Below are 72,089 nucleotides of genomic sequence, written 5' to 3'. Positions count from 1 at the left end.
CTTTGTCTTCTATTTTTTCATTTTTTGTCTTTGTTTTAATGTTTCTTGATTTCTTATAAATCATCATATAAGTCATCAGTTTCCACTTGCTCCATTCTAATTTTTAAGAAATTATTTTTTTCAGGGAGTTTTGTACCTACTTTTCCATTTGGTTAATTCTACATCTTAAAGCATTTTTTTACTCATTGACTTTTGGAATCTCTTACTATTTGGTCTAGTCTGATTTTTAAGGTGTTATTTTTCCAGTATTTTTTGTTTCTCCTTTACCAAGTTGTTAACTTATTTTTTTCATGATTATCTTGCATTGCTCTCATTTCTCTTCTCATTTTTTCCTCTACCTCTCTTATTTGATTTTCAAAGATCTGTTTTGAGCTGTTACATGGCCTGAGTTCATTGTGTATATATATATATATATATATATATATATATATATATATATATATATATAAACATATAGTTATTTAGGTTTGAGACATCTAAGAGCTTTTTGATTTTTTTATCTTTTTTTTGAGTATGTGTCTTGATCTTCTCTGACACCACAGTAACTTTCAATAGTCAGAGGTTTGGGTTTTTGTTCTTTGTGATTTTTTATGTTGTTTGCACATTTTCCTAGCCTATTATTTGACTTTTAACTCTTTGTTAAAGTAGTGCTATACTTCAAGGGTAGAGGGCATGCTGTTGCAAGCTTCAGGGGCTTTATACAGCTTTTTGTATATCAGATTTTGATGTAATGGCTAAGATGTTATTCCCAAAGAGGTGCTTAGTCACATACAGTATGTATCTATTCAGCCTAGTAGTGTAAACATAAACATCTGTTCAAAATAAAAGCTACTAAAATGCATCATGGAACTTTTCCGAACTTTCCTATGTCAGAAAGTGGACACCAGAGCTTACAATTCCCAGTACAGATTTTCCTCCTTCTTGACTTCACTACTAGATGGATTTCCATCAGATGGAGAATCTGAAAGAGATACTTCTAGGTACCTGCAAGTTTTTTATTCTTTCAAGGTGGTACATAATAAGGAGAAGTATTTACTTCTCTCCAGGCCTGTAGTCTGGTCTGTGAGTGACCATCAGCACTCTTGTCTGTCCTGGAACTGTGAGGAGTGTCGTCCCTCCTCTGCTGTCACAAGCTCTGCTCTGCCAGTGCTCCACTTCACCCAGGACTGCAACATGGATACAAATATAGGCAAAGCAATAGGGTCCTGCCTCAGTGCTAGCAAAAGGACCTCTATCTTCTCCTTCTGATCAGTTGTTTCAGGCCCTTACCCTCTGTGGACTGAGAACTCCAGAAGTAGCTGCTGCCACTGCCACAGCTTACTCGGTCACTTCCAATCCTTCTTCTGGTTTGTGTGGCTGAGGCTGTGCTGTTGTGGCCTGCACTGAAATGCACTTCATTCTCACCCACATGCGAACACCTTTCCTGATGACCTTATAAGTTGTCTCTGGCATCTGTGGGTTGAGAGGTCTGGAAATCACCACTGTTTCCACTAACTTAGTTCTCCAAAAGTCTGTTCCTGGTTTCCTGGGGTTAAGTCTGAGCTGGCAAAGCCTGGCCCTGATTTTTCTCCTTTCTCATCCTGGTGAAACATATCTTTCCTGCTGATCTTCCAATTTGTCTTGGGCTGTGAATTTGTTTCATTTGGTCTTTTTATGGGTTCTGCTGCTTTAGAATTTGTTTAGAGTAATTTTATAAAGGTATTTGGAGGGGTTGGGGGAAAACTCAGGTGAATTCCTGCTGTTACTCCACCATCTTGGCTCAACTTGAAGCGCTTTTTTCTTTTTGGAGGGGGAGGGCAGGGCAATTGGGATTAAGTGACTTACCCAAGGTCACATGGCTAGTAATTGATAAGCATGTGAGGTGGGTTTTGAACTCAGGTCCTCCTGACTCTAGGGCCAGTGCTCTATTCACTGTGCCACCTAGCCTCCCTGAAGCACTTTTTTTTTTGTATTGCTGATATATTTTCTAATGCTCCCTCATATGGTTAATTATTCATTTAAAAGTGTATCCTGGGATGGCCAGCGAGTAAGAGCACCGGCTCTAGTTTCAGGAAGACCTGGGCATCAAATCTGGGCTCAGATACTTAGCACCACACCCAGAAATAACTGGCCATGTAACCTTCAGCAAGTTACTTAACCCCAATTGCTTAAAAAAAAAAGTGTATCCTGCCTCTCCTCTTAGACTATAAGCTCATCCCAAACAGTGTATACTGTATGACTCTTTCTTTCCCTAGTATCCTACCAAGAATAGGTAATTAGCAATGTTTATGGATTATAAAGATGACAGCAGAATTAGTGACTTCCAGAGTTGTACCATAATGTCTAAATCCAAGCAGGTCAAATGCCTAGTCAGTGAAACATGGATGTTATGTGTTCCTGAAAAGATCTGTGTAGATGTGGCTCACATCTGCGTCTCTCAACCCTTTCCCAACGAAGTCAAGTGAAAATAAATTTTAAGTTCAACCTTCATGATGACTACTCATTAGAAGGGAAGGAAGGAGTGACCCAATCTTTATATTTAAGGCTTGAATCCTTTCCCACCCAAGTATCCCAGTGAACACACACATGTAGCAAATAACCAATAAATCTATTTATCAGAGTCAATTGCAAAAAATAAATCAGAGGAACTATATATAGAATATATTCCAGACAACATAGCATGAATGAGCTCTCCCATTAGAATCTAGATAACACAGCTTAGCCAAGAGACAGTCTCAAATCTTACCCAAGGGGAAATTTCTTAAAGCCTCTAGTATAATAGGCTGAAGATAAGGATTATACAGAGATTGCCAACTATTCTATATATTGGTCTCTTCCCAGAGCATCTTTCTTTCCTTTCAATGACCTAAAGAGAAATTGGAACTACATATTTTTTTTCTCCAATTTGGAAGCCAGAAAAATAGAGCTCTGTCCTCTTTAGCTCTCACTAATTCTGCCTGCCCCTCTCAAAGGCACTAATCAATATTCACAAATCTCCATCAATGAGGAGAAAGTCCCATGAAATTGGTCCTTTGGGCCAAGGTTTATACTAGAATGGGGCACAATTAAGTAGCAGCAATATTAGGCACCAGAAGTGAAGAATACCAACATTTTGAATTAAAGTAGAAAAAATGTCATGAATTTAAAATAAAAATAAATATCTGGGAAATAAAAAAAGAAAACTTCAATCACTGATTAAAACCAGATCTTGAATAAAATAATCACCCAGGAGAGGTGGATTAAAAAGAGGAGCTGAATTAAAATTTTCTGAATCAAGTTTTCAAAATAGGAGAAAAAAAGACCAAGAAGAAATTATTGAAACCAGAGTAAACAATAAAGAAAAAAAACAAACAACTTCCTACCAGAACAGCAGAAAACCTCCTTTAAAAAAAGGCAAGGGAAATGAAGAAGCAGGAAACATAGATTCAAGGTGTTGATTCCAGGATGTAATAATAATTCCAGAGGAGAATACACAGTTAAATATAACAGTTATAAAATACAGGCAATAAATACAATTAAAAGATAAAAAATAATCTTCTAGGGGGAAAAAAAAAAACTTGTGAAACACAGAAAAACTTTGGCTACAACTGACCATAGTACAAATGGGCTGAGAATTGACCTATAAATTAATTTAGAGGCTGCTTATAGAAAACTAGTAGTGAAGTCAAGAAGGAGGAAAATCTTTCTGTATTGGGAATTGTAAGCTCTGGTGTCCACTTTCTGACATAGGAAAGTTCGGAAAAGTTCCATGATGCATTTTAGTAGCTTCTATTTTGAACAGATGTTTATGTTTCCGCTACTAGGCTGAATAGATCCATACTGTATGTGACTAAGCACCTCTTTGGGTATGACATCTTAGCCAGCTAAATAATCTGCTAAGTATCTTCTCTGTTTTTGTTTTGTTTTGTTTGCTTCCAAGCTTCTTCTTTGCTCAGCTGGTCTTATTCCTTAATATGAACTAACTGCAGGCTTAGTTGATGCCTTCCACTATTATGGTGTTCCTCTCTTGTAGGAAAAGGGAACAATCTTTATATCCTCAAGTCGGATAAAAACAAACAAACATGGGGTCAATTGAGAGAAATCACTTTTTTTTTCTTATCTCCTGTCTATAATCACGCAAGTGACAGGTTTCATAACTGTAGATCACTTTGGATATCCCTATTATTCCAGGTATTAATCTAAAAGTTTTCTAATCCTTCAGTTCTTCATATTCAAATCACTGAAGAGTTCTGTGTTTTCCATTTACTCTCCTATCCTACAGTTTGTTGCATTCCAAAGAACATCTCCCTCCAAATTCTGAATGAAATTGAACTGCAGTAAATGCTTCTCTTAGAAGTATAAGCAAAGCTGTGCCCCAGACAAGTAAATTTTTAAGACCTGTTTAGATCTCAGCAACTGGTTTTCTCAGAAATAGACATGCTCCAGAAAAAATAAAATAAAATTAATTCTCTTAAAAGTGTCACTTCATTAAATGTTTAATTATCATTATATTAAATATGATGAAAGAGATTAGCCATTATTATTATCATTATTATTATTACACTTTGTAATTTTAATAAGGCAATTAGGTCTCACTTCACTTTTCAACACTATTAAGAAAGCTTTAATAATACATAAGTTACCTGTGGAAAACCTTCCAAATATGAGATATTGTGATTCCAAGACCTTTATTTCACTTTTTTTTTTGCTTTTTTTCTGGAGGGGGGAAGGCAAAGGAACTGGGGTTAAGTGACTTGCCCAAAGTCACATGGCAAGTGTGGAAAGTGCCTAAGGCCACATTTGAACTCAGGTCCTCCTGACCTGACCAGTTCTCTACTCACTGGGCCATCTAGCCACCCTTCATTTCAATTCTTAGTAAATGTTTGCTGTATTTTACTATTACTTGGCATTAACTTACTTTTACTTTATTCCAATTTCCATTTTATTCCATTATCTGATCAGATGATCATAGAATCCATAATGGCTGCTCCTGGGTCGTGATTCAGAGTGCAGGGAAGGGACATTGAAATGATTCTTTTACTGGTGATAAAGTTTATAGCCATGAAGTTGCAGGAGTCCTAAAGGTCCCCAATCCAAAAAGTGTTCCTTCCTTCCCCTGTTCCTTTTTAACTCTTAACCTGCTTTTTGTAATGTCTCCCCCCCCCCACTTCATGGGTAACATACATGAAGGTCCTCATATTCCTGTAACTACTCAAATCACTCAGAAGAGAATGTTCTTGGCACCAGTTTCTTTTGTGAAATTAAGAGAGCCAGGCTGGGGATCTGGGATTTCACCATGCCATTGCCCATGCTTAAGTTGATGAGTTGCTCATAATTCTCTACAGTTTATATCCTTACTCAGCTGGCAGGAACTCAGTCCCTCTTAGGCCCAGGTGTCAACAGAGAGACTCGGTCTTTACTTCAAAATAAGTATAAATTCCAAACAGTCACCCACATAGCATTTTGAAATATCAGATTTTAATTAAGCTGTTGATCATTTCATAGGGATTCAAAAACATGGCATACCCCACAGATTGGCCTATAGGAGAAGAAAGAACTCAATGCAGCTCCTGTACAAGATTTCTCATTGCTGAATAAAACTCACCTGTTTGCTGAGTTATGGCAGTAACCTTATACAACACAGTCTGACCTCTCTCTCTCACATGTTCCATTGGTCACTATGAGAACTCAATAAAAAAGGCTGAAGTCTGTATAGAAGGGATGCAGAGGACTACAAGAGGGTGACTAGGACAGTGAAGGAACTGAAAAGGCTGAGGGAACTAGGTGGTTAGCCTGGAGAAGAGGGGTGGGTTGGAGAAGCATGATAACTGTATTCCAGTATTTGAAGAGCTGTCCAGTGGAAGAGGCATTTGCTTTGTTCTGCTTGGCACCAGAGGGCAGAATGAGAAACAATGAGTAGAAACTACAGAGGCAGGTTTTATCTCAGTATAATAAAAAAATGTATATATATACTTACATATATTAGCATATATGTATATATACTTACATATATGAGTATATATGTATATATATATATTTTATATAAAGATAGATATAGAAATATAATATATGCACACATATTTCCAAGGCTGGAATGATTGCATAAGGGTATTATTGGTTCCTTTCACCAGAGGTATTTAAGCAGAGGTAACCTGATCACTTTCATGTTGTTGATGGAATTCCTTTTCAGGTATGGGTTAGACTAAATGTCCTTAGAGGTGCCATCAAATTTTGATATTATTTGAATATCAGTGCTTTATTTCTGCCTTGATCTTCTGAAGAAGACACAGATAAAAGATATAGTATACAACCTAACTGGGAAATTTAGAATTACGAGCTGGCATTGGAATCTAAGAAGTCCCTGGCCATAGTTCTTCTCTTATGATAGATCCTGAGGTACCACAGAACCCTCCCTCTCTCCATGGTTATTTTATAATTTATTCCTCAAGTGCCTGCTTAATTGCACAGCCTGGGGACTCCATAGAGTCATCCCTATAAAACTCAGTGCATTCAGAGCCATCAGTCTAAGGAGTGTTGGTTTGAAAAATTGCAGATCCTCCATCCTTTGCCATTGTGGTCTCAATGAAGCAGGTAAGTTCTGGGTCTCCCAATTGCCTATCCAACCCCTTCTTAACCACTGGATCTCTGGCCACTGTTTGGGGAACCTTACTCCCATCTACCCAGACTGACACAAGATAGTCTTGGAGGTTACTAGGGATTCATCATCAAAAAGTGGCATAGTAAAAGTTTAAAAGGCCCTTAATAGTCACCTACATTAATGACCATGCTTAACCATTGCAAAGTTCCCCTCTGCAGGACACCTCATGGGTTCTCATCCAATCTCTATTGATAGATAGTGATTGGATAGCTCACTATCGAAGGAGTAAATTCCATGCATAACACTAATAGTTACAGGGTTGCTCTTATGTCTAACCAAAAAAAAAAGATCTCATATCTTGGACCCAGAGGTCCTATTTCTCTCATCCAGAGCATCAGAAAACGTCGACTTTCTCTTTCACATGAAAGTCCTTCACATATTTGAAGGTAAGTATCATGGGTTGCCATGGACTCTACTTCACCAAATAAAGGCACTCTAGCTCTTCAGTGTTGTTCCTCCCATGGCAGAATTTTCATGGTCATCTTTGACCTGATTTCCTTCCCTTGGTCATATTAGTTTGTCAACATCTCTCTCAAAAGGTAGTGGTCAGAAATGAAGACCATACTCCCCGGAACTCTGGACAGGGCCATGTACAGTAGGACCATTTTCCTCACTGGTTCTGGGTCCTACGGATCTAAGTCTAGACTACTACTTCTGCCTGGTCTCTCAGCAGACTCCTCCCAATTGTAAGTTCTCTGATAGTGTGGAGAGTTTTTTATGTCTCTAGAAGGCAATGACAGGATCTAGCACATTAGATGATAGGTCAAAAGATCCCTGCTTCACCTCAGGGGAAGTGACTGTAGCAATTGATCAAACAATAACCATTTATTAATTCCTACTATGTGCTAGGCACTGGTGCTGAATGCCAGGCATACAAATACTATAGAAGCTAGGGAGAATCCAATCCATTGGTACCTGAAAATGAAGGGCAAAGGAAGCTAGACAAGGAATATTTCACCTCCCTCATAGCCTAACAATAAGAAATATTTTTGTGACAACCAGAGAAATTTCTGTCATTCTCCATGAGTACAAGAAAGTGGGGACAATGTGGTTGGTAGTTGAAAGAGCACAGGCTTTGGCCTGCCTCCTGTGCATGCTACCTCTTTGACCCTGGACAAGTCACTTTGACTCCTTGGATTTTGTCTCCTCAGCTGTAAAGTAAGAATAGATTCCATGGCTTCTGATGTTTCTTCTAGCTTTAATTCTGTTATTCTTGGAAAGAACCTGTGTCATACATCCTCTCTTGTTTGCCTCCAGCTCTCATAACATGCTCTAGATAGCTGGACTTGGAGTCAGGAAGACCTGAGTTCAAATTCTGACTCAGACACTTACTGACTATGTAACCCTGAGAGTTACTCAATTTCTCTGGGCCTTAGTTTCCTTATCTGTTAAATGGTATTTAAGAATCTTTCTGCTCTAAATTTATGATCCTATGATTCTCCAAGCAGTGAACCCTGTGATGTTCCCCTTTAGTAAAGCATTGGACCTTTCCCTCTAAACCCCAATCCTTCTTCCAGATGATTAGCAACCTTCAGTCCAAGAATCATCATTCCAGGAACTGAAAAAATCTTCTACCTAAAGCTACTTCTGATGTCCCTATTGTGAGACCTGATATAATGAAGTGGCTCTCATTTCTCTTTCATCTCACCTTTCTGCCTTTGTTTCTGTCTCTGTTCCTCTGTTTCACACACAGATGCATGTATGTAGTGCATGTGTGCATATGTGCATGCACACACATAGACACACCAGATGGGAAGAAAGAATGAAAACCTACTGCCCTAATACAATTCCAAGCACATGGCATTTGCTTAACTTAAATGGAAGTTGATTTTTTGATTATCTAAATCTGTTAATGGCTTTATAGTTTATACTGCTGTCCTCCTAACCATCCAGTTTCCATATCTCAGGATTGTCTTTTATAGTGCTGCCCCCCCACCCAGTTCACATCGCATCAAGCTACACTAATTCCCATATTCCTGTATGTCCGGTATTCTACATCTCCGTTGCCATCAGCCTAGCTTAAAATGCTCCCTGCAGCTAAGTGGAATTACTGGGATGTCCTCCTAACAAGGATCCCTGACTCCATTCAATCTCTCACCAATTCAATCCACTCTGCATACTCTACCTGAACTACATTCCTAAAGGAAAGGTCTACTTATCCTGGTACCTGAAGGATTAGCCTTAACGCTGCTGGAAAATTGCTCATCTTCTCTGGGCCTCATTTATGAGATTGAAATAATAATATTCTTGCAGGTCCTGTTATGCGAATGGACTTTTGAACTCTAATGTGCTATGTAAATGTGAGATAATGGTGATTTCCATATATAATTAAAAAACATAGCTATAATAGTAAGGAAAGTTTTTTTGTAAACCTTAAAGCTTCATAAAAATGTGAATTACTATTTGCACAGCATTATATGACTCATTCACTTGCCCAAAAGTTTTCCATTCTGTTCACTCTGTGCATTGTGGGTACTAGGAGAGATTGAAGATAAATAAGAAATGATCCCTCTCCACATGGAGCTTACAGCATAGTGGATGGGATAAAACAGGAAAAGATTTGAGGAGAAAATAAGGAAATGTGATAAAAATTAATAATTAAAGTGAGGACTTATATGGAAGGATGTACAAGGGTAAGGATACTTCTGCTTGGAGATTTATGAAAAGTTTCAAAGATAAAGGTAAATAAAATCATCTATTCTGACCAGCAGAAAAGTGGGTGTGCAATGATGGTATTTAAAGGATAAGCAATAGCTGGAATAAATGCCTAGGAATGTGCAAGCATAGACTACGTTCACAAAATTTAGAACTTTCCAGTTTGACTTCTGTTAAAAATTAAGTCTTTTCTATAGTTTTTGCAGTCAGGGAACCATACAGATGTTGAGTTCTAAGTGCTTAAAATATGGCAGCTGTTTATATCCATGTGAACTGGCCAGAGGCAATGTTGAAATAATACCTAAAGGAAAAAAAGAGCATGGATCTTACATAGAAAGGAGAATGAACCCTTATCTACATTCTGTGAATGTAAAGAAATATTGTAAGTCCAGAATGAAAGAGAGAGAAAGGAGTTCATAATGATATTCTGGAGGTTGAGTGAAACAGCAGTTAAAGAAGAGAAAAGCGATAGTGATTGTACAGGTATGGAATAAAAGAGGTCAAAGAGAAAGGAACTCGTCAGCACACTAATCACAAAGGTGGAATCATTTAACGTATGTATTAGAGAAAAGATACAGAAGTATTTGAAACCCATTCTGAGTCCTATGATGCTCAACATTTATGCATGTAGCAGGCCCATTCAACTGGGGGCAAGGAATACATACATTATTAACTCAAAATTTGGGATGCAATAGTTCCCCCTTTTGCTTCACCTCTGCTACAATCTTACTGTAGAAAGTACCCAACTTGGAAGCAGTGATTAGTTCAAATTGTGGGTGAGTTCACTCATTACACTAGTGATCGGTAAGTCTAAAGGACTCACAATCTTGATCTCCATATCCTATAATGACTTCACATTAATCCTCTATATAGCATTTGCACTGATTCCTAGGCCAATAGGAAAGGTGGACTTCTCTTTCTTCTGGAAAGCCAAATGAGATGTACATAAATAATTTGGTTGTATTGTTTATTATAAATTAAAAAGTATAAACTATGGGAAAATGGAAGAAGACAGTGGAAAAAGGGAAATAACTACATAAAATATACCTAGCTACCTAATATGATGTAGACAAATGGGATTATACTTCAGAAGCTAATTGAAGAACACGATTTACTGCTATTCCAACAATTACATACTAATCAAGTATATTTCATATGTATAACAAGACAGAAACAATAATTCACTTGGTACATTGAGAAAAACAGATCTGCTATTCATTTCAATCAAAGATTCATTGAAAACTTCTTAATATGTAATGGGAGCTAATAAGTTTGTGCCTATTCTAAGTACATGTTACCTGACAATTTTCTTGACACAGCCTCTGAATTTCAACACTTGTTATCCACATCATCAGAAAGATTGTGGCATTGATGTGATGATGATGATGATAATTATGATATTGGATGGTGATGGTGATGACCGTGATGGTGATGGTTATAGTGGACAGCTTCTCTCCTTCTCCAGAAGGTCTGCTCCTACCATTCCTGTCACTTCTCTGAAGACCTGAGGCACCTTTTTTTGTATCACATATGTAAGCACTAACTTATACATATAGTCTATCTCCCCTATACGACAACAAGCTCATCCAAAGCAGTGTATTTTGTATAGCTCCTTCTTTCCTGTTTTCCTACACAGAATAAGCTCTTTACAATGTTTATGGATTAATGATGACAGCAATAGTAATGATTTCCAGAGAATTACCACAACACCCAGATCCAAGTGGGTCATTTGCCTAGTCGGTGAAACATGCGGATAATACTTCGTCTGATCTCCTTTGTTTTGGCACTATAGATAATGGGGTTGAGAACAGGGGGCACAAAGAGATAGATATTTGACATGAGCACATGCACGTACCGAGGAGCATGTTTCCCAAAGCGATGCACAGTGGAGACACCAATCATGGGTATGTAGAAGATGAGCACAGCACAGATGTGTGATACACATGTGTTGAGGGCCTTGAGCCTCTCCTCACGAGAGGCAATGGCTAGTACAGAACGAAGGATCAGAACATAGGAAAGTATAATAAAGAGAAGGTCCATGCCAAAAGTAGATATAAGCACAAACATCCCATAAATGCTGTTGACTGTAATATCAGCACAGGCTAACTTCATCATGTCAGGGTGCAGGCAATAGGAATGGGAAAGCACATTAGATCTGCAAATGGGCAGCCTCTTGATGAGGAAAGGTAAGGGAAAGAGGGTTATAAAGCTTCGTGCTGTCACAGCCAGACCCATTCCAGCAATCACCTGGTTGGTGAGGACAGAGGCGTACCTCAGTGGGTTGCAGATGGCTACATAGCGGTCAAAACTCATGGCCAGCAGAATGCCAGACTCCATCATGGAGAATGAGTGAATGAGGAACATTTGAGCCAGGCAGGCATCAAAAACAATAGCCCGGGAATTAAGGCAGAAGGTTCTGAATACAGTGGGAAGTGTAGCCAGGTTCATGGCCACATCACTAAAGGAAAGCATGGACAGAAAATAATACATGGGTGCATGGAGGCTGGACTCCTCCCACACTGCCAACAGGATCATCAAATTGCCTCCAAGAGCCACAGTGTACATCATGCAGAGGGGCCCAGCGAGCCACTCTTGAATGCTCTCTAGGCCAGGGATCCCTGTCAGGAGGAATACAGTGGGATGTGAGACATTGAAAAATACCATGGTGAAAGACCAGGGAAATCTTCACTGTCAGATCTTCTATTACAAAGACATCAGAAAAACCTTTTAGAGGAGAATCAAGAGATATGGAAATTAAAGGCTTACATTCAGAATTATAGAATTCTGAATAAATTATATAGTTCCCTAGCTACTTGCCCACCTGCAAAACCTCATCAGTTTTTATTTTACTTCATTGAGATGAGATGTCATGAGTCCCCTGTTCCCCTTCAGTTCCTCTCTCCCATCCAAGAGTTATAAAATCACTTGGCTTTACATCCTGTGGAAAAAGAAACATTCAATCAAAGATAAAGAATCATGATATGGAGAAATTACTGTAACAGATAGCATAAAATATATTCTCAACAGAATCTCTTCAAAATGTTACTGATTACCAGACAACTAGAACTATGAATTCATACCTCCCCAGAACTATGTTATTATGTAGGCTGTTGGATAGGGAATTGAAAGAATGTTGGACATACCAAATGAACACAAAGTTTTTTTTTTCCTCACTGCTTGGAGTAGTAGTGTCTCTTCTCACTAAATGGGTACATTCCACAAAAGGCTACAATCATAGATTATATCAGCAAGGGTGGGGGGCCCCATGATTATATTTATATCAACCCCTCAGGCTTGGATGGGGCACCACTCACCATTGGCCATTGTTCTTTCTGCCAAGTTTCATTTTTTTCTGCCTTTTTCCCCCCTCTTTCAAAAACTTCCATGCCTAGAGACATTCCTCATGTACCTCCCTTGGAAAAGTTATCTTCTGGGTTCTTACTCAGTGATAATGACTTTTGGTCTAAAGCATTCTGGGAAATATAGTCCAGAGAGAGTCATTGTCTACCTAGACACAAATCTACCTGGAAGTCACATGGAACTCCTTACAGAAATAGAGATGAAAAGGAGTATGACCTTAGGGTCAAAGAGGCATAGATTTTGGATTGGAAGAAATCTCAGAGGTCATCTAGTTCAGCCTTTTCATTTTACAGATAAGGCAACTAATGCCTCAGAAGGGTATAAGTAGTAAGCTTCAGAGGCAAGTTTGGAATCTAGGTCTTTCAATGCCAACATGGTGCTCATTCCATTAGACCTTCTAGTACAAACTGTAGCGAAATGAATTGAGTCTGAAAGGAATAAAGGAACTTGCCCAATGTATGTGGCAGCACCAAGACTACAACCCAGGACTCTTGATTCCATTTTAATTAATTTATTTCACTGAGTATCTAATTCGAAAAGGACATTAAATCAATTTGTTAAATTCATGGAATGCTTATAGAATACTGAATTTGTCATCACTGAATTATCGTCATTGAATTTATCTTCAGCTACAACACATTACTTACTGGTCCCCACTTAACTGATAAATCATGGTTAATTGTTCTCTCTGAGCTTTATCATAGACAACCAATAATCTCACTTGAATACACACACACACACACACACATTTCTCTGTGTCCCTCAGCACTGGATACTCTGTCACTGGAAAGAAGAAAAGGCTTCTGCTCAGTATACCTCCTACTTTTTACTATTGTCAGAGCCAATTCTCAGGAGTTATCATTTTTTCTTCCGCAGGAGAACTCAGGGGTCAGAATGCAGGTGCCCTGGGAGCATTAGCCCAGGGATAGTCAGGAAATCTTAGGGGCTGTTTAATAACAGAGCCTTCTCTGAAAGCAGAGTTAGATTGTGGAAAGACCCTGAGAAAGGACTGCCCTGGGAGAAGTGTGAAGGTCAAACAATAATGAACTCATCTTCTTTAGTATTTTCCCTTAGGTAAACTCTACTATCTCCATTGTCCTACTTGCTATTCTTTGTCCTCAGTACCCCATTTCTTCCACTCTATGCCTTTTTCCTAATTGTTGCCCATGCCTAGAATACTCTCCCACCTCACCTCAGTCTCCAGGCTTCCCTAGTCTCCTTTGAGACTCAGTTTAAATTCCAGTTTTTGTAAGAGTCCTTTCCCTGTCTCTCCCTGCCCCCTCATCACTAGCATAGTAGACCCCATTCATTGCCAGTCACCTTCCCTGTGAGATTATCTTCTCTTGGCATTGTAGATATCTTGTGGGTATATGTTTATTTAAATTCTGTATTCCTCATTAGAATGTGGGCTTCTTGAGGACATGGACTATATTTTTGTCTTTATCAACTGGATGGCACCCTGGATAGAGCACCAAACCTGAAATCAGAAAGATCTGAGTTCAAATTTGGCCTCAGACACTTACTCGTCTGGGCAAGTCATATAAACCCTATTTACCTCAGTTTCCTCATCTGTAAAAGGAGCTTGAAAAGGGATCACTCCAGTATCTTTGCCAAAAAAACAAACGCAAATGGGGTCACAAAGAGTCAGATGACAAATGACTGAATGACTGAAATGACTAAACAACAATATATTCCCAATGCTTGCTACAGGAAGGAGGCAGATGGTAAACAACTCATTAATGCCTTCAGACTGGCAGCCTGAACAGAAATTTAAATCTTGAAGAAGACATTTTTACTAGAGTCAAAATAGCAGCCCACATGCCTGTCCCTCAGATGTGGGGTGAGTGTATTACAGTTTATGGGAAGGAAAGAACTGGTGGCTTGACAACCAAGCATCCAATAAGTCTTAGAAAATGCTTTCTCTAATAAATCTATTCATGTAGCAGAGTTGTTGAGACCTAGAAGTGAAGGGGTGATTTGCCAGAGTAGTGACCACAAAAGGAGAAAATTAAAAGATATGCAGTGTATCAGAAGTGGAAGGTTCCTTAAAAGCATCTATAACAGGGGCTCTCAAAATGTCTTCTCGGAAGCCCTGGAGGTGCACAAGATCCTTTCAGTATGTCCAAAAGGTGAGAATTATTTTCACAATTATATGAAGATGTTTTCATGTCTAATATAGTCACTATCAATAGGTGTAGCGCACACAAACAAAAGCTTTTGGGGGGGGGGGGGCGGCGCAGCGGGGCTCAATAGTTTTTAAGAGTGTAAAGTGTCCTGAGACCAAAACATTTGAGAACTCCTTATCCAGATCAATCTACCCATTTAACAGAGGAGGAAGGTTATGACTCCAAATCAGGAAGCTCATTTGTAGTAGATTCAATTTTGAAACCTGGCCTTCTGATCCTCCATCTGCCATGCTCTTTGTGCCACATCAAGTTACCCTGTCTGAGATGCAATCCTACCAACCCACCCAGGCCCTATTCCTGACTCCTCACGACCTTCAGTGGAAGTTATCTTAGGAGTCATGGAGGGACCCAGCCCAGAGGGAAACTTAGGAATTCAGAAATTTGTGAAGAAAGAATCAGAATGAATGAAAGATCTGTTAATCAATCAGGAAAGGAGTTGCCAGGCATTATTTGGTGCTAGAAATACAAAGGCAAACATAAAGCAGTCCCTGTCTTCAAAGAATTTTTGTACATGTGTCTTTCGAAAAAATAGAAATACATGCAAAAGATTTACAAAATAAATACAAAGTAATTTCAGACTGGAGTCACTGGAACATAGGGGTGGGACATTGGGGCAAGTGTAAAAGCTGGATAACATTTACTCTACTTGCCTTGTTTAAGATCTTTGTAAGGAAAGTGTTTTGTAAACCTTTAAGCTTTATGGAAATAGGAGTTGCTAAAACCTCATCTAGCTCTGATTATGGAGAACTGGAGAAAAGCAGTAAGAAGATGTCCCATTTTGCACTCATTTGGTCTGCTGTCTTTGATCCCCAGACTGGAAGAGAGCCTGCATTTGTAGCATATTCCTGGAATTTCCATTGAGGGCACAATGTCTGCCTCCAAGGTTATCATGATGAAAATAAGGAACTGGAAATGCCTTTCCCCCTACATATACCTCATTCTATATCTGACATCTTCTCTAAATCCCCAGGGCTAAATAACTTTAAAATAGGGGGCCTTAACTTGAAATCAGTCCTTTGTAGTTCTAACTATCTTGGAGTATTGCTCCCTGCCCCCAGGTGTGTTCCTTCTCAAAGCTACAGAGCCTTGTCCTTGTCCATCCCACTGCTTCTGAGCTGAACAGCCTCAGACCTGACCTGAACTTTAGCTTTTATGAAAGAAATCCCAGGGACCAGCTATGTGATCCTAAGAGCCAGATGTGGCAAATGTTCCTGAATGCTGAGTCAAGAACACATGGATTTAAATCCTGGCTCTGAAATTAACTAGCTGTTCAACTATGGACAAGTCACTCAATCTCTCAACCTCGGTTTAGTTATGAAACGAGAGTAATAACATCTCTACTGCTTACCTTACAGGAGTGTAATCATAGAAAAAAATTTGTTTTAGGGTAAGGCAAATGTCTTTCATTAAGGATTCTGGGAGGATGGATTCCATTCCCAGTCCCCTTTCCACTTCTAGTTCCTTCCATCTGGGAAGCTGATGCTTTCAGAACCTGAATTATCCTCTGGACATTCAGCTCTCTGCCTATTTGCCTCCACACGCTCTTTCAATTATATTCCAGCTAGAAGGAATAGAAGAGATCATGTAATCAAATTCCTTCTCTCTCTCTCTCTCTCTCTCTCTCTCTCTCTCTCTCTCTCTCTCTCTCTCTCTTTCTATGTTTCTGTCTCTGTCTCTCTGTCTCTATCACACACACACACACACACACACACACACACGGATACAAAAGCCCAGAGAGGGAAAGTGATTTACCAAAGGTCACACTATTAATTGGTGATAAAATTGGAGTTTTGCCAGGTTTCTCAGCTTCCACTTCAATGTTCACTATCTTCTTTGAGATCCTTCTATATCCATCTTCATAACATTACTCTGTCTCTGGGACTTACCCTATGTAGTCATGGAACCCAAAGAAAATAGAAGAGACCAAGAATCTCACTAGCCCAGGAGAATCCCAGAACTCACCAGACCCATCCAGAAAAGTAGATTGACAGAAACATAGCCTTATACACAGAACTGTGTGTATCCTTCTCCCTGTCTGTCACAATGTGGGCAAGTGTGTTGTCAGTATTTTTATAACCTGATCTGAGACTCCAGGGAAGGGACAGAGTGGGAACAGGTGAAGGTTAATAATGAGATGAGGCTCAGGACCCTCTTGGGCATTTAAATGCCCTCCCTCAGTGAATAAGTATCCTCTAGTATAAAAGTTCCAAGTGAAAGAGTGGAATATGATTGAGATATGTATGGAGCCATTTTTTTCCTGGATGAATCTGATTGGGTCATGATCTTCATGTCAGTTTGGAAGACAGTGTAGAATTAATTCTTTCCAGCTTCAGTTTTAGGCACATGGTTTGAGCTTCCTTTCCCATGAAACACTGAGGCAGAGAAAAGAATGATAAAGTACAACACTCATTCTATTAAAAAAAAACCCTTGGATGCATAGGTATATATTTTTTCCCTTAAGATGATAAGAAGCACATATCCCAAACCATCAGCAATTATTATTTGTAATGAGGATAAACTAAAATCTTTCCCGATAAGATTTGGTGTGAAATAGGGATGCCTACCATCACCAATATTATTCAATATTGTATTGGAAATAGTAGCAATAGCAATAAGAGAAGAAAAATAAATAGAAGCAATCTGAATAGACAATGAGGTAATAAAAGAAACTCTTTTTGCAGATAATATGATGATATACTTGGAAAATCTCAAAGACTCAACCAAAAAGTTAGCTGAAACAATTAACAATTTTAGCAAAGTATCAGGACATAAAGTAAATGCACATAAATCAACAGCATTTCTACAAATCAGAAGCAAAACCCTGAAGAAGGAGATGGTAAGTGATACCTCATTTAAAATTACTCTAGATAGTATATAATACCTGGGAGTATACCTGCCAAAACAAACTCAGAAACAATAGAAACAAATACACACACACACACATAAATTTTTATACAAATGAAATCAGACTTAAGTAATTGGAGAAATATTAATTGTTCAAGGGTGGGGGAAGGCCAATTTAATAAAAAAGGCAATTTTACCTAAATTTATATATTTGTGCTATACCAATTAAATCATCATTTTTACTCAATTAGAAAAAATAATAGCAAAACTTATTCAGAAAAAGAAAAAAATTCAAGAATATCAAAGGAACTAATAAAAATATAAAGGGTAGAGGATATTATAAGGCAGTAATTACCCAAATATCTGGCATTGACTAATAAATAGAAAGGTAGATCAATGGAACAGAGTAGATATACAATTTACAGCAGCCAAATAAATGTAATAACCTTTTAATTGAGAAGTGTAAAGATTTGAGATTTTGGGAGACAAACTCATTATCTGTTATAAGGTGTTGGGAAATATGGAAAGTACTATGACAGGATCTGGGGCATAGATCGATATCTTATGCCATTTATAAAGATTAGGTAAAAATGGATACACTACCCAGATATAAAGAGAAATTTGACAAGAAAATTTGAAGAGCATGGAACATATTATTTATCAGACTTATGAATAGGTAAACTATTTATTAATAAAAGAGAGAGAGCTGAGTGAAGTATGAAATGAATTATTTTTATTACATTAAATTAAAAAGGTTTTGTACAAATAAAACAAATGTAGCCAAGATCAGAAGGAAAGTAGAGAACTGGGGGAAAATTTTTGTAGACAGTTTCTTAGATAAAGTTCTTATATCTCAAATATATTAAAAAACTTATTAAAATCTCTAAGAATATGAGTTATTACCCAGTTGATAAATGGTCAAAGCATAGAACAGGCAGTTTTCCAATGAAGAAATGAAAACACTATATAGTCATACGAAAATGCTCCAAATAATTATTCATTAGAGAAATGCAGTTAAAACAACCCTGAGATATCATTTTATACCTATCAGATTGACTAAAGGGGAAAATGACAAATGTTGGAGGCTATATGGAAAAATTGGGACATTAATTCATTTTTTGGTGGAACTGTGAACTGATCCAGCCATTTTGGAAAACAATGTGGAATTATACCCAAAGAGTTATTAAACTACCTCAACCCTTAGACTCAATAATACCACTGCTAGATCTATTTCCAAAGATTATTAAGGAAAAAAGGAAAAGCACCTATATGTTCTAAAGTATCTATAGTGGCTTATAGCAGCAAGCACCCTAGCATACCCTGGATGACTGCTAGCACAGGTTCTTTTGGTCTGCTTTTCTAAAGAATAGCAAGTCAAAAAGTGTTAGCAATCTTAGTTTAATCAAACATTTGGCATTTACTTAGTTCAGGGGAAAAAGTCAGCACCCTGAACTTCAGAGAACACAAACAGAAGTTACAAGCAGACAAAAATACAAACAGAGAAAATAACACAATTCAGCAGACTAACAGACAGGGCTTCCAGCTGTCTGATTATCACATACATACAGTTAGTCATAAGAGAGAGAAGCACCAACATCTGGGTTTTCAAAACCAGGAGGCTCAACAGTTGCCCAGAGTCTCATCTGACCAAATCACACAACTCTTGGAGAAGTGAGTCCCAAAGCAAAACCTCACCTCAGAGGTATGTATAGACTTCTCCAGGGTCAGGGAATATCAAAACTCTCATGATCCACTTGGCTACAAAGTAACAAAAGTGTACCTCCTGAAAAACAAGCCTCCCGCAAAGCCAGCTTCTCCTGTGGGCTCTGCTCCACTCTTCAGCAAACTCTTCCCACCACATGTTCCATGTGACCACATTCAGCTTATTAGGGGAAAGAGTATATTTTCAAATCAGGTTAAGGTCCTCAAATTTAAGCTTATTAAGGGGCAGGGAAGAGCTTCAAATTCCCATTCCCATTACATTGCTCTCTTTGTGGTGGCAAAGAACTCGAAGTTGTGGGGACGCCTGTCTATTGGGAAATGACTGAACAAGTTGTGGTATATGAATGTGATGAAATATTACTGTGCTACAAGAAATGATGAGTTTGATGATCTTAGGAAAACATGGACAGACTTGCCTGAAAAAAATTAAGAGCAAAATGAGCAGAAACAAGAAAATATTGTATACAGTAACAGCAATATTGTTTTAAGAACAACTTTGAGTGAATGTCATTTTGGCTCCCAAATTAACTATAAAGGTCACATGAAGGAAGATGCTATCTGCATCCAGACAAAGAGCCAATAAATAAAATATATCTGTACATATTTGTGTCTAATGCTAGTCATCTCTAGGGTGGGAAAAAAGGCAAGAAAAGAAATTTACAAGATAACTTTATTATATATTTAAAATGAATATCAAATTGCACATAACAGATTTTTAGTTTCATGTACAATAATATTTTTATTATACTGTTATGGGAATGCTTGTTTTATTCCATAAATTTAAAATCAAACAAATAAAATTTTTGAAATAGTCTCCATTTTTTTCTCCTCTTTCTCCTAGCTATCTCATCCTTTTATGAAGGCGCTGCAACTGAAAGCTCCAAGATTAATTACAGAATGACAGACAGGATGTGGCCTGGGTTTAAACTACATACTATAGTACCAGAGCAGTGATTCTAAGTCTCAGAAGCTTTGTAGCTTTTGTATGACCCTTATATTACACACTTGAGGTTTCAAGATTGTCTTACAATTAGACTGATTTCTTATCCTTTGAATCCCAGAGCAGGAAAGGTCCTCTAATATGACATAGACCAACCTCCTGCCTGATATTCTCTTGGTTCACAAAGGGCTTAAGTCTGCATCCTGGTAAATTGTGTACCATACTCCCCAGTATTTAGGGCCAAACAGAACAAATCTAATTTCTTTTCTACTTAACAACCCCTCAGATGTTTGAAGAAAAGGATCATATCATCTCATATCTTCTCTTCTGAGAGTTAAAAATCCCCAGTTCTTTCTATGAAATTAACAAGTGTTAACATTCCTCTAACATGTTATGGTTTGCAAGGTACTTTGTTCTTCCCAATAACTTTGTGAGGTAATTACTCCAGCTATTTTAATCCCCTTTTATAGATGAGGAAACTGAGGCTGAGAAAGGTTAAAGGGCTTGCTGAAGGTCAGAGAGCTAGTAAATATCTTGAGTCAAGATTTGAACCCAGGCCTTCCTAGTACCAAGATTAGTCTTCTACTATAATATATTGTCTCTTAGATCTTTCCTTATATGACATCTCTCACCATCCTAGTTACCTTCCTCAGGAAATGCCCCAGATTGTCAGTGTCCTTAAAATGTAGCTCTAAGATCTCAATATAACACTTCAGATTTGCTTTGACCAGAGCAGATTACAGAGGGATTGTCACCCTTCTTTGTTCTGGACATGGCCAATCTATGAATTCAGCCTAAGAACGTGTTGTTATTGTTTTTTTTTTTTGGGGGGGGGGTGAGGAGGGGCTGCCATAGCACAGTGTTGCGACTCATGCTAAACCTATGATTCATGAATCCCCTTCCATAGACACACCTGAATTTTTCTCATGAATTATTGTTGTCATACTTTCCTGATTCTGTATTTTTTTGATTAATGTATACCCTTTCATAGGCATAATCTAGTTTTAAGCCATATCCCTCCAAGACTCAGTGATACCAGTGAAATAAAATATGGCTCGTTAAGATCTCTAGATATTTGCTTTCTTTATTGACTACACTCTGTATGAGTTTTATTATTACCTCTCTTCTTAGCTATTGTTACCTGTAAATTATTCCAGTAATTTTGTGTTTTTTTGTTTTGAACCTACCACATAGAGTTTATTAAGTAGCTACTATGTGCCAAGCTAATATTTGGAGTGTTTGAGTTGATTTAGTCATACATCATGGTTCCAGAAGTGGAGTAGGGCTGCGAATGAAGTAGGAAAGGGCATATTTACATGAAAAAATGTTCTAAATTACTATCAATTAGAGAAATGCAAATTAAAACAACTCTGAAGTACACCTATCAGATTGACTAACATGACAGAAAAAGAAAATAAATGTTGGATGGGATGTAGAAAAATTGGGACACCAATACACTGTTGGTGCAGTTGTAAACTGATTGAATCATTCTGGAAAACAATTTGGAACTATACTCAAAGGGTTATAAAACCATACATATCCTTTGACCAAGCAATACCACTACTAGGTCTCTATCTCAAAAAAAAAAAAAGAAAAAAGGAAATGAACTATATGTACCAAAAATATTTGTAACTGCTCTTTTTGTGGTGGCAAAGAATTAGAAATCAAGCTGATACCCAACAAATTAGGGAATAGTTGAACAAGTTGTGGTTTATTATTGTAATGGAATACTATTGTACTATAAGAAATAACAGCCAGGATGCCCTCAGAAAAACCCTGAGAAAACTTATTTGAACTTATGCAAAATGAATTGAGCAGAACCAGGAGAACAGTATGTACATAATAACAGCTATATTGGACAATGACCAACTATGGATGACTTAATTATTCTGATCAATACAATGATCTACAAGAATTCTGAAGGACTTATGATGAAAAATTCATCCACTTCCAGAGAAAGAATGAATGGAGTCTGAATGAGACTGAACCATAATTTTTTTCACTTCTTTTATTTCTCTTGTTTTTCTTTCTTTCTTTTGCAACATTGTTAATGTTAACATGCTTTGCATGATCTCACGTTTACCATTGATGTCATATTTCATATTTTTTGCCTTCACAATGGATGAGGAGGGATTAGGAGGAGACAACTCAGAGCTCAATATTAAAGAAATTAATATGAAAAATAAATTTTTAAATAAGTTAAAGAGCAATTAAACTATAAGCTTTTTATTTAAAAATATTCATACTTTCAGCTGGCCTCAAAGTTACGCACTTTATTTACTATACAGACTCCAATAACATGGGCACCAATAACACAAACTCAACACCTGAATTTTAAATCTGTGATGTATAAAAAGTTCAAGAGACATAGTTTCTAGGTAATAAATCATTTTATTAATTATGCTGGTGAGTAATTAATAAAAAGATGGTCTTTCGGTGAGCCCTTCTAAACTAAGGACAGATCAAGGCAGCTTCTTGATGCTTATATACTCTTAAAAGGGTGGGTGCTCCTGAGAGATAGCAATTAACTCTGGTTAAAAATTAAGAAGAATGTTGCTTATCTCCTAAGGGTGGGTGATGAGGAAGGAAGGGAAAGAATCTGGAATTCAAAATTGTAAAATCAAATGTTTAAAAAAATTATTATTATTATTATTTTTACATGCAACTGGGAAATAAGATATACAGGCACTGGGGTATGGAGATCCATCTTGCTCTAACAGAAAGTCCAAGGGGTGTGGGGAAGGATATAGGAGAGAGCAGATTGGAGGAGGAGACATACAGTGGGATCGCTGTTTTGGGGTGGTGGGTGGGGGAAAGACAGGGAGAAAATTTGTAACTCAAAATCTTGTGGAAATGAATGATGTAAACTAAAAATAAACATAAAATTTAATTTAAAAAGAGAAAGAAATGAGGAGCAAACGGACTTCATAATAACCTGGAGAGACTTATATAAACTGATGTTGAGTGAGGAGAGCAGAGTCAGGAGGACATTGTGCACAATTACTGACACATCATATCTGTGATGATTGACTTTGATAGACTGGGCTCCTCTCAGCACTGCAAGGCTATAAGACAACTACAAAAGGCTCATGATGGAAAGGGCTATCACATCCAAATAAAGAATTACAGAGTCTGAATGCAGACTGAAGCAAACTACTTGCTTTGTCACTTTTTTGTTTTGCTTTGTTTCTTCTTTCTCATTCATTCCATTGGTTATAATTCTTTACAACTTAACTAAGGTTTAATGTGAAAGTATTTGTAGAACCTATATCGCATTGCATGCCACCTTGGGGGGTGGGGAAGAAGGAGGGGGAGAAAATTTGAAACGCAAGGGATTGTGGAACGGAATGATACAAACTAAAAGTAAATAAATTTAAATTAAAAAAAATTAAGAAGAATGAGTATTATAATGGGAGGTAGACCTATTCTAATGAGGGGCTGGGGGCCATAAATAATTATGTCACTCCTGCTCCCAGATCACCCCCAGTCTTGGGCAATCTATAAAAAGGTTCTTAACTACCCCCACCTCCCCTCTCAGGCCTGCGTAGAAGACAATGGAATACAATTCTTTCAGAGTAGATTTTCTTTGTAAGTTTTTTTTTGGGGGGGGGTTAAATGACTTGCCTAAGGTCACACAACTAGTACATGTCAAGTGTCTGAGGCTGAATTTGAACTCAGGTCCTCCTGACTTCAGGGCCGGTGCTCTAGTCACTGTGCCACCTAGCTGCCCCTCTTTGAAAAGTTTTTCTAGTTGTATGGGACAACAACTCCACCTAGATAAGATGGTTTAGGTAGGGTAAAATTTTGGGCAAGGTCAGAGATGTCCTTGAAAGACTGGACCTTGAATGAGGAAATAGGAAAAATCCCTGGATCTTCCCAATAATTGCTTATTTAGTAACCATTTCTTTCAAGTAATGTGGCCTATGTTTCAGCCCTATTCCTGCCTCTTATAGTTTGACTCCATGTAAGCCATTTTACTCACCTTAATGTACTATTTGTCAACTTATATATGTATAAAACACATGTATATATGCATCTGCTTTTATGTATATGCATAATTCACTTGAGTATATGAAAATTTGTTTACTTTTATATACCAGTGTGCCCATGTTTACATGTATGCTTGAGTGTTTAACAAATGGTGTGCCTAAGCATGTGCCTTAGATGTCATGTACCTTAGGAGCCATGTAAATATCTGTAAATATTTTAGGGTTAGGACTGGTTGTGTGAATGTTAAGAGTATCTCAGAGTGTGTGTTTAAAACTGCGTTTGCATGTCTGTGGCCATGAAAGGGTCAACACTGGTGCTGGCACCAAATGTCAGACTGCTCAAGAGAGTTGATCCCTAAGGAGGTCTTCTTCCATCCCTACATCCTACCCCCAGGGTGCTACAGAAATTGTGTAAATATTGTAGCCCCAAGTAAGGAGGGACCACTCTGCCTGCTCTCCCCATACAGGAGAGGGAAACTCCTCTCACAGTCCACTATACGCATCTCCCACTCCTGAGGATCCTATCCCAGGCTTGAACCTAAACCAGACTCAGAACCTGACCCTGGGTCCTAGACTCTATCTCCATTCTGACTCAGACCTTAATTCTAATCCCAATTCTAACCCAGACCTTGCTCTTAAGCCTTGAAAATTTGTCCTAATATCGACCTTAACCCTGTCTTACACAGCCTACTAAACCCCCCCCAAACAAACAAAATCCCACCCCAAATGAAGCTAGCTGTCAGAATGTGATATACCAGAGTCTTGATTTGATTCTTCTAAACCACTTCAGAACAGTACCACATCTGTAGAGCCAGGGTAGGAGAGGTGAGTGAATGCATGTCTATGTTTCTATTTCTTCTTTTATTATTATTATTATTATTTTAAGCAATTGGGGTTAAGTAACTTGCCCAAGGTTACATGGCCAGTTATTTCTGGGTGTGGTGCTGAGTATCTGAGCCCGGATTTGAACCAGGTCACCCTGACACTGGAGCCGCTGCTCTTATTCCTGTGCTACCTGGACGCCCCTCCTATTTCTTCTTGGTAGATAGAGAAGGGACTTTTTAGGAGTTGAGTGGACTGGGAATATTATATATGCTCTTTAACTCAGTCTCCATTTTATTTGGTCTTGCTTAATTGTTTTTCTTCAGTATAAGGGAATACATCAGGGGTTAGATGTAGGGTTGCATATTAAGGAAATTTCTATGGTATGAGAAAAACAGGTAAGAATAAAACTATAAAAATGTGTATATGAATGTTCCTATATGAGGGGCTTGGAGGTATTCCTTTGTATATGTTTGCATGCCAGTGAATATGACTTTGTGTTGTATAGTTATATGTGGCAGTATGTTCATGAATGTGTTCATGTTTGTGGGTGAAGTTTGTATGAGAATATTTGTGTGTGTATATAGCCATGTACACATGTATAGATATTTATGTATAAATAAGTATGACTCAGATTCTTTTGTGTTTGAGTCTATGTGGGGTTTCTGTGTGAGCCTATGTTAAAAATCAGAGAAACATAGACCTTTAGAATAGAATGAGACCATAAGCTTCCATTTCATCCCTTCTTATTTTACTGAGTCAATTAAATTAGATTCAAGAAATAGGTCCAAATAGCCTTCTATGTGTGAGTTCTAGGACTAGGTCTTGGCGGATGTGAAGATAAATAAGTTATATGGCTGCTGACTTCATGGAGCTGGCCGTGTAGTAAGACAGAAAGACCATGGATACAATTAACCATGTGTGATAGAGGACACGAGGTGAATGCACAAGAATGGCACTGGGAGATAGTGGAAAGAGCACTGAACTTGGCATTGGATTATCTGGGTGTGAGTCTTAGCTTCATTAACCATTTGTTACTCTTATCACCTTGGTTAAGGTCCAGTCTTCCTAAGACTCGGTTTCCTCATCTGTAAAATGAGCCTCTTAATATTAGCACAATTGTTATATGCAGATAGACCCTTATTATCAAATTCTTAGACTATAGTAATACCTTCTTTAAATCTCTTCATGACTATTATTTACTTCTACCCTATGAATCATTCCAAGAAAAAAATAAATCCTTAAGCACAGATTTAGTCCTGGCACTCCTCTCATATCAAATTTTCAGTGTTTTTTTTTTACTGGATACAAAGTAAATATCAAACTGCCTGACACTCAAGTCCTTCCCCAACTTAGTGCCACCCTAGGTATCCATCCTCATTTCCTCTTACTTTTCATTCAGGGTTTATATGCTAGCCAAGCTAGATGATTCGTCATACCCAAACATGTTCTTTGTCTTCAGTCATGCTGTTTTTTTGCTCAAAGAATCAATGTGGGTCTTGAATATCTGCCTACCTCCTGTTGGACTTTCAGTCATTCCTAAAGCCCAATTGAAATGTTCCTTCCTCCAGGATGTTTTTCCTCATCTCAGTCTATCTTCCCTTTTCCCTTTTGTTTACAATTCTCTAAGATTTTTATCTTAAATGTCTGTTGTAAAATTTCTACCTAAATATGAACTATTATTGAACTAATTGAAATGATTATAGTATGGCAGCTGAATCTGCCAACCAGGAAGCTAGGGGTTCAGGTCTAAGGCTCAGGAGACAGGATAAGAGACGATATTTTCAGTCATGCTGAAAATATTTGTAGGCATTGGGACCAAGTCAGTGGAAAGGTAGAGGTTGAAGATACGTGACAGAGAAGTGATGATTAATGGAATAAGGCACTGGAAAAGGGAGTACAGGATGATGGTATTGAAGGCAAATATCAAAGGCCTTGATATGAAGAGTCTCTAAGACTAGAGGGAAGAAAAAGAGATTGGGAAAAGACATAAAGACTCAGACAGGAAGAAAAGGAGCCAAAGGAACTTTGGCTAGATGATTAAAAGTTTTCTCAATAAATAAGAGATACTTTCTGTAGATAGGGGTGGGATTTGGAGAAAAGATTTGGCAAAACTACTATGCAAGAAACAATAAGGGAGTATATATGAGCAAAGCAAAAAAGATTGTTGTACTAAATTGAGGGTAAACAACATGAATGTTTAGCTGAGGAGAGGGATTAGTTAATTTTCAACTTTGAATAACATGAAAGAATCTAAGGACTGGCTTAACTAAGTTCTGAAGTATAGTAGAAACTGTTAAAAACTAGTCCTACACTACTCTGAAGATTCTTGCATTAAAGTGTACCTTTGAACCGTTCCCTCCTCCCTTGTCTCTAGAATCTCAAAGGAAGCATCAAGAGAATACTTCAGAGTCTCTCAACAAGAAGAACCCATCATTCCCCTGATCATGACAGGTGTCTTCCCGTAGAAGTTCTGAATACATGTTCAAGGGTGGTTATGTGTGTGTGTGTGTGGGGGGGTGGTGGGGGATCCAACATCCAGATTAAAGGAAGGCCTGAGATTTCTGTCATTTCTATTCCCCCTCTGTTCTCCAGTGCCCCAGATCATGGAGCTAACTATGTGACTATGATAACAACAGCAATAATAATGAAAATATTAATGAATAGCCAGTATTTATATACAGGCATGTTGTCATTATGTTCAATCATTTAAGTTATGTCCAACTCTCTGTGACCCCATGTTGGAGTTTTCTCATTAAAGATACTGGAGTGGTTCTCCATTTCCTTCTCCAGATGATTTTTACAGATGGGGAACCTCATGAGTCAGAGTTAAGTGACTCATCCAGGGTCACACAGCTAGTAAGTGTTTGAGGCAAGATTTGAACTCATGAAGATGAGTCTGCCTGGTTCCAAGCCCAGTGCTCTCTCCACTGTGCCATCTAGCTGCCCTTCATATACATGGATATTTTGTTTTATTGTGCTTAGCTCTATTGCCCTTCATAGCTATTAGATTTTTTTTACAAGTTGAAACTTCGTAGCAACCTTGCTTCAAGCAAGTCTCTTGGTGACACTTTTCCAAGAGCATGTGTTCACATCATGTCTCTGTGTCACATTTTGGTGATTCTTGGAATATTTTCAACTTTTTAATTATAATTATGTTCATTTCAGTGATCTGTGATCTTTGATGTTACTATTGTAATTGTTTTGATGCATCATGAACTGCACCCATATAAGATGATACACTTAATTGATAAATGTTGTTTGTGTCCTGACTGCTCCACCAAGAGACCTTCCCCCATCTCTCTCCCTCTCCTTCGATCTCCTTGTTCTCTGTGACACAACAAAATTGAAATTAGGCCAATTAGCAATCCTACAACAACCTGTAAGTGTTCTAGTGAAGGGAAGAGTCAATCTGTGTAGCAAACTTCATTGTTGCCTTATTTTAAGAAATTACCACAGCTACTGCAACTTTTACCAGCCATCACCCTGATCAGTCAGTAACCATCAACATCAAGGAAAAACCCTTCACCAGAAAAAAAAAAAAGATTATGACTCACTAAAGGCTTAGATGATGGTTACCATGTTTAATAAAGTATTTTAATTACATTGTGTACATTTTTTAGACATAATACTATTGCACACTTAACAGACCACAGTATTGTATAAAAAGCTTTTGTATGAACTGGGAAATTAAAAAAGTTCGTGTGACTCATTTTATTGTGATATTTGCTTTATTGCAGTCATCTAGAACCAAACCCACGATATCTCTAAGGTATACAAGTGGTGCTTTAAGGTTTACAAACTACATATTCTCTCATTTTGTCCCCACAAGAACCCTGGGTTATAGGTGCTATTATTGTCCTCATTTCTTAGATGAAACTGAGATAGACTTTAAATTTTTAAGTTATCTGTCCAGAGTCACACAACTAGTAAGTATCTGAGGCTGAATTTGAACTTGAGTCTTTCTGATTCCAGTCCCAGTTTTTATCTATTGTGTCACCTTGCAGCTTAATAACCCTATGTTCCTTTTGCATCTGGAGACAGGGACTGGAAAAGAGTGAGGCTGAAGACAGGAACCCCAAAAATCTCTTTACCAGCACCATTCTGAGTGGTCTCTACCTTCTCCTTACTATGTGGGATTTCAATGACTCGCATTTCCAACCAGACAAGTTGCAGCTAACAGGAATCCCGGGTCTAGAGACTGGAGAAGGGTGGGTAGCTCTCATCTTCTGCTTACTCTACTTGATCTCCATTGGGGGCAACCTTGCCATCCTGGCCCTTGTGGTGCGAGAGACTGCTCTGCATCAGCCAATGTACTACTTCCTGTCCATGCTCTCCCTCAATGACCTAGGTGTCTCCCTGTCTACACTGCCCACTATGCTGGGTACTTTTTGCTTTAACTACCGTGAGGTTGGCTTTGATGCCTGTCTGGTGCAGATGTTCTTCATTCATACTTTCTCCTTCATGGAATCTGGGATCCTGCTGGCTATGAGCTTTGACCGCTTTGTGGCTATCTGCAACCCTCTACGTTATGCCACCATCCTTACTAACACCCGTATTGTAGTCATGGGCTTGAGCATCCTTACAAAGAGCTTTGTTACACTCTTCCCTTTCCCCTTCTTAGTGAAGAGGTTACCTTTCTGCAAGGGCAATGTCCTGCATCATTCCTACTGCCTCCATCCTGACCTCATGAAGGTTGCCTGTGGAGACATTCATATCAACAACATCTATGGGCTCTTTGTGGTTATCTTTACCTATGGTGTTGACTCAACCTTCATCCTCCTATCCTATGCCCTCATCCTGAAGGCTGTACTAGCCATTGCCTCCCAGGAACAGAGATTCAAGGCACTCAACACCTGCATTTCTCACATCTGTGCAGTTCTTGCCTTTTATGTGCCCATCATTGCTGTCTCTATGATCCACCGCTTCTGGAAGAAGGCCCCAGCTGTAGTTCATGTTATGATGTCTAACGTCTATCTCTTTGTGCCTCCTATGCTCAATCCCATCATCTATAGTGTCAAGACCAAGGAGATACGCCGAGGATTTCTTAAGATCTTCCAAAAATCCTAAATCCAGCAGTTATGAAATTGAGACATGTGTGGAAAGGGAAGACACCGACTCATTCTCCACAACCCTAGATATTATATCAAGGGAAGGGTGGGCATATTGTATCTACAAGGATGTCAATTTAAGATAGACAAAAGGCAATCCTATACCACAACCACAAAGGGAGAGTCAGCAAACTTAAAGAATCATTGAATTTATAGCTAAAAGGAACTTTAAGGACCCACATCTAACGATTTTATTTCACAAATGGGGATATTTTGAACTTGTTCTTCCAAGATGTGGCAATGTTAGACTAGGTACTCCATTTTAGTTAAAAGATATCTACTAAATTATGAAAGGGATAAGTTGTTGGTCGTATACTGTTCAGACTCACCCTTGGCATGTGAAAGTGAAATCAGGAAAATATGTATAGGTGTGGTCTCTGCACTATTCAGTTAGTTACAAGAGGGAAATCTCAGGGTCTAAAGGAATTCTAGAGACCAACATGAGTGGAGAGATGTGAGGATGGGCTTTACAGATTGAGCTTCTACAATGTGAGGAAGGGAGGAGAAACAAAGATACAAGCTGTAAAGAAATAAAACCCTGAAGAACATGGGGGAGATGGAAAGTGGACTTGTTTTTAATCTTTTGATCAATTAATAAATGTTTATTAAGTTTCCCCATCATGTTCCAGGTACAATGTTAGGCACTGGGGTTACAAAGAGAAAAGTGAAGCTTCATTTGTCACCAAGGAGCTTACTACAATCTAACAAGGGTAGACAACATGTACATTAGAAAAGGTCACATTGGCAGCTGTGTGAAAGATAGATTAGAATCAGGAGAACCTTGAAGCGAGTAAGAGGCTATTAGAATTTCCAGACAAGAGATGATCAGGATTTGAATGAGAATGACATCCATGTGAGTGTTGAGGGGAAGATGATTGCAAAAAGATGCTATGAAGGTTATAATGATGAGATTTGTCATCTGAATGGATATGTAGGGTGTCTGAGAAGAAGGAATTGAAGATGATATCTTGGTTACAACCCTAGGTGACTTGAAAGATAGAGGTGTCTTAGAAATAGAGAAGTACTTTGGGGAAGGGAAAGATAATGAGTTCTCTTCAGGGAATTTTGAATTTTTGATGCCTACTGGACATCCAGTTCAAAACATCGATCAGGACTTTGGCAATTTAGGGCTGCAACTCAAGAGAGACTAGAATTGCAAATTTTAGACCTAGGAGTTATCATTACAGAAATGAAAGAGACAGGGAGAAATACAGATACAAACAGAAAGAGACAGACAGAAAGAAAGAGACAGAAATAAAGGCTAAGAAAGAGAGTCCAGGATGAAGCTCTGGGATATACCCACAATTGGAAGGAGTTGATATAGATTATGCTCTCACAGGGAAGTAATCTGACACATAAGAAGAGAATCAAGAAAGACTAGTGTCACAAAAAGTCAGAGAGGAGAGAGTATCCAGGAGAAGATGTTGGTCATCATTGTAAAACAACCTAGAGAAGTTAAATTAAAAAAAACAGAGAAAAGGCCATCAGATTTAGCAATCAAGAATTGATTACATATTTCCAATAACAATTTAAGTTGAGTGAAGAAGTTGGAAGCCAGATTGAGAAGAGCTGAAAAGTGAATGAGTGGAGAGGAGAGGAAGTGGAAACAATACTGTTTTTCAGAACCTAAAGACCAGTAGCAGGCCCCTTTGGAACTGGAAAGAGATGGTTTGAGGTCTAACTCACCCCATGGGAAATCCCCATGGTGATCTTATTTTCCTGGTAGAGTTCATAAACTGATAATAAGAAACAGCTCTAGAGAATTCAGTGAAAGTCTAGGACATGTCACAGACAGAGACTTCAGAAGTCAACAGTGGAAGGACGACAATTAACTCAAGACAAACAACTAATTGTAACAAGGAATTTTAAAATTTTTATTACAATTCGCTATAATTTCTCCTGCCCATGCAAATGTACATTAAATACAAATTATTACAAACAGATAATATAATTTTACTTCGAAATAAAAACTGTTCATCTTACTATCTCTTATATATGCATATTCATTATGTCATTTGATCCTACTTGGTCCTTGAAGGTATTTTTAAATTTCAGACATTCTTTAAGAATCTATCCCTGGCCTGTGAAGAGACCATCAAGAAAGGAGACCTTTACTTTCTCCATTCACTGAGGCCTCTGTCCCATGAGCCTAATGGATCCTGAGAAAAGCTGCAGTTCTTTGAGAGAGGTCAAATCTTGACAAAAACCCCTGTATAACAAAAATATTCCTGGTCTTGTATGCCACCTCACTTATTGAAACAATACATAGCGTCACTGACATTTTAAGGCAGCAAGATATATTAGAGAGAGAATAGGGACATAAAGTCAGGAGGCTTTGGTTCAAATTATAGGTTTTCTGCTTACTACCTGTAAGACTACTGGCAAGACCCCAAACCTCTTTGAGCTTCAGGTCTCCTCATTCGTAAACTAGGGGTAGTAATAATTACACTGCTTTGTAGATACAAATTATGATTTTTTTAACCATAGATTAGAGATTTTAAAAGGTATCATGATACAATGGAAAAGATTAATGAATTTGAAGTCATGAGAAATCTGTGGTCAAATCCCACCTTTGCTCTTTGACATTTACTAATTTCATAACTGAAGGTTATTCACTTAACCTGTCTGCACCTCAGTTTCCTTATCTGTAAAATGAGGTCATACAGGGCAATTGTGAGAATCAAATAAGAAAATATTTGGGAAGCACTTTGAAAACCTTAAAAGGTCAAAAAATCATGAGTGAACAGAGAGTCAACCTTGAAGCCAGGGGATGTGGGCTGAAGTACCACCTCTGACTCATGCTTGCTGTGTGAGACCCAGGGCAAGTCACTTAACCTCTTTGCACTCTGAGAAACTCCCTAAGTATGAATTGCAGGAAAAAAAAAATGGCAGATTGCATTGGTCAATGGAGTTCCCTGTACGAATGAAATCATAGGTCCAGTACTTAACCCCAAAGTGCTGCATAGCAACTGTCAATTATTGCTATAGATTGGACTTTAAAGATCCTGTAATCCAATCCCTCATTTTAGAGATAATAATAAGAGCTAGTATTTTACATAGCACCCTAAATTTGCAAAGTGCTTTACAAATATTGCCTCACAGGAGCCTCACAACAACCCTGGGAGGTAGGTGCTATTATTAATCCACTTTTTGTGGATGAAGAAACTGAGGCAGACAGAAGATAAGTGACTTGTCCAGCATCACACATCTAGTGTCTGAGATTCAGACTCGGGTCTTCTTGTCTCCAAGTCCAGCAACACTGTATGCCTAACTGCCTTTGAAAACTGAAATGGGGAAACTGAGGCCAGTTAAGGAGGAAAATAAATGTTAAAAATAATAAAAAGAAGAGGAAAAACATTTAAATATTGTGTTTTCTCCAATCTCGGCTGGGCTATTATTATTGCATGGCAATTTTATTCATTTCTGATCGACTTTATGATTCCTCACATTCTCTACATCAAATCTTACCTCTCTTCAAGCCCCAAATTCCACCGTGACACTTCTCTTTCTCAACAGATGATCTTTGCCTTCAGCTTTACTGAGGAGACTGATATAATCAGTTATCTCCTTTTCTCCATACCCTCAAACCTATGTCTTTACCTTTCTTTTCTTTTCTTGTTCTTATCTCAGAGGATGAGGTGTTCCATCTCCTCTTTAAAACTAACCTTTCGGGCGGCCAGGTAGCACAGCGAGTAAGAGCACCAGCTCCAGTGTCGGGATAACCTAAGGATCAAATCTGGGCTCAGATACTTAGCACCACACCCAGAAATAACTGGCCGTGTAAGCTTGAGCAAGTCACTTAACCCCGATTGCTTTAAGAAAAAAAAAAAAAACAACTAACCTTTCCATTTGCACCTGTGATCCCATTCCCTCCTAATTCTGCAGGAAACTTGTTCACTGACAAGCCTCCAGTGACTCATAGGATTTTAAACTAGAAGGTACCTTAGAGCTTATTTTGTCCAGTCCCCAAGTCAGTAGATCAACAAACATTGATTAGGACCTACTGTATGCCAGGAACTGTGCTAAGTGTTGGGAATACAAAGAAGGACGAAACAGTCCCTGCCCTCAAGAAACTCACAATTTAATGGACAAGACATTTCAAAAATGTTTTTAACTTTGGCTTAGCTGAAAAGTGGGGAGGGGAGCGGTAAGGAAGGGTAATTTACCCAACCTGATTACGTCCTGCAACCAGGAGGTAAATGATGAAGTGAATGCCTCTGAGTGCCTTCCTTAAGTGGTAAAGGATGTCTGTGATGTCAACCCCCACCCTCTCCAATCAGAGGTGCCTCAGGGACAGGGGGTATAAGTTTCAGAGTTGATAAGTTTCTGGAGACAATGGCAAAGTCCAGGGGAACGGCCAATCTACATTCTCATGATATAGATGAGAAAACTAAAAACCGGGAGATGAAATATTTGTCTAATTTCACTCAGATAAGAAGGACTAGAGCTGGTATTTGAACTAAAATCCTAGGTTCTTTACCCTAATCCATGGTTACTCCATCAATTTTTTGTTTTTCTTCATCTTCATTCTGGCTCTATTCAGTCCTTTCCCCATCATCTAAAAATATGATCAGAACTTTTGTTCTTAAAAAAACAACCAAAAAAACCCCCATTTCTTCCCCCTCCCCTAACCCCATCTTATCATCCTTCTAAGCTGTAGCAGGTTCAATATGGGGCCTTGAAGGAAGGGAATTGTAATTCAGCCATTTTTCAGTCATGTCAGACTTTTTGTGACCTCACTTGGAGTTTTCTTGTCAAAGATATTAGAGTACTTTGTTGTTTCCTTCTCCAGCTCATTTTACAAATGAGAAAATGATGCAAACAAGGTTAAGCGACTTGCCCAGGGTCACACAGCTAGTGTCTGAGGCCAGATTTGAATTCAGGAAGAAGAGTCTTTCCAACTCCAGGCTTCTCTCCAATCTATCCACTGGCCACCTAGGTGAAGGAAGAGAGGGACTTCAATAAATAAAGATAATCTGTCCCAAACATGAGTAACAATGTGAACAAAAATCCAGTGACAGTAGAGGGAAGAACAATGTAAGGGATGTTGTTGAAATGCTGTCTGGGGGATGATATTACTATACCACTTTCCCCACCCCTGACCACTAGCTGCTGAAAGTGGGTCTAGAAATGAGTTGATCATCAAGACAAAGGAATGATTGTAAGCGATACTGCCTCAGAATCACCTTTACACTAACCAAACCTTCAAGAACTGCATCTTGAGTAGTCCAACTATCTTTGGAGGGCATCTCAAGTTTCAGACATGGCTGATACTCATGCTACTGAGCTCTTCTCTGTCTGGAAACCCTTCTGTGAAATTCTATCCCTGATCATTCCAGCAGTTGCTTTTTTGCTGGCTCCTTCAGGTTGTACAATTTGGATCAAATCATGCATGGTGTAATGTAATACAAGCAAAGGCAACTTCCCAGGTTCAAAATACCAGCATAGGTGCTCTCTATTTTATTCAGTAACAAACCCAGAACAGAGAAGATCAAAACATGACATCATTCAAAATACAGCATTTACTAAGTGTGATTAAATAATCTCCAAGGCCTACCCCACCCCAGGACTTTCCAATCATTCAATCAATTACAAAGTCTCTGTTCCAAATACTTCTCCACCCCTAGGCTATACCTTAATTAAGTCCACCACAAAGCCCCTCTTCTCAAATGGAGATTAGTTTCCAAACATAAGTAAAATACATTCATTTGCTCAACCATAGAACACAAAAAGGTCAAAAGTTCCCCACCCCTGGATCACAATTGAATCTACCCCAGAGTTACATCAAGTTTAAACACAGCACTTAATACCCAAATGGAGGTCTTTTCTTCATCTTGACACGAGGCAAGTTCTCAGCAATCTTAGTTCCTGGAGAGACAAGGCTTAGCAAGGCCATAAGATACATTGCCAGTCCCTTCATGAATTTATCCTCTGTCTGTAGAACAGCCCTAGAACCCCTGAACACATTAGCAAAGCCCTCTCCCAGGATTTCTGTAAACATACAACAAGAAAATTCTTCTTCAGGGCTTCTGAACCAACAGAAAGGCTCCCAGACCCCTGCAACAACAGTACTGTCCCTCACCAGTGGACAGTATTCATTCTGTCTGCAGGACAGTCTCCAGACCCCTGCAGCAACAGTACTGTCCCTCACCAGTGGACAGTATTCACTCTCTGTCTGCAGGACAGTCTCAGGCCTTCTTAGCCAAATGCCAGGTTCCAGGACTTCTTCAACAGGACAGTCTTTCACCAGTGGACAAATCTGGCAAAATAACATCAAAACAGACAGACAAAGTACCAGCAAAACAGCCATGTCTCCTCAGTCCTTGGCAGCTCAGGGGGCAGGTCTCAAAAGTCCAGGGCAATTCAAAGCGGCCACCAGCAATCCTCTTAGTCTCTCTCTCTCTCCACGAGGTGCTGCTTCCAAAAAAGATCTTCCGCCTCTCTCCAGTGTCTCTCCAAATCTATGTCACCAGCTCCTCCCACTTCAGGACTTTCTTTTCACATCAACAAGCCCATCCCACAGGTGGGATTAACAAACTCTGGGTTTTAATACAATCAATTTGAAAACCAAGCCAATACAGGGGAATCTTTAATTGCCATTACTATCACACATGGTACTAGAGCAAAGAAGCTATGATCCTGATTATTCCATATTCCCTGCTACCTGGAGGCCTATGCTTCCCTTTCCTTTCCCCAATCAAATTCTCTCCCATTCACAGCTCTCATCCATTGCACTTCCCTCTGCTATTTTCCAACTTCTTGTCTTGTATTCCTGCCCTTCACTTGACTGCTCAGCCTTCTCTCCCACCTCAATAAAGGATGCAAAGGTAGTGAGGGTTTTCCTGATCTTCCATTCATACCCCACCACACACATACATACACACATACACACACACACACACATCCCTACATACATATGCAGGAATAAATAAGGATTGATGCCCCAGTGAGATAACATCCTTTCACTGCCATCTCTAAGTGAATGGAAAAGGTGAAATGGAAAACATCTATACCTCTACCTCCATCACACAAAGAATCCTCATGGACACTATTTCTGAGGGGGAGGGGAGAACAATAACAATTGATAAAGGAAGGAAAGGAGAAGAGAGCTGGTTTCCCTGGAGAGAAACAGAGAAAGGGACATTTGGGGAGAAGGAAGGGAAAGAATGGAGGAAGGGTGGAAGTTCTCTCAGGAAGTGGTAGCTTGTAATGGAAATGTAAATTTAAAGATCTTCCCTGCCCCTAGGCTAAAGTGCACCGGGAGCCTGGGGTGGGAGGCTTGTTTTTCAGTAGATTTGATTGGGCAGTGAGTCAATAAGGTTGTTACATTCTCTGAGCCAGGAGAAGGCTATATAAGTCCTGATGTGTAGCTTTGTTTTGGGAGCTCACTTTGAGAAGTGTTCTGTGATTTGATCAGATAAGACTCTGGGAAGCTATTGATGAGAGCCCCCCTGCTTTGAAAAACCCAGATGTTGATGAAATCCAGATGTTGATTTGGTATGGATGTCATGGTTGGACAGTTTGGAAACTGTCTACTTGATCTGTTTCTCTGTCTTGATAATCCTGTCTGTATATTCTGAAGTTTGGGGTGCTGGCCTTTTTCCCCTGAACTAGGTAAACAATACATATTTGACTGATTAAAGTAAGCTTGTTAACCCATTTTGAGTTGCTTTCTTTTAACAAAGCAGATCTAAGAACCTGTGTTGGCAGCCACCCAGCTGGGGTGATTGCTGCTACATAGCTGCAGCATCCTTTTCCAATTCATGAGATTCCTAGGCCTGGGACCCCAGGTCTGACACTTGTGGAACAGGGGGGTTTCTTTACCCTTGCTGTTTTCTGTTTTCTTTCTCCATCCACTTCCCTGAGATTAAGTTTTAACTATAATCCTACGTTTGGGAAGATGATGATGAGGGCATGGGCTAGACAAATGCATTCTTGCATATGTATATGTATGTTTAATGATAGATGAGTATATTTTAAGGATATTATTTGTATATGTGATATGGAAGTGTATCTGTATGAGTGTGTGGATGTGACTGTAGCTGTCTTTGGAAATGTCATCTCTGACTTCCCTTCCCCAAGGGGACTGAGCTTCACATCAGTGTTTGCTGAGTTAAACACTTCCCCAGAGACACTCAGGAGCCTATGGCCCTAGAGACCTATCCCAGGAGGAGGTCTTTCAGAATACTATATCAATTTGTTGCCCCCAGTCTCCCAGCCAAGCCTCCCTCTGCAGGCAGCCACTTAAGGTCCTGCATAACTTGTCCATCTATCAATCTGCTCTTGTGAAGGGAGTAAGTGTCTGTGTATCTGTAACTATAGGAGTAGGAATGACAGTGTATTGTAAGACTGAGTGCTCATTTATATGTTTGTGTGTGTCCAAAAGGTTTATATGTATATATGTATTACATGCATGTCTCTTTGTAAGCACATGTGAGTTGGAGAAAGTGACTGTGTGTCTGTGAGCTATAGGTCAAAAATGTCATTTATTAGCAGGATATGGGTCAATGGGCATCTATTAGACTTTCCATGATGGAAGCTTACAGTTTTTGAGATTCAACCAGGGGCATGGTGGCAAAGAGTAGAGACAGCTATAGAGTGATGGAAATATCTCTGTGCTGGGAATTCAAGAAAACAAGGTTCTAGAATTTTGTATTTATGGAACACACACAGTCTACTAGTAGGGGAAAAAGAAAGATCAATGGATAGGAGAGAGTATTTATTGGGCAAGGGTTGATAGAGGTGTTTGTTGTAGTCACTGGCAAGCTAATTACTTCTTGGAAAAGAGCAAACAGATCTCAAACTGAAAGGGAGTTTGGACATGATCTAATCCATCTTCTCATTTTATAACTAAGGAAACTGAGAACTATAAAAGTTAAGCACCTTATCTAAGTTCACTCAGTAAACCACAAAGTCAGAATTTGAATCCAGGACTTTGGGATTCAAATCCAAGACAGATCTCTTTGCAGTATTACATAAAACATTGCTAAAGTTAGATGTTTGTTTTGGAAACTCCTATGCTTAGTGCAATTTGTTCCTGTCCCTTTCCTTGACAAACTCATTCCACTTTCTCTAGAAAAGTAGATCCTCTTGAAACAGTGAGACTTCCCTACCTTGAACTTAATAGATGAGTTATTGAGAAGCTCCTTGATAAGCCAGTGGGGCAAATACTGGACAGTAACAGTGTCCTATGGAGATGGGCGCTAGAGATAAGGATGGTGATAGATAGCAGGGACATTAAATGGAGAGGGAACCAGAGATGGATCTCTTCAAAGCATGGGTCTGTGTGTGTATATGTGTGTATGCGTGCATATGAGTGTGTGTGTGCACACTTGAATGTGTATACGTATCTATGCATATATGTGTTGGAGTATATTTGTGATTACATAAAGCATAGCTTTCCAATCAGAAGGCTCACGTCCTGTTCTAACTGTATCTGCAACTTTCTCCTGCGCAGCCCAGGACTGCCTCCACCCACAACACCCCTACAGCCAAAGCCCTGCCCCTACATGTGTCCTGTAACATCTCTTACTCACCATGCCAATTCCAATGCAGTTCATACATTCATATGATTTCACCAGTGTCTAGGAAATTTCTTGCACTAACTGTACTGAGGGTTTGAAGTCTTACAATTTGTTCCTGTTCCCATTCCTAGTTATACCTCATTTGTGTCTCTAGTTTAAAACCGAGCTATTCTCCTCTGTTCTTTGGGGCACAAAAGATAAAGCCAAGACCCTTTTCTCTGGGGCCTCAGATCCAGCTTTTCAGACTAGAAACATTTCCCTTTTCCTTGGTCACTGAGTATTGAAGTCAGCTTACCTGAGAAGCAGCAACCTTTGAATATGTCTTTACTTCTGCACAGAGCTCTACAGCCTGCACTCATCATTTTATTTCCTTTTTCTTTCTAAATCCATCTACAACCCCCAAGGTTCTTAACAATGATCAATGATCTCCAACAAGCCTCAGCATTACCATGGAGAATCAATCAAGCTCACCTAAGTACCAAAGAGTCTCCTGGTTTTCTCAGACAAATATTAACAGAACTAAAAGGAATTACATTTGGGATACTTAGATCTTAGCTATACTGGGGTTTATCCCCAAAGCCTGTATAGTAAGCAAAATAAAAGAAAAAGTCTGGTATAGCAAAACTCAGAGACAACAAACCTTGATCCTACATCTGGTTCTGGCCTTGACTTACAGTGTAAACTTGGGTAAGTCACTTGCTCTCTATGGGCCTGATTCCCTATTTATAAAATGGAGGAGTTGGGTACAATTATTTCTAAAGTCCCTTCCAACTCTGAACATTTCCTCTTCTATGTTAAGTCCCTAGATGACACCAAGGGCTCCTTTTATTTTCACATTTACAAATCGATATCCCTAGCCAGGGTAGCCATGCCTAGCTCTGGCATTCTATATTTTGGGGGTGAATGATGATTTCCAACCTAAATATTCTGTGGTTGTGTGATTTGGGGACACTGAGAGTGTCTGATGTAAATAGAACTGCTTAAGCTCTCTCAAAAGGAGAGGAAGCATGGCACAATGAACAGAGGGCCTGTCCTGGAGTGTGGAAGACCTAGCCCCATCCTTGATCCTGTTACCTTTGTGACCCTGGGCAAGTGATTTGACCTCTCTGTGCTCCCACACAGCTTGCTGAGACCAAAAAGTCCCAGGACAGCTGTAAGTCTGCATTGTGATAGAAGGATTCTTAAAGCCAGTGCTTAGCACAGTGCCTGGAATACAGCAGGAGCTTAATCCATGCTGGTTGATGAGTTGTCCTGGTGAAATCTAAGGCCAAGGACAAAAACAAACAAATAAAATTCTCCCAAGTCATTGCGAACAACAACAACGATAAAGGACAATATAGTAACTGCTGACAGTTATACAGTGTTTTAAAGTTTGCAAAATGATTTATGCATGTTATTTTCATTTCAATTGTTTCAATCTCACAATAACCCCATTATGTATGTATTTTAGAAGTTATCCTCATTTTGCAAATTAAGAAACTGTAGCTTAGTAAGGCTAAATGATTTAGTCACGGTCATACTTAGGCTAGTGAGTCTGGCAGGATTTGAACCTATGTCTTCCTGACTCCAAAATTCCTTCCACTATGGGATCATGTAGCATGGACGGGTATGTGACTGAATTGGCAATGGTCCTTATTGGAAACTAAGCTTGGGGTGTTCTTTCCAATGACAGGCAGAGTTAACCTATGGGAGTCCTGGCTAATGTCACCCTTTCCACATCCCCCTTTCTCCTGACGGGCATCCCGGGTCTAGAAGCACAGCACTGCTGGTTCTCCATCCTCTTCTTTTCCATGTACGTGGTGGCGATTGTGGGCAACACCCTGATCCTTGCAGCAGTGCGAGCGGACTCCTCCCTACATGAGCCCATGTACCTATTCCTGTCCATGCTGGCTATCACCGAAGTAGGTGTTTCTGTCTCCACATTGCCCACTGTAATGGGCATCCTCTGGTTTGATGCCCGTGAGATAAGCTTGGGAGGCTGCCTAGCTCAGATGTTCTTTATCCACACTTTCTCTTGCATGGAGTCTGGGGTCTTACTAGCTATGAGTTATGATCGCTATGTGGCCATCTACAACCCACTGCGTTATACAACCATTCTGACTCTGCCCCGGATTGTCAGCATGGGCTTGGGCATCACACTGAAGAGCGTGGCATTCATGGCCCCACTGCCATTCCTACTTCAGCGCCTGCCCTTCTGCCATGCCAATGTCCTCTCCCACTCCTACTGCCTCCACTCAGACCTGATCCAGCTACCCTGTGCTGACACCACCATGAACAGCATCCTAGGCTTGTCTGTTGTTCTGGCTTCCTTTGGCCTAGACTCTCTGCTCATAGTGTTCTCTTATGCCTTGATCCTTCGCACTGTACTGGGCATTGCCTCAAAGGAGGGGAGACTGAAGGCTCTCAACACATGTGCCTCGCACATCTGTGCTGTACTCCTATACTACGTGCCTATGATAGGAGTGTCTGTGATGCACAGAGCTGCCAAGCATGCCTCGCCCATTGCACACACTCTCATGTCCAGTGCCTACCTCTTTGTGCCCCCTGTGCTAAATCCCATCATCTACAGCGTCAAGACCAAACCCATCCGCAAGGGAATACTTTCCCTCTTCTTTTGCAAGAGGGTCCCGTCCTAAGGCCTTTTTTTGGCTAGAAACAGAGGCATTCAATCAGTGAGGTGGCATGGGTATAGCTGAGGGGTGGGGAATCTGCAGCCTTGGGGATTTCTTCTGTGAAGTTTAGATTCAATCAAAGGGCCATACTTCAGGGCTGAGAGGGCCACATGTGGCCTTGAAGGTACAAGTTCCCCATCCCTGGTATAGCTCTTTGCTAGGCTCTGAAGGGAGAAAAGAGGGAAAAAATTTACAGCTATTACAGAATGTATCCATTGATTATAAGCTGCCTTGTACAGGTTACTACTTGTTTCATAGACTAGTCTTGGTTCTTCAATCAGATTGGAAGCTCCTTAAATTGAGGGAGCGGTCAATGTGTGAGGGGGCAGGATCAAAGTTTCTGTCTCCATCCTTCCCAGCACAGGATTTTTACACCTGTAAAAACTCCTTAATGCAACAGAGCTCCATTTGTCTGGAATTTAAGTTGAGGGGTGAAGGGGAGGAGGCAAAAAAAGTGCTTTCAAAAATTAGAGTTTCTAACCTGAATGGGTTATAGATACCTGTGCCTTGGAGTGAGGAGAGGAATCAGGTGACCTAAATTATTCCTTCAGAAGTGAAGATGAGCATAGCAAGGAGACCCAAGGTTGGGTCTGACTCTTGGGATTGCCTGGACCTGACAAAATCTGCCTCCTAGTAGGAAGTGGGGGAAGGAAGAAGGAACCCTAGGTAGGATTTAGTTTTATTTGAGTTTAGTTTTTGTTATTCTGCACTTGACAAATTCTGGCAAACAGGACCGTTTCTCTCTGCAGAAATCAGAAAAAGAGGATTGCATTTGAAACCAGGAATCTCTCCTTTGTTGGCTTTAAAAGAGAGGGGAAGGGTACTGGCTGAGGCATAGAGTAAGTAGATCAGTGGAATAGATTAGGTACACAAGACACAGCAGTCAATGACTATAGTAATCTACTGTTTGATAAACACGAAGACCCCGTTTTGGGGATAAGAACTCACTATTTGACAAAAACTGGGAAAACTAAAAAATAGTATGGCAAAAACTGGGCATAGACCAATATTTTACAAAGTATACCCAAATCAAGGTGAAATGAGTGCACAATCTAGGTATAAAAGCTGATATTCTAAGCAATCTGGGAGAGCAAGGAATAATTTACCTGTCAGATTTATGGAGAAGGGAAGATTTTATGATCAAACAAGAGCTAGAGAGCATTATGAAATGCAAAATGAATAATTTTGATTACATTAAATTGAAAAGTTTATGTACAAATAAATCCAATGTAACGAAGATTAAGAGGGGAGTGGAAAATTGGAAAAGAATTTTCACAACCAGTGTTTCTGATAAAGGCTTCATTTCTAAAATGTACATAGACTTGAGTCAAATCTATAAGAATACAAGTCATTCCCCAATTGACAAATGATCAAAGGATATGAAGAGGCAATTTTCAGAGGAAGAAATTAAAGATATCTATAAGCACATGAAAAGGATGCTGTAAATCGCTATTGATTTTAGAAACGCAAATCAAAACAACTCTGAGGCACCACATCTTACCAGTCAGATTGGCTAAGATGACAAAATATGAAAATGACAAATGCTAGAGAGGATGTGGAAAAACTGGAACACTAATTCAGTGGAGTTGTGAACTGATTCAACCATTCTGGAGAGCAATCTGGAACTATGCCCAAAGGGCTATAAATAAGTACATATCCTTTGACCCAGCAATACCACTCTTAGGGTTGTATCTCAAACAGATCATAGAAGTGGGAAAAGGACCCATATGTACAAAAATATTTATAGCAACTCTTTTTGTAGTAAAGAATTGGAAATCAAAGGGATGCCCATCAATTGAAGAATGGCTAAACAAGTTGTGGTATACAAATGTAATGGCATACTATTGTGCTATAAAAAACGAGGAGCAGACAGACTTCATAATAACCTGGAGAGACATATAAACTGATGTTGAATGAGTACAGAAGAACCAGGAGAAATTTGTACACAATTACAGAGACAATGTATGCATGATGACTAACTTTGATAGACTGGGCTCCTCTCAGCCGTGGAAGGTTATAAGACAACTCCAAAACACTCATGAAGGAAAGAGATATCCGCATCCAGAGAAAGAACTAGAGTTTGAATGCGGATGGAAGCAAACTACTTGCTCTCTCTCTCTTTACTTTGTTTCCTCTTTCTCATTGTTCACTCCATTGTTTATAAGTTTTCTTTACAACCTAACATTTAATGTGAATGTATTTGAAGATACTATATTTGATTGCATGCCGCCATGGAGTTGGGGGAGGGAAAAGGAGAGGAAGGGGGAGAAAATTTGAAGCTCAAGGGATTGTGGAACTTAATGGTGTAAATTAAAAGTAAATAAACAAATTTAAAAAAATAAGGAGAGGGGAAGGGAAAGGGAAAGGTAACAATAGAAGAAAGCTCCCAGTTACACCACGAATCTATTTCATAGCTCTGTGCAACTTGTTCCATTTTCGTATTTGATTTATGTTTATCTTTTTATTTAGGGAAGACTTGTTCAAAAACCTTATCTGCTGCAGTTAGATCAGAGGGGGACTGAAGGATCATGAAGAGTCATCATAGAGGCCCTACTAGAGTTCAAGGTGCATTTTGGGGATCATTGACCACTAGAACCTGGACTTTAAGGCCTTAACAAGTAAATATCAAGCCACAGACAGGTTAAGTCTATTTATCTTGTTACTGTTAGGAACAAATAAAAACCTTGAATCTAGGCTATGAATAGGATGCTGGTCCTGGGGTCAGGAAGCTATTGCTGTTCAGTCATTGTGACCCCATTTGTGGTTTCCTTGGAAAAGATACTAGAGTGATTTGCCATTTTCTTCTCCAGATCATTTTACAGATGAGAAATGGAGGAAAACAAAGATAAGTAACTTGTTCAGGTCACACAGCTGCTAAGTGTCAGAGGTTGGATTTGAAAAGAGTTCGGATCTTAGTTGTGTGACCTGGGAGATCTCTTCACCTCAGTCTCCCTCAGTTTCTCCATCTATGAAATGAGCATAATAACAGTACCCATATTCTAGGATTGTGAGGATCAAAGGAGACAATATGTGTGAAGCACTTAGCATAGTGCCTGGCATATAGAAAGTGCTCAATAAATGTTATTTCCTTCCTGCCATGGTCTCAAGGCCCCCTAAATTCCAGGCATCACCAGCCACTGGATGGTCTCTAGTTTTTCCACATACCTGTGAAAGTGCCCAGAACTGAATATAATTCCCTCACTGTGACCAGGATAGGACACAGTTGAGAGAACTGTTATTTCTCTTATTGTGAGTGTTGATCCCGAGACACAGTCCAGAAGAACTTTAGTGAGTTTCATGTTACACCTTAAAAGACCAACATCTTTTTCATACAGAGGTGTATCTGACTCAACAGACATCACATAGTGCCTCATTTACGCTGCTCTGGTACCAGTGAATTTAATCATGAAATATTGGTGATGAAGATACATCCACTAGATTGTATGCTTTTTTGTGGGAAAGGATAATCATTATAATGACTTATTTAAACTTTGTATTTCCTCTAGCACCGAGCATAATATTTTATACACAGTAGGTACTTAATAAACAAATTAAAGGCTTTTGAAAAAAATCAACCTCTCAAGTACAAGATGGAGAAAGTTTAAATAGACAGTTCTTCTGAAACAATATCTGGGGGTTTCAGTGGAGTGCAGCTTAAGATGAACAATATGGAGGCCAAGGAAAGGGATATAGTTTTAGAGTTCATTAAAAGAGGAATAGTGTCCAGGAGTAAGGCAGTACTTTTGTACTTTTTTTTGACAGTAATTAACCCTGGTGGCACCTCTTCTAGATTATTATATTCAGTTCTGGTAGCAACATTTGAGGAATGGCATTAATAAATGGGGGAACCAGAGGTTGACAATTAGGTAAAAGGCTTTGAATCCATGTCATATGAGGGTTGGTTGAAAGAACTAGGAATGTTTAGCTTAGGTAAGAGAAGATTTGAGAAGAAGGAAGGGATAGTCGGTGTCTTCAAATATTTAAAGGCTGTCACATGGACAATAAATTCAATTTCTTCAGGTAGGCCCCAAAGGATGAACTAGGAGCAGGGTAGAAAAATGTAAAGAGGATAATTTGACCTTAATGGAGAGAAAGCTGCTGAATAATTAGGATTATATCAAAGTAGAATAAACGTGTTTGGAAGGCATTGGGGTCCCCCTCACCGCAGAATAAATGACCACCTTTTGGATATGATGTAGAAGATATTCTTGTTCAGGTTGGACTAGATGAACTAGTATCAGAAGTTGGTAACCTGCAGCCTAGAGGCCACATATAGGCCTCTAGGTCCTCAAGTGTAGCCGTTCACAAGTTTGGATTCAGTCAAAGAACTGCGCTTGAGGACCTAGAGGGTCACATATGGCCTTGAGACTGCAGGTTTCCTACCATGGACTAGTTAAACTAGGTGTCCAGATACTCAGAGGCTTTTTCCAACTCTGTGATTCTGTTGTTGATTAATTAGCAGCCGGCTCCAGTTAAGTGTTGCACTTTCTGGTCTCTATACTTTTGTCCCAACATTTGTCTGCTTCTAGAATGACATCCCTACCACACTCCCCTATAGAATGCCATTCATCTTTCAAGGATCAGATGAAATGCCAACCTATCCAGGGACTTTTCCCTGAAAATCAGGGTTGTGTTGATCACTGTCCCCTTCCCCATTAAGAATGGATTTTTTTCCTTTCTTGGAGTTTTAATAACACTCTATAAAGAGGCAGGATATTCTATGGTCCAGGAATTCTTAAATCTTTGGTGTGTCATGGACGTATCTTCAGAATATTTTTAAATTCATAAAATAAATAATTGAATAGCAAACTATATCAATTATATCAGGATAAAGATCCCCCCCCCATAATCCACATTCATGGAAGATCTGGAATATATCTGTAGACCCCCAAGAGTCAAGAATCCGTGGATAGTGCAAGTTGCATTAGAAATGAGTTTGGATAGCACTGGGTGAGAATTCTTTCTCTGGAGGGCACTTTCTGGCTGTGTGACCACATGCAAATCTCTCTGTCTTTTCTGAGCTTCATCTGTGAAGTGGGATGTCTAATAACTGTGGCACTTACTTCAAAGGTTTGTTGCAAGTAGCCTGCAAACTTGAGTGCTATATGAAAACAATGATTATTTAGGCTTTCCAATGGGTTTATTCTCATTTCCCCCTATATTTTAAGTTTACCCTATACCCTTTCTTATTGGGACTCCTTGGGATCAATGACTTTGTCTCAACTAAACTTTATATTCTCTCTTTCCTTATACTATATCCTACATCTGCCACTTTTACCTACCATAGTCCTTTGCATTTAAGAACCACATAAATATTTGCTAAATTACAATGACAATAAATAGATAACCTTTATATAGTACATTAAGACTTGCAAAACCCTTATATATGTTATTTCATCTGATCAGAGCAATCCTGTGAGGTAAGGACTATTATTATTCTCATTTTACAAATGAAGAAACTAAAGCTGAGAGGTGTTAAGTGATTTTTCCAGAGTTGCAAACAGTCTAAGAGGGAATTCAAACTCAAGTTTTCCTGACCCAAGTCCAGCACTCTAACCATTGTGCCACCTAGGAGCCAAATTGCTTGGTGGTGGGGGTGGGAAAAAAGATTTTTCCATAAAAACAGAAACAATCAACTTAAGAAAGTCCTATAAACTTTTCATAATTCACATAATGACTACAAACATGGGAGGGGGGTTGTTGTGATTGTTGCTTTTGTCAAGGGAGATTAGCAGTAAAACTGGTCAAATATACCAATCAATAGTACCACAAAATAAAAATTATGTGATATTGTTCCTTTCTGTTAACAGTTCATGATCTAAATATTTGTGGAGGAATGTACTTTCAAAGGCATCTAAGTTGAGGTTTGTTCAGAAAATCTGTTGTTTTGAAACAAAATACAGAAATATGTTTTTTTTTTACACTAAACATTAGTATTGCAAGAGTTTAAATTTCAAGTAGAGGATGAATTCTGATCTGTAAGAGAGAGAGAAAAAGCACATGTCACAAACAGGAGAGTAACTTGGAGATAAGAAAGTACAAGAAAAGCATTATTTTCCCTACTGACTTACCCCTGTCCTCCTCCTTCCATCACACCCAAAACAAAATAAATCAGAATAAAAAGCCTGAAGCTTACTTTTTGATTATTTACTTCAGAAAAGGACAAGATAATGTTTATAGAGTAGGGAATGTTCAAAATGATGGTTGAATTTAAATAGAATACTAAAACAGGAAACACAGCTATTCTGTTACCTAAACCTGTTAGTTTGGAGCTAGAAGGTCAGTCCCCAGAGCTACAGGTGCTCAGCCTGGAGAAAGCTCCCAATCCAGGGTTCTTTTGACGGGTTGATGCAGTATCTGTTACCTCCCAGAATCACTGGTGTGAATGGATGGGTATGGAGGACAAATGACTATTTTTTTTTCATGTTTCCCTCCCCAGCTACTAATACAGTCCTTTGCATATAGAAGGAACTTATTAAATGTTTGATTAAATGCTTGTTTTTAAGTTTTAAAAACAATCAAACACATTTTGAGGTATTGATAGATAATAGCTCATGTGAAAACAGAAGTACCTTCACAGAAACACAATATTCAGAACGACACCCCTTGTTCTCTAAAACTACAGACCCTTCAATTTGAAAGAAATCTCAGAAGTCATTGGGTTGAACTCACACCTAAGAAGGAATACCCTTTACAGCAGGGGTTCTTCTCCTTTTGGCAGTCCGGTGAAGTCTATGGACCCTTTCTCAGAATATAGATAGATAGATAGATAGATAGATAGATAGATAGATAGATAGATAGATAGATAAATAGATAGATAGATGATAGATATAGACATAGATATATGTGTATTTATGTATATATTTGTTTACACATATGTGTATATGTATGCATATATGTATTTTTACATACACACATTCCATAAAATTAAAAAATACACAGGAATAAAAAGGAAATCAACTTTTATTTGGATGGTTATTTTTTTTAAAGCAAGTTCACAGATCTCAGCTTTAGAATCCCTCTTCTGAAGTATATACGCCCTCCCCAAAATGGTTCTTAAATTTTTCTTTATGTGAGGGTCACCTGGAAAGGGTGCATCATTCAACAGCTCAGTGTCACCACTAAGCGAAGCTCCTGTTATTTTCACCCTTTCCTGGCCTCCACTCCCCTGTATGTATCATCTGCCCCTAATAGGATGTAAGCTCCTAAGGTCAGGTATTGTCTTGTCTTTCCAGCCCATAGTTTGCCATGTGCTTGGAACACAGTAAGTACTTAATAAATACCTTTTTAAAATGTGCTCATTCATTCATTCACGATATGCCCTCCAGTGAAAGGAAACCCTCTTCATTCAACATCTTCACTTCTGTGCCTAACATTGAAAAGTTTCTCACTCAGTTGTAATTTTCCTTTTTGCAACTTCCTTGATATTTCTGGGGTTTTACAAGATAAGTTTGCTATCTCTTCCTTATTATATTCAGCTTCTTGAAGACATAAATGCTGTTCCCTCTAAGTCTAGGGTAAATATACTCTGGGTATGGTATGGTCTCCAGGACCTTTACCATCTCAGGTGCCCTCCTAGAGAATTGTGCAAGTTTATCTTTGTCCTTCCTTAAATGTAGTAGCCAGGCCTGAGCATACTATTCCAAATGTATTCTGACCAAGGCAGAGTACAAAATGGACCTTATAACTTCCTTACTTCTGGATAATGAGTCTTCTTTCCTCTTCAGATTCCACTCCTGACTAATAATAATGGTTTAACAATATAATGATCCAAGACAATCCCAAAGGACTAATGATGCAGCATATTATTGCCTCCTGAGAAAGAACTGATGTTGTTTGAATATAAACTGAAGCATCCTTTTTTTCCCCACTTTCTTTCTTTTATTCGAGTTTTCTTGTATAAAAAGGCTAATGTGGAAATCTTTTACACGATTGTACATCTATAACCTGTACCTGACTGCTTATTGTATCAGGGAAGGGGGAAGAGAACGCGGGAATAGAATTTGGAATTCAAGCTTTTAAAAAATTAAACATTGTTTTAACATGTAATTAGGTAAAAATATATATATATATAATATTAATAGCTCATGTTTATGTAGCAGTTCAAGGCTTGCAGAGCATATCATCTCACCTTGTCCTTACAATAACACTGGGGTGGGGAGGTGCTATTATTATCCCTGTTTTATGGATAAGGAAACTGAGACAGAGGTTAAGTGACTTGTCCAAGGTCACAAAGGTAGTATCTGAGGCAGGATTTAATCTCAGGTATTCCTGACTCAAGGTCCCGTGCCTTATCCATCACACCAACTAGCTGTTGTACTTTCTCCACCATGACACAGCAACCTCTCTCTAGAAACTCATTCTGCCCTGTCTAGAGATGATGAATTTGAAGGGTACTGAATCTACTTTTTTTCTTTTTCTTTTTTAACCAGGTAGAAACAACTGTACTTAGAACCTAATTAGCAAGAATATTTAATTCAGATAAGAAACTGCCATGTTGTACATCTTTCTTCCTCCTGACGTCCCAGAACTAGGTGACACTCCCCACATCTGTCCCCATCCCCAGTATGTCCTTTCAGGGTCTCTACTACACCCCCTCCAATTGAACTATAATAATTCCACCCTTCCTCCTCTCCAGACCTCTTTCTACCTTCCCAGTCTCTTATGTATTAACATATTTTACTTTAAATGATTAATAAATACAACTGGATTGACTGAGTCTAGTTCAGAATGGTCAGAGAAGGAAAATTTCCCTTAGGTGAAAGGAAGATAGGACCCTCATCCATCTCTAAGAGTTGTAAAGCCTGATGCCTTCTGTTTCCTGGGCCAACATCTCCTGCCATTGACCAAAGTTCTTGAACATGGTCTGGGAAATGTGCTGTCATTTTTTCACTAAATCCCTGTTTCAGTCTCTCTGAGTTTAAGGGATCAGAGATCCAGGGAAAGTGATAGATCTCCAGGAGTTGGTCTAAAAGGAACCTTAAGATTCACATCCATTAAATGTCTATTAACATGTCAAAAGAGTGAGATTGGCCGACTCCTACCATCTCTTCCCTCAGGCTGACTAATGGTGATTTCTTCCTTCCCTAAGGCTTTCCTATTCCTGATTTGTAATTCAGAGGTGAATAAAAGGGAAAGAGGATGAGCTAGAGAAGCTTCACTTCAGGCTTTCACTAACACCTACCTGAAGTTGTCAATGGATTCCATATAATTTGTGGTATAAAAATAGAGGTATCTAATTTGAACTTTCTCAGACAGTGTTTTCCAAGAGGGCTGGGCTATTCAAAGTAGCCCAGAATTCAGACCCTCACCTCTCATGAATTCTAATAAGGCAGAAGAAAGATTATTATATAAACATTTAATTAGAATGCTTTAAAATAAATGATCCATTTCACATATTAGTCAATCAATCACCGTTTCACATATTAGTCAATCAATCGCTCAATCAATCAGCTTTTTAAAAATTTCAACTATATGCTAGGTCTCGGGACTACAAAGACAAAAAATTAAGTAGTCTCTTGCCCTTAGGGAGCTTAAATTTTATAAGAGGAAAAAATAACACACACACACAATAGATCTGCAGGGAAATTGCAGGTGAGGACTCTCCCTCTACCAAAGTGGGTCACAGAATCATAGAATTTAGGAATTAGAGGGTATTTCAGTGGCCAGTAAGTAAAATCATTGAAAAAAAAAAGAATCTTCATACCACCCAAATAATTGTGCATCCTTTGTCAACATCCTCTCTGAGATTTCTAGTCTTGCTTGTGTCTAGAGCACTGAGACTTGGCCAGGGGTTACAAAATTGATTTATGCCACAGGGAAGATAGCAAGTTTTCTGGGATTCAAGACCTGTTTTCTATCTCCTGTGTTATAGGGCCTCTCAAAAATAAATACATGCCAAAAAACAACTGATAATGGATTTGGACTGTACTTCTCCCCTCCCCCCCCCATATGAACTTTAATAGCACAAATGCTCATTTCATAAGACTGGTTTATAGTTCTTGTATCATTGCTTTTATGATAATAGTTGGTCACATCCAAAATTTATTTGCATTCAGTCTTTGGTTAAGTCCCCATCCTTACAGTGTTTCTGTGAGACAGTGTGTAACTCACCAAGGATTCACTTTATGGCACCATTTTCAGTATATCATTACTTTCAAAAGCAGATCTTTAGAAGAGTAGAACCTTTAGGGGAAAAAATGTATATATATATATATATATATATGTGGGGGGGTGTACGTATATACATATACACACATATATGCACATGCATACACATATACACACGTACATACATATACATACATATGCACACATACACATACATGCATATACATATACTTACACATATACACATGCTATATAGCCTGTGCCTGACTGGGCTGCACTACAGAAGCTTCTCCAAACAGATCAGATTACAACCCCATCATCTAGGTTCCCTTATTCTTCTAGTGCACCCTATCCAAATGGTAAGTATAGAAAACAGCCTTGAGGGAGGAGCCAAGATGGCAGAGTAGAAGCAGGAAAGTCTGTGGGCTCCCCCCATAACCACCTCCAATACCTGTAAAATATGACTCTAAACAGATTTTAGAGCTACAGAACCCACAAGTGACAGAGAGAAACAACTCTCCCACTGAAGCCAGCCTGGAAGGCTGACAGGAAGGGTCTATTGCACTGAGCTGGCAGCCAGCCAAGCACAGTCCCCATGAGCCGCATGGTCCCAACCCTGGGGCAGCCCCAACCAGTGGCACAATTGGCCAGAGAAGACTTCAGGAGAGTGAATCAGCAGCAGCTGTGGCATTTCCCACACTTCTAAAACCAAAGACAAAGTAAAAGGTCAGTGAGGAACTGTGTTGAAACCCAGTGACTGAAAAGCACAGTCTGTCCCCTGCCTGCCACATGGCTGCCTACAGAGCTCCTGACCTGCAGATAGTAGGGAGACCAAAGGACCATTCTGAGGGTAATTGCTCTTACTTTGACCTGCTTGGATCTGCATTGCGGTCTTGGGTGGTGCACAGTCCTGGGGTGTGTGTCCAGTGTGCCAGAGCTTGTGGTGTCTGTAGAGGTAGTGGTGTCTTACCCTAGATGAAATCCTGATGAGACTCCAGCTGATCTCTTTGGTTTTGGTGGAGTAGATGACAGGATTGAGCATGGGAGGGACAAAGAGGTAGATGAAAGACATGACTACGGCTAGGTGGTGCAGTGAGTAGAGTGCCGGCCCCGGAGTCAGGAGGACCTGAGTTCAGATCTGGCCTCACATATACACACACACACACACACACTAGCCGTGTGACCTTGGGCAAGTTACTTAACCCCAATTGCCCTCCAAAAAGCAAAAAAAAAAAAAAAAAAGGAAATGGAGTGGCATGCTTCCCAAAGCCATGCGTCATGGACACACCCACCATAGGCACATAAAAGATGAGAACAGTAGGGGGGGAGGGGATAAGAGGATGGGTGATAGAAGGGAGGGCAGATTAGGGGAGAGGGTAGTTAGAAGCACACACTTTTGAAAAGGGACAGGGTCAAAGTAGAAAATAGAATAAATGGGGGGTGGGATAGGATGGAGGGAAATATAGCTAGTCTTTCACAGTATAACCACTATGGAAACGTTTTGCGTAACTACATAAGTGCAATGTATATTAAATTGCTTATCTTTCCAGTGGGGATGGGTGAGGAGGGAAGAAGGGAAAGAATCTGGAAATCAAAGTTTTAAAAACAAATGCTAAAATAATGTTTTTTACATGCAACTGGGAAATAAGATATACAGGCACTGGGGTATAGAAATCTATCTTGCCCTACTAGAAAGTTTGGGGAGATGGGGGAGGATATAAGAGAACAGATTGGTGGAAGGAGTACTCAGTAGGCTTGCTATTTGGGGTGGGGGTAGGGGAAAGATGGGGAGAAAATTTATTAATTCAAAATCTTGTGGAAATAAATGTTGAAAATTAAAAATTAACAAATTAAAAAGAAAAAAAATAGCCTTGAGGATATAGGCTGCCTATGCTTCTTTTCCAAACCTAGAAACACAGCATATAGATAGAGTAGGGAGTTAGTGTTTCATCCCAGCTCCCTCTGAACAGAACTTGTTGCTGAGAAAATCCTGATGAGCCTCCATCTGATCTCTTTGGTTTTGATGGAGTAGATGACAGGATTGAGCATGGGAGGGACAAAGAGGTAGATGAAAGACATGACTGTGTTTAGAAATGGAGGGGCATGCTTCCCAAAGCGATGGGCCATGGACACACCCACCATAGGCACATAAAAGATGAGAACAGCACAAATATGGGAAACACATGTGTTGAGTGTCTTAAGTCGCTCTTCCCGAGAGGCAATTGCCAGTACAGAACGGAGGATGAGTATGTAGGAGAGGAGGATGAGGGCAGAGTCCAGGCCAAAAGCAGAAACTACAATACAGAGGCCATAGATGCTGTTTGGGGTGCTGTCCCCACAGGGTAGATGGATCAGATCTGGGTGCAGGCAGTAAGCATGAGACAGGGTATTGTCTTTGCAGAAGGGCAGGCGCTTCAGGAGGAAGGGAAGTGGGAAAACCATGAAGAAGCTTCGGAGTATAATTGCCAAATTCATTTGGGTAACACGGGCATCGGTGAGGATGGTAGAGTACCGTAGTGGGTTACAGATGGCTATGTAGCGGTCAAAGCTCATTGCCAGAAGGATGCCTGACTCTGTCCAAGAGAAGAAATGGATAAAGAACATCTGGGCCATACAGGCCTCAAAGGCAATCTCTTTGGCATGGAAACAGAAGGTGGCCATAACAGTGGGAAGTGTGGACAGTGACACACCCAGGTCATTGACTGACAACACAGCAAGGAAGTAGTACATCGGCTGGTGAAGCCTTTCTTCCTCTTTAACAATGAAGAGGATCAGGCAATTACCCACAATAGAAACAGAATAGAGGGCACCAAATAGGAGGAATATCCACTGCTGAGAGGCCTCAAGTCCTGTAAAGCCAGTTAGGATGAAAGGGGGTAAACCAGAGTCATTGGTGAGGAAACCTTCCATGCTGGGACTTTTGATCAGACTATACAGCTACATTTCAAAGAAAAGAAAATAAGGGACATATCATCAACAAATACTTCAATGTAACTATCAAGGTTTGTCTATCTTCCCAATATACCCATTATACTCCATTTTTGTGGATCAATCATGGTTCCTTATCCTTACTCCCTTTCATTCATAGTATGTGCCTAGAATATCCATCCTTCCCTCCTACTCCCATATGACGTTTTCTTTTAGACCTCACTTAAAGTTCATCTCTTCTAAGAAACCATTCTCTGACAGCTCTAACACAAAAGGAATTCCTCCCTTTCTGTCTATTATCAGGACTAATAGTAATAATAATATCATCATTATTCTTGTTATTAGAATCTATTGTACATATGTGTTCATATGTATAAGCATATACACACACACATATGCTTGTGCGTATAGTAAAAGGCAGTAATTCACAGATGTCTCATGCCCAAGACTAGAGACAAAAATAATAAGCATACCCTCTGATGTTCATACAAGACTTATGAAATGTTAGTAATAAAGCAAGGTGAAATGCTTAATGTAAAATGTGGAATTTTTATTTGATAAATAAAACCGAGGCTATCTAAGATGGTATTCATGACAATAAAATGGCTATACTTTATCTCAGACTTACAAAGCACTTTGCTTAAAGCTATTTTTTGTACCCTGTTTGTCTGATCCCCCCCCCATTTTCTAATTCCTATTCAAGTTAACACCGAGACCTACTTCCACATCATTTAAATAGATAGATACACCTGTATGTATATATTCGTATATATGATATGTGTGTATCCTTATGCTTATCTTTATCCTTACCCTTATCCTTATCCTTACTCTCTAATAGCTAGCAACTCAAAGCTGCTAGAAGAGGAGAATCTCCATCATGCTACCATCATTCCATGTAGCCCCTAGCTAAGATGGAATCCAGTGTGCCCTTAAGCATAAATGATTTAAAACAAACTAAGACATGATCATATTTATTTTTTAAATAATGAAAAATACATAGGAAAATTAACCCATGAAAAATAAGGTATGAAAGATTAAATATATATTTACTTGGAAGCATCTAGATTTGACTGAGGATTTAACAGAAAATGGGTGGGATGGGAAAGGAAAAAAGGAGCTTCCCACATGTGTATAATATATATAACTGTCATATCAATATATGAATGTATATGCATGCATGTATATACACACACACACACATATGCCTGTGTATGTATGTCAGTAATTTACAGGTGTTTCCTGGGAATATTCAAGAATAGGTGTAATAATAAAAAATATGTCCTCTGATATTCATAAAAAAATTGAGAAATTGTCAGTGATAAAACAAGATGAAATAGAGATTCTGATGTAAGATGTTGATTTTTAACTTGATAGGAATAGCATTTGTGACTGCAAATGACTATACTTTATTAACAAGAAACAGATTAAATTAGTTTGACTCCAATTTCTAGCAACAACCTTGAATGTATTATTAAAAGGAAGGTTAATGAACATGGAAAAAAGGAAGTGGTAACTATAGTGAGTCAACAGGACTTCCTAATGAGCAGATCTTGTCAGACTACCTTCGTTTGTTGGCAGAGGTACTAGGAGGGTGGTTAGAGAGAATGATAGGGATATAATATACCTAGATTTTAACAATCATTTTACAAACTTTCTCATGCTATTCTAGGACAAGGATGGGCCAAATTTTAAAATATGAAATTAATAGAGATAAAATTAAATATTCATGCTCAAGTTAAAAAATCAACTTCACAATCTTGGTTAGGCAACAGTTTGTTAAAAAACAAACAAACCAGTAACGTAAGGATTAGCATATTCCAAGATGAATAGGAATCACATTGTGACATAACCATCAAAAGAGGCAGCATAATTTTAGGCTGTATTAAGAAAGACAGAGTGTAAAACAAGGGAGTGATAGTTCTCTGTTCTCATCACCATATGTGGTAAGTTATGAGGTTCAGAATAGCTCAATGAAAGTACCTTGTTTTATTTCATCCCAAAGGACATGAGTGAGAGAAATGATTGGAGTGAAGCTGAAAGGGGAAATTGCAACCAAGTAGATGTAAATTTAATTCAAGAAAATACTTTTTGGTAATGAAAGCTGTCCAAAATGGAATAGGCTGATTTTTAAAAGTCATAAGCAGCAGCACCTTCCTTATTCTGCCCTATGAATAAAATAATTTAAGGAACTCCCTCTTCCAAGGAAGACCAGCTGCTATTGTGAAGTTCAGAGTCCTGTTCAGTTGCCTTGGGTTCAATTAGCCAAAATATGTCATAGGAATTTATTAAGTTCCTGCTACAAGCCAGGCACCTCCCTGGGCCAAAGAACATAAATACAGCAAATGGCAGTCTTTGCTCACAAGAAGTTTCCATTCTAATAGGGAGACCACAAGGACATACAGGGTGTCTTAGAAGTCTTCCTGTACTTTTAAACTATTTGGATTTATTAGGCTTATCTTGAACTATTAAAACTTAAAACTGAACCCAGATGTTGGGGACCCCCTGTATATAAGTATATATAGAGTAAACATGAATAGCAAAAGAGCAAAGACATTAGGGAAATTATTCTGAGTGTTGTGTGAATGATGGATTGGAAACAGGCAGGGTGAGCAGCTGGGAAGCTGTTACAACAGAGATAAGGACCTGAACTGGAGTAGTGACAATGAGAGTGACAAAGAGCTCTGTGTGGAGAGATATTGCAGAGAAAGGTTCAACATAAATTGGCAACTGATTGGCCAGTGGGGAAAGCAGAGACAGAGCCAATACAAAGATAAGTCTCTAATTTGGAGCCTTAGTGACAGAGAGGAATGTTGTGATCAGCAGAGGCAGCAGAGTCAGGTTGGAGGAGAACTCAGAGATATTTTAGAACCTTTTAGTGTAAGTGAATAGGGTGGAGTGATAGAAGGTAACGTGGACTGCTAGGCCCTTACAACTTCTTGATGGCCTTTGTGATGACTAAACCAATGTGTCAGAGTTACACAATAACTAGACAATGAGAAAGGCTTATGAAGCTGCTTGACATACCAGTGATCCTTTGTGAGTGAACTCTAGCTGAATTTGGAGATGCCAGTAGCTGCCAGGAACCAAAGAGCTCAAGGGCAACTTTGAGCAGCAGCTGCAGACTCAAGACCCTGCTCTGGACTTTCTAAACATCTTGGCTTATTGTGTCTACACATGTCTTCTCCCTTAACCAACTCCCCCCCCCAAAAAAAAAACCCCTCCCATAGAAACTATATTATCTTACCTTTTTCCACTCCCCTTTGAGCTGCTAAGAACTCTCTCTCTCTCTCTCTCTCTCTCTCTCTCTCTTTCTCTCTCTCTCCTCCCTTGTAAGTTCTCAGACAATAAATTGGTTTATGGGACACTGTTTCAATTCAGGTCCCTTTATGGGCCTGGGGGTCCTTTGTTAACAATCTTAAATATCTTTGTAAAAATGGCCCCTGAATCTTGATTTTAAGGAAGGTCTTCTTGGGAAGAGGTTATTCTTCTAAGGAAGAAAGTGGCCAAAGCTCATTCAGGCCCATGTTCCCAGAAGATTCTAAGTGCCTGTCCTCTAAGATCAGGCATAGCTCTGGGCAGGAATTACTGGGGAAGGAAGCATAGAATACTTACTTTCCTTGCCTAGAGGGCAAGGGAAGGGTCTTGGATAGAAGCAGCCCTGTAGCCAATCACTGCCAACCATCTACATAGAAAATGTCAGGCTTCTGCTACTAAGAGCTTTATAAAGGAATCACAAGGGAGTCTCCAGGGATTTAGGAACTCAGAGGCCCTGAGGTCTACTCACTCTACCAGGAATGAGTAGAAAGGTGAAAGGAGGGAGGAAGGTACAAAGAGATCTGTGGTTTCTTGGAGGCTAATTTGGTAAGGTCAGTTTGACCAAGATTCCTACCGTGTTTCCCCGATAATAAGACACTGTCTTATTAATTTTTTTGGACAGAAAAACACCAGAGGGCTTATTTTCAGGGGAGGGCTTATTTTAATGAACATTGACAGCAATTTTAATAAATAGGTAAATGTGAACAAAAAAATGTACCTTTATTCAATAAGCAAATCACTGGGGAAGAACAGGATGACGCGCTCACTGCTGCAGCTCTGATTGGATGCAGCTTGGAGCGCGGCGTGTGTTTCACGGGAGGGGGGGACGGTGCATACAGAGGGTACCATAATGTAGCGTGTAGTGCAGGGGATCACCTTTACTACAGTAGCAATCTCAATAGGACTTATTTTCGGGGGAGGGCTTATTTTAGAGGAATCTTACACAGTAAGGGGAGGGCTTATTTTCGGGATAGGTCTTATTATTGGGGAAACACGGTATCTATCCAGTTTAACTACTACTGTCAGCTATCTCTGATCATATTAACAATGTATAATATAAATCATTGGTACAGTTAGTAAATGTCTCTGAGTTCTTTCTTTTTTGAAGGTTATACACCCCACCATGCCAAATTCTGTCCTGATTGAAACAAACTGATGAGACTTCATTAAGGACGACTATGACCAGGGTTAGAAGTTCAGTATAAGACCAAGCTTGGGACCCAGGTATAGAGTTTAAGCTCATTTCCAGGTACAATTCTCCCATTAGAGAGTTTTAGCAGATTCTGTGAAAATCTTTGAAAGGGATTAGGGATTAAGTCAAAAGTTGGAATTAGGGTTCAGTTAAGTGACCAGAAACAGGGCTCAATTTGTAGCCTATATTGGAGGTCATTCTGTGAAAAAGTTTAAGAGTCAGTTTTGCCTAGGAACAAGCAGGGTTCAGTGTTTTGGACTTGGAGTTAGGACTCAAGGTACGATCGGATTTGGAAGACAGTTTATTATTGGGGTCAGGGTTTAATATAGTGATGGTATCTGAGCTCCATCTATGGGGTTATTAGAGCAGTATAATTCAAAGTTTTTTAATCAAATGCTTTATTAACTTCTGATTTACATCATTCATTTCCGCAAGATTTTGAGATACAAATTTTCTCCCCGTTTTTCCCCTACCTACCACCCCAAAATAGCTATCCCACTGGATATCCCCTCCTCCAATCTGCTCTCTCCCACATCTTCTCCCATACATCCTCTGACTTTCCAGTAGGGCATGGTGGATCTCTATGCCCCAGTGCCTGTATATCTTATTTCCCAGTTACATGTAAAATAATATTAATAAGAGTGTATATATATAAATATATATATATACACATATATATTTAAACATTTGGATTTAAAAATTTTGAATTACAGATTCATTCTGTTCCTCCCTTGTCACCCACCCTTACTGAGAAGATAAGCAATTCAGTATAGGTTGTACATGTGTAGCTATGCAAAACATTTTCATAGTGGATATATTGTGAAAGACTTACTATATTTCCCTCCCTCCTATCCCACCTCCCACTTGTTCTATTCTCTATTTGATCCAGTCCCTTTTCAAAAGTGGTCGCTTCCAACTTCTCCCCCCCCCAGTCTGCCATCCCTTTCATCATCCACCCTCTCATTCCCTTCCCCCCTACTCTCCTGTAGGGTGAGATACCCTATTTAGTGGGTATGTCATTCCCTCCCTAAGCCAAACTCAATGACAATAAAGTTGACCCATTCTGTTTTGTCTGCCTGTTCTTCCCCTCCATTGTAACCATTTTCCCTTGCTTTTTCTATATGAGATAGTTTACCCCATTCTGTCTCTCCCCATCTCCTCTCATTATATTCCTTGCTTACATCTTAATTTCACCTTTTAAATATCATCCCTTTTTATTAAACTGGTCCTGTGCCCTCTAACTATGCATACCTGTACACATATATACACACATTCATATATGCATTTATATGCCCATATACCCTCCTATACAGACATACAACTATTCTCAGAAAAAAGTTTCATCAATTACAATTATTGTTTTTCCATGTAGGAATGTAAATAGTTCAAATTTGATAAGTTCCTTATGATTTCTTTTTCTGTTTACCTCCTCATGCTTCTCTTGCTTCTTGTATCTGAATGTCAAATTTTCTATTCAACTCAGTTTTTTTTTCATCAAGAATGCTTGAAAGTGTTGTATTCCACTGAATGGCCATATTTTCCCCTGAAACATGATACTCAATTTGCTGGGCAGGTGATTCTTGGTTTTAATCCCATATCATTTGACCTTGGGAATATCATATTCCAAGCACTTCAATCCTTCAATATAGAAGCTGCTAGATCCTGTGTTATCCTGATTGTGTTTCCACAATATTGAAATTGTTTCTTCCTGGCTGCTTGTAATATATTCTCCTCAACTTAGGAATTCTGGAACCTGGCTATAATATTCCTAGGAGTTTTCTTTTTGGGATCTTTTTTCAGGAGATGATCAGTGGATTATTTCAACCTCTATTTTGCCCTCTGTTCTAAAACATAAGGGCAATTTTCCTTGATAACTTCTTGAAGGATGATTTATAGGGTTTTTTTTTATCATGGCTTTCAGGTAGTTCAATAATTTTTAAATTATCTCCCTGGATCTATTTTCCAGGTCAGTGGTTTTTCCAATGAGATATTTCACATTGTCTTCTATTTTTCCATTTGTTTGGATCTGTTTAATACTATCTTGATTTCTCATAAAGTTACTAGCTTCCATTTGGTCCAATCTAATTCTGACGGAATGATTCTCTTCAGTGAGCTTTTGAAATTCTTTTTCCATCTGGCAAATTTGTCTTTTTAAGGCATTCTTATCCTCATTGGCTTTTTGAGTCTCTTTTGCCATTTGAGTTAGTCTATTTTTAAGGTGTTATTTTCTTCAGTCAGGTTGTTGACTCTCATTTCATAATTTTCTTGCATCTTACTCATTTCTCTTGCCAGTTTTTCCTCCACTTTTCTTATTTGATTTTCAAAATCCTTCTTAAGGTCCTCTATGTCCTGTAACCAGCTCGTATATTTCTTGGAAGCTTTTGTTGCAGGATTTCTGACTTCACTATCTTCCTCCTGTTCCATGCTTTGATCCTTTTTGTCCCCAAAACAGGAGTGTAAAGTTGGATTGCTCTGTTGACTTTGCTTCCTTTGCCTGCTCATGTTGCCACTCAATTACTTGACTTTTGGGCTTTTTGCCACAGTAGGACTCTGCTACCAGATAGGGGAGCTTCATCCCAATAGCTGGGGCTTTCTCAGCTGCCGAAGGTATCAGTTTGGTGCCCTCTCTGTGTGCCTCCACACACTCTGGCAAGCTGTTCGAACACCCCAGGACCTCCACCCTAGAGAGCAATCCAGATCCAAGCAGTTAAAGCAGGAGCAATTACCCCTCAGACTGTTCACTTGGTCCCCCTACAATCTGCAGGCCAGGAGCTGAAGCAGCCATGTAGCTGCATTTACACGGCCACATAACCTCAGCCACTTCTTGCCCAGGGGGCAAAAGCTGACCATTCTTGAACTACTGGATCGCAAAGTCCACACTGCATTGACCTCTCACTGTGTCCTTGGCATCTATGTGCTGATAATTCTGGAAACCACCACAGCTGCTGGTGATCTGAAGTTCCTCCAACCAGTGGCTAGTCAGGTCCACCCTAAGGCTAAAACCTCTGGCTTGGGGCTGGGGTCGGCTCCCAGAGCATTGTGCTGGCCATTTTCTGCCAGCCTGCCAGGCTGTCCTCAGTGGGAGATTAGCTTGTCTGTGTCACTTTGTGTGTTCTGTTGCTCCAAAGTTTCTTCAGAGTCACCTTTTACATGAATTGGGGGAGGTGGAAGCAGGAGCCCACCAAAAATCCTGTTTCTACACCCAGAATTCAAACTTTTTGATTACACATATCTATCAGTAAAAAATATTTGAGCATGCATTCCCTACATATGTGTATGTTTATAAATTATATATGTACAACTATACAAATGGTTATTTGCATTAAACTTTTTTATACAAAATAGAAATTTGAAAGGATGAGATAAAGATCAAAAATAATATTTGATCATGGAGTCAATAGGGAGCCACTCGAGTTTATTTTATCAGGGAGTGTCTCTACTTTAGGAAAATAATTTTAATATATATGTGTAATGGCAACAAAGAAGTAGTTAACACCTTGTTTAAGCTATTTAATAAACACAGAAGTAGTTAACACCTTGTTTCAGTTCATCATTGTATCAAGCATTAAGATCCAGAACTTATGAATCCCACTACTTGTGAGCCCTAGAACTTGTGAACTCTTGCAACAGGAAGGGGAGGAGCTAATGACCATATATAAGGAGAGGGCCAGGCTGGAGAGAGCAGAACTGAGAAGGGAGCTCTTGTGGTGGAGAGGGAGAAAATTTGTGGTATCCAGGCACTCTATGTTTGACTGTTATGTCGGTATTGAAGTTTGTGATACTTTGTACAGAAGCCCTGAGACCTTACCGGAAGCCCTTAAAGAGGATTTTCTGGTTTTCTGTTTACAGAAGTCCTGGAGACAGGTTTCAGAGGTCCTGGGACTGTACTGATCATTTGTGTTAAGTTCTTAGACCATGTTTGTGTGTCTATGTTGATTTCTATGTTGACAATTTGTGTTGACCTCTTGGACCTTGTTTGTGGGTCCCTGTTAATTTCACAGGCAGATAGTGAATTGATCATGGTGCCAGCAATGCGTATGAATGACATTTTGGCCCTGCTAAGCTTTGTCTTCCCAGAAACAGAAACTGTGAAGGACTTGAGGTGGACTGGACACTGTGAGCTTCAATATGGAATGGAAACTGGACAAGGAAGTGAACAAGGCTCTAGACAAGGAACTGGGAGCTGCCTGCCTTTGAAGCCAAGTGACAGTTGTGTAGATTCAAACAGGAGCTGGGACCATAGAAGAGGAATAATTGAAGCTGAAAGCTAGCCTTGAGTCAAGATAAAAAGATCTCTTCTTGGGTACCTGATGCTGATTGAGAAGATTATGATTTACTGTGACCAAGGGGTGGAGAACTTTGACCTTTGTATGTTGTGTCCATTAAGGGTACAGGCTTTCTTAAGGATGATTGAATTAAGGACTTACTAAATTATTGAGTTACTAAATGATTGTACTTTGTTTAAAACTATGTGGCCACTTTGGTGAAAATGATGTGTCCATTTTAGTGATAGGTTGTTATGTCATAACATTGTGAATGCTGTACTTTGGTTTCTGCGAATGTTTCACTTTAATTTACTGTTGAATAAATAGAGAGTTTACTATACTATGTAATCAGAACCTTGAAGCTGTTCACAGCAGCAGTCCTCTGGAAAGCTGCTAGTGCTTGGCTTTACAATATGTGAAGTATGAATTGGAGAGGGGAATGATGAGTTGAAAGACCAATCAGAAAAGTACTGCTATACTTTTGACAGGTGACAGGTAGCAGGTGATGAGGGCCTAAATTATGGAGATAACTGTGAATAGAGAGAGAGAGAAAAGGACAGATGCAAAAGATTTGGGGGAAGGTAGAAACTAAAAGATTTGACATCTAATTAGATTTAAGAGAAAATTAATATCATACTATTATACTAAGAACCAATTATTTGTAATCCATTTATTTTATTCCTAGCTTGTCAAGATAGGGGCCACTAGATTGCTAGAGGGGTCTGGAGCCTCATGACCAGGTCATGTCTCAACTTTCCTTCCCCCTTTAATGATGAAGAAAATGAAGAACTCTTAAACCATCTCCTCATTAAGTGCTCACCAAGTAGCCTTCATTGTTTTTCTTGTCAGGGGCAGTCCCAATAATGTGCAGTGGTATTCAATAAAGGAAATAATAAAGGAAAACAGATGGGTATTTAAGATGACCTGAGACTGTCTTTGGTTACTAAGAAAAACCACTTTATTGATCAATTTATTGATTATTGGCTAGCCTAATTAATAAATTAATTTTTAATGTCTGGAAAATTTGGCTCTCAGAATTTTATTCTTGACAGATTGGTAAACCTATATGCTTAGAAGGATGATGGAAATTCTAGGGTAATAGAGAATTTAGAAGATGGATGGGCATGTGGAGGAAAAAATGTTTTAATGGGTTGTCTAAGAAAAACTGCCACACATTTTTGACTGCTTATCATCTAGTGAAACTCATTCTGTCCCCCCAAAAATTAAAAACTGAAAGATAAGGACTTTCTATCATTACAGACCCAGAATATACAACCAGACCACATCCATGTGGTGATGTGAGAGCTAAAAGCTTGGTATAATGGAGTTTGGGGAGGATCTGGCCAATAGCACTTGTGCAGCTACTGCTGTTGCTGCCCAGGTAGAGCTTTGGTTATAACTGCCTCACCAAATGGCTAACTCATAGTTCAGAAATGAAGAGGTTGGGAGCACAGGTAGCAGACAGAAGGAACAAAGTAGAAAAGCATTGAGGGATGAAGATAAGTGTGGTTGTGTGGGAGATGAACCCCATAATTGGATATCGTGGGGGAGAGGGGAAGTGACCCACCTTCCTACCCAACCATTGAATGATCACATTGGGTCATCAATGGGAGGATCCATTGGGGTAGTTAGGAGCCCTTTGGATGTCAAGCTGTGGCCTCTAACTTGAAGGCCAATGGACTAGAACACTGGGTTGAACCTGATTAGATGAAATTTAATTTAAAATGGTTAAATATAAAGTCTTATAGTGAGGAGCAAAAATTTGGTTGGGAGGTTAAGGTTAAGATAGCAGATGTTCTGAAAAAGATCTGGGTAAAAGAAGTAAATGGTTTGTATATGTAATGAAAAATTTTTGTATAAAAAAGAACAGCCCATGCATCACATTGAAGAATTAGCTTTCTTTCTGCCTATAGAATGTAGACCACAAGGGGCTTTGGAATCATGCATAAGTCAGGAATAAAATACTTGCATTTTGAAAGGCCAAGAGCCAGAACTGCTGAACATCCAACAAATGTTTAAAAAAAGACTCATAGTAACCTCAGTTTCTCTTCTCTTTAAGCTGCAAGTCATATTATAATTGTTTTGAGTTGCTTACTGGTATGTGGCGGGGAGGGGTAGAGCAGCTTGTCCTGTCTCTCCTTCTGGTTTCCAATTGGCTAATGAGGAAATGACTTCTAAAGCACATGCCCTACTCTAGGAAACCTCAGGCTTCTTTTGTGTTTGTTCAAGATCAACATGTTCTGGCTTGGAGATGACATCCTGAGTTTAAGAGATCCACAGGTCTTGGGTCCCATTGGGTAAAGCTGAATAGTGTTAGGGAAGGAATCCCCAGCAATTATTCTGGAGTTGTTTGAGAGGATGACCACCAAAAAGAAGAGAAATGGACCAAGACTAGCTACTGTACCAGCAGACATTTACCTGGAGTTGTTTGGACAGTGTGGAAAAGAAATTTCCAGCCAAGAATCTCTAATTTAGAGTCAAGGTGAAATGTAAAATAGTTGATTAGCAGTCTTGAAAAAAATGCTTTATATTCTGATGAGATTTAAATAGCCTCCCAAGATATTTTTAATAGTAGTCATTTCTTAAGTTATAGAATCTTATTTCAAATTGTTCTGTTAATGCACCCCGTGTATCTTTTATCATTAGTATTTCTTTTATGAGTAAGAATAAAATGCCTGACCCATACTTGTATCATAATATATGCTGTGTACCATTTTAATTCCCTTCCCCTTCTGGGGGAAACTCTAGATGTGAACGAAGATCTAAGCTAAATAAATTTGTCCAAAGGGCAGCACTGTAATTGCTTAATGAGTTTAAGAGTATGAGAAAAGGGAGCCTAGTTGCCCTCTGATTAGAGAGCAGGCTCCTTAAAACTAGACCCCATTGAATTATCTGCCTGGGTCCCGAGAAGAGGGTTGCATAAATAGTGAAAGGAGTGTAGTTCCATACCACAGACCCTGTGGGTCTAGTGTTAACTAGGAAAGCTTGACATCATCCAATGCAGCCTGTTCTATTTTGGGGTTATTTTTGACATATTTATTAGGAAGTCCTAAGTTCTGTTGAGCTACAGTCTTCCTCCCAGTATGTATTTTTTACCTCTTGGATTTAATTTCACCTGAAATCACACAGAATAAGTCTATTAAATATAATCAGTGTTAAGATCTTTGCCTATGTGACAGTACCCTGCAGTGTTGTTTCTCACATCCCCCCTGAAGAAATAAAGATGCCATACTGACAAGGGAATATGAGCCTAATAAATACTTGTTGAATGATCAGTAGATGTCAGGACTAGCAGACATAGAGGGAGAAGTTGTGGGAAAGCTTGCCCAGGTCCCCACCTTACCACATCCACTTAATGCGTCACATTATCTTTCATGGTGCTCCACAGATTCTTCACTATTGTCTCAAGTACATCAGGACAGCACAAGCTTAATAAATGCTTTCTTAAAAAAAGAAAATTTTAGCATTTGGAGAGACCGGAGGACATCATCCACTCCATTTATAATAAATGACATTTACTTAGTGTTTTAAAATTTACAAAGTGCTTTACAATTTACAAAGGCTCTTTTGAGCCTTTCAACAATCTTATGAAATAGGTGCCACAGGTATTATAATACCCATTTTACATATAAGGAAACTGAAGTTCAAAATATTAAGTGATTTGTCCATGACTACACAGCTAGGAAGTATCGAGGTGGGATTTGAACCCAAGTCCTTGAATTTGAAGCTCATTTTCTTTTTTGAGGGTAATTGGGATTAAGTGACTTGCCCAAAGTCACACGGATAGTAATTGTGTCTGAGGCTGTATTTGAACTCAGGTCCTCCTGACTCCAGGGTTGGTGCTCTATTCACTGCACCACCTAGCCACCCCAAAGTTCTTGAATTTGGAATCCCAACAAGAAGACTTCCAGAAATTTGATTACTTCTTGGGATCTCCCATTCCATTTTGGGGTAGCTCTAAATTTTTAAGAAGTTATCCCTTACATTGAACTGAAATTTGCATCTCTGCAGACCTCATCCACCAACCAAAATTAGTCTTAGTTCTTTCTTCTGTGCTAACCTAGTTAATTTCGCAGGTTCTCTTTCACCTGACCTCCTTTCAAATTCTCAAAGACAGTATTCATATCCCCTCTAAGTCTTCTCTTTCTCAGGTCAAAGATCTCTAACTCCTTCAGCCAATATTCATTTGGCATGGTCCCTAGTTCTCTCATTATCTTGTTGACCCTCCTGTAGACAAAGTAAGTTGGAGTTTGTTCCCATCAGAACTTGACCCTGAAAAGCATCTTTATTATCCTGTGGCGTATTTCTTTTGTCTTGATAGAGTAGATAATGGGGTTGAGCATTGGTGGCACAAAGAGGTAGAGGACAGACATGAGGATATGGACTACATGGGGAAGGCTGCCACCAAAGCGGTGCACAATGGACACACTCACCATGGGCACGTAGAAGATGAGCACAGCACAGATGTGGGACACACAGGTGTTAAGCGTCTTGAGTCGCTCCTCACGGGAAGCAATGGCCAGTACAGAGCGGAGGATCATGATGTAGGAGAGGAAGATGAGTGCAGAGTCCAGGCCAAAGGTGAGTAATACAATGGATAGACCATAGTGGCTATTGAGCGTGACATCAGCACAGGCCAGCTTGATCATGTCCACATGTAGGCAGTAGGCATGAGAGAGGACATTTCGTGTGTGGCAGAAGGGCAGCCTTTGAAGGAGCAGGGGGAAGACCAGGATGAGCAGGAAGCTGCGGAGAAGTGTGGCCAGCCCCATGGCTACAATGCGGGCATTGGTGAGGATTGTGGTATAGCGAAGTGGGTTACAGATGGCCACATAACGGTCTAGGCTCATGGCCAATAGGATTCCAGATTCTGTCCAGGAGAAGAGGTGGATAAAGAACATCTGGGCCAGGCATCCCTCAAATGTAACCTCATGAGCATGGAAGCAGAGGGCAGCAAGGACAGTGGGCAGTGTGGACAGTGAAACACCTAGGTCATTTACCGACAGCAGAGACAGAAAATAGTACATTGGTTGGTGCAGGCTCTGTTCTTCCTTGACAATGACTAGGATCAGACCATTTCCCACAATGGAAATAGCATAGAGCAAAAGGAGTGGAATAGCCAGCCAGGGCTCCATTGCTTCCAGTCCAGGGAATCCTGTTAGGATGAAGATAGGGGAACCAGAGATGTTGGTCCTGAGACTGCCCATGAGAGAAAACATGGAGTCTTTGTCAGCAATCAAAATAACTTTCTGGAGACAGAATGAGAAGAAAATAACATCACACAACTTGCAGTTCAATAGGAATAGCTTATCACTAAAGATAAGCCAGAATATATGGATAGTATATAGGGGAAAGGGATGTGAGGCAGTGTATGCATTCAGGAAGCACAATCCAGGGATAAAGAACCTGCAGCCTCAAGCCCACATGTGGCCCTGTAGGTCTTCAAGTGTGGCCCTTTGATTATTTCAGTTCAACTTGAACTTCAAATGTCCTGAGAAAAGGATGTGCTATTCTTCTGAGGGCTTTTGTCTTTTTGATCTATTGGACTGTTGCAGTCAAAGGGTTGCACTTGAGGACTTAGAGGGCCACATGTGACCTTGAGACCTCAGGTTCCCCATCCCTGCTGGCAAGACAGTCATTAAAGTTTTTTTTTTCAACTTTTATTTAGTCTCTATTCCCAAGGGTCATAAGTAGTGTGGACAAGAGTTTGAGACCCTCTGATGAGGAATGGAGAGACTTTCCATGTGATGCAGTAGAATAAATACCAAATTTGGGGTAAGCAAATGTGGGTCCAAGTCCTGGCTGTGCCCCTAACACATACATGATTTTAAACACATGTGCTGTCTGTGCTCTAGGTCTCAGTTGAGTAAGGCGACCTCTCTTAAGTATCTATATTCCCTGAGTTCACTGACTGTTATGGTTTTCTGTTTGGATCAAATCCTCCTGATTATCTCTCAACTTTATATTCACCTAACTTTTCATCTGTGACCTTATTCTCTTCTCACAAGAGAATTTTGTTATTATCTCATTTAGATAAAGGAGGAAACTCAGGTCAGGGAAAGATATGTCAGTTTACTTTGGGAATCTCACCTGGTGTTAGTGGCAAAACCAGGACTAGAAGCAAGGCATCTCACCTCCCTATCTAAGGCTATTTAAACGATTATCTAAACAAATGTGTTTGTATTTCCTTAAGTCCCATGTTTTTTGGGAAGAGAAACAAATGTACTGTCTTTGACTGTTCAGCAGCTCCCTATTATTTCCAGGATAACATATAAAATCCTGTGTTTGTCATTCAGACATTCAAAGCTCTTCATAACCTGCCCCTCCCACCTTTTTAGTCTTCTCACCATTTACAAATATACTGCCCACACCTTCACCTTATACTCTGAGATCCAACGATATTGACTTCTTTGCCGTTCCTTGAACAAGAAACTCCTTCTCCCCACACCAGGCTGTTTCTCCCTCCTGGAATTGTCTCCCTTCATATCTCTGCCTCCTGCCTCTTCTGGTTTTCATCAATTTCTAGCTAAAATCCCACTTTTTGTAAGAATTCTTTCTTGATTCACAATTTATCTTGCATGCAGCCCATCTGTATATAATTGTCTACATGTTGTCTCTTCCATTACACCAAGAGTTCCTTGAAATCAGAGACTTTTCTTTCTTTCTATCTCCAGCTGTTAGTACAATGCCTGGCACATAGTAAGTAGATTCTTAAATGTTTATTGACTGCATGTCAATTAACTCTGAATATTTTGGGTATAAGGCAATAATAGAGTGATAGGCTTAGATGGCCTTATTCGAAAAGAAGAAACAGGTAAATTATGGATTAAAAAATGCAGGTTGTGATGGAGGGTCATAGTATTTAAAGCAGAAAATAAATTTCAAGGTCACTGCCACCCTCTCCCCTTGTAAAATCGTTTTACAGAGGAAACAACAGAGGCTCGGAGAAGAAAAGATATTTCCCCAGGTATTTTAGCTAATAAGGCTCTATTATTTTGACTTAATGAAGTTTTGGACCCAGAAAATCTGGAGGTGGGGAACCATGGGGAAAGTCAGGATAAAAGAAATGAGCTAAGATCAAAGGAGTGTGGATTTAGAAAGGAGCCACAGAAGCTCATCTGGTCCATCTTTTTAATTTTAGAGATGAAGAAGCTAATGCCTAGAAAGAATAAGATGTGACCAAGTTTGCATAGATAATAAATGCTAGAGCCAAGCTTCTAATCCACATCCTCTGACTTCAATGTCTTCCTCCTGATCCATGCTTTGCTCCTTTTTGTCCCCAAAATAGGAGTCTAATGTTGGAATCTTCTGTTTGCTTTGTTTCATTTGCCTGGTCATGTGGACCTTCAGTCACTTGACCCGTGGACTTTTTGCCACAGTAGGACTCTGCCACCAGAAAAGGGGGGCTTTCATCCCAAATGCTAGGATTTTCTCAGCTGCCAGAGGTATTAGATGGGTGCCCTCTCTGAGGCCTCCACAAGCTCTGGCAAGCTGGACACACACCCCAGGACCTCCACCCTGGACTGCAATCCAGATCCAAGCAGGTTAAACAAGAGCCATTACCACTCAGAATGGTGCTTGTTCCCCCTACACTCTGCAGGCCAGGAGCTGAAGCTGCCACGTGGTGCTGGCTGGCTGTGCCAGCATCTCAGCTGCTTCTTGCCCCAGGGGCAAAAGCTGAAGTGCTCCCACTTACTGGGTCCCAAAGTTCAGACTGCACTGACCTCTCACTTTGTCCTTTGCATCTATGTGTTGATAATTCTGGAAACAGTCACAGCTGCTGCTGATCTGGAGTCCCTCTGGCCGGTGGCTGCTCAGACCCACCTTGGGGCTAAAAC

General features: G+C 39.4%; 5 protein-coding genes across 5 annotated transcripts; 2 read left to right on the top strand and 3 right to left on the bottom strand.

Annotated features, from left to right (window-relative positions):
- Positions 1 to 10,996: 10,996 nt before the first annotated feature.
- On the bottom strand, positions 10,997 to 11,935 carry LOC138177618 (olfactory receptor 51I2-like). Its single transcript, XM_069108832.1, has one exon. The coding sequence runs from the start codon at positions 11,933 to 11,935 to the stop codon at positions 10,997 to 10,999; it is 939 nt and encodes a 312-aa protein (XP_068964933.1).
- Positions 11,936 to 29,265: 17,330 nt separating this feature from the next.
- On the top strand, positions 29,266 to 30,204 carry LOC138177617 (olfactory receptor 51I1-like). The gene has a single exon (XM_069108831.1). It carries the CDS (start codon positions 29,266 to 29,268, stop codon positions 30,202 to 30,204), a length of 939 nt encoding a protein of 312 aa, XP_068964932.1.
- An 11,250-nt stretch (positions 30,205 to 41,454) lies between these two features.
- On the top strand, positions 41,455 to 44,963 carry LOC138177763 (olfactory receptor 51I2-like). Its single transcript, XM_069108970.1, has 3 exons — positions 41,455 to 42,358; positions 42,723 to 42,818; positions 44,911 to 44,963. The coding sequence occupies exons 1-3, from the start codon at positions 41,455 to 41,457 to the stop codon at positions 44,961 to 44,963; spliced, it is 1,053 nt and encodes a 350-aa protein (XP_068965071.1).
- A 9,535-nt stretch (positions 44,964 to 54,498) lies between these two features.
- On the bottom strand, positions 54,499 to 55,461 carry LOC138177616 (olfactory receptor 51I2-like). The gene has a single exon (XM_069108830.1). The coding sequence runs from the start codon at positions 55,459 to 55,461 to the stop codon at positions 54,499 to 54,501; it is 963 nt and encodes a 320-aa protein (XP_068964931.1).
- A 13,049-nt stretch (positions 55,462 to 68,510) lies between these two features.
- LOC138177615 (olfactory receptor 51I2-like) lies at positions 68,511 to 69,594 on the bottom strand. Its single transcript, XM_069108828.1, has one exon. It carries the CDS (start codon positions 69,468 to 69,470, stop codon positions 68,511 to 68,513), a length of 960 nt encoding a protein of 319 aa, XP_068964929.1. The 5' UTR covers positions 69,471 to 69,594.
- Positions 69,595 to 72,089: the final 2,495 nt, after the last annotated feature.

The sequence above is a fragment of the Petaurus breviceps genome, unplaced genomic scaffold (genome assembly GCF_028583685.1).
Source record: "Petaurus breviceps papuanus isolate PSGF00001 unplaced genomic scaffold, PetGlider_PUasm1.0 90444, whole genome shotgun sequence".
Classification (NCBI taxonomy): Eukaryota; Metazoa; Chordata; class Mammalia; order Diprotodontia; family Petauridae; genus Petaurus; species Petaurus breviceps.
This window is presented reverse-complemented; position numbering and strand designations above follow the sequence as displayed.

What these genes read in the sequence shown, in the direction of transcription:
- LOC138177616 (XM_069108830.1), bottom strand. Translation starts at nt 55,461, where the DNA reads ATGGAAGGTTTCCTCACCAATGACTCTGGTTTACCCCCTTTCATCCTA.
- LOC138177615 (XM_069108828.1), bottom strand. Translation starts at nt 69,470, where the DNA reads ATGTTTTCTCTCATGGGCAGTCTCAGGACCAACATCTCTGGTTCCCCT.
- LOC138177763 (XM_069108970.1), top strand. Translation starts at nt 41,455, where the DNA reads ATGGGAGTCCTGGCTAATGTCACCCTTTCCACATCCCCCTTTCTCCTG. An exon ending in CGTCAAGACCAAACCCATCC is followed by an intron (nt 42,359 to 42,722) that starts GCAAGGGAATAC and finishes TTCTTCAATCAG; the next exon opens with ATTGGAAGCTCCTTAAATTG. An exon ending in AGCACAGGATTTTTACACCT is followed by an intron (nt 42,819 to 44,910) that starts GTAAAAACTCCT and finishes CTTTTTATTTAG; the next exon opens with GGAAGACTTGTTCAAAAACC.
- LOC138177617 (XM_069108831.1), top strand. Translation starts at nt 29,266, where the DNA reads ATGTGGGATTTCAATGACTCGCATTTCCAACCAGACAAGTTGCAGCTA.
- LOC138177618 (XM_069108832.1), bottom strand. Translation starts at nt 11,935, where the DNA reads ATGGTATTTTTCAATGTCTCACATCCCACTGTATTCCTCCTGACAGGG.